Below are 72,089 nucleotides of genomic sequence, written 5' to 3' on the forward strand. Positions count from 1 at the left end.
TAATTTGTCACTGAATGAAAAAAAAATGCAAAATTATTTTAGATTGAGTCACTTTAATAAGAAGTATTTCATTATCATTTCAATCACACATAATAATCATAAATAAACTGAATATGTTCCCCATATCACACAAAAATGTGTTAATGGAAGATTATATGCAGAAACCCAAAAAGATTTAGAAGACATTTCAGTGTCCAAAGCAAAACAACTTATTTTCTGTAAGAATTGGAAATAGTAGAATGAAAGATAAAGGATGGTTTCTAGATAGTCCTATCAAGAAGGAGGAGGGGTTTTAGATGAAAAGTAATTTGATGGACACAATTTTGTGTTATGTTTTTCTGTTGATTGACTTACCCATGCAACCTGCTAGCTGATGTAAATTATCCCCAGTAGGCCTCCTAGCTTGCCCAGTTGTACCCATCCACTTCCATTCAGAAGGTGGATAAACTAAAATCCCTTTTCTAGAATTCACTATTTCTACCATTTTTACACAGATTCAGCACCTTAGCTTAGATGCTCTTATACATGTGGAGTTAAGATGTGAACTGGTGGGGAGCCCATCTTTTAACTGATTGGCACTGGTTGTTCGAAAGATCAGTTCTGAAGACATTGGGTTTTTCTACAGCTATCCAGTCCCTAGATCCCCTGTGTCAACAGGAGAGGGAGCAAGTGAAGGCAAACTATTGATCTGTGTATTAGAACCAGGTGTTTCAAACAATTCCTGTCAAGGCTTCTGGTTGAGATGTTGACTTTGCCTCAGCAGTCCTACCAGAAGTTTTAAAAAGCATCTGATAACTATGTTGAATCTGGTTCTGTCTTAATACTTAGAATGACATTAATTCCTATAAATGTCCCAAAATGTGATGTTTGGATACCATTTAGCTCCATAAATCTGCATGCTGAAGGTAATAATGGAACCAAAGACACGTTATCAGAGCATCATTGATGTATAAATATCAGTGATGGACATGGTATTGAAGGCAGTCATCAGGAAATTTTTTAGGCACAGAAACACTGGAGAACATGACTATCAGAAGCTAACACGGTAAGAGAAGCCTGTCAGAGAAGGTGGAAGTGGAAGAGAATATATAATACCACCTTAAAGAAAGTTTCAAATCTTTTGAACATTTCTTTTCCTCTGCTTTATTAAGTTTCTTTTTTATTGTCCCTGTATGTTTTCCAAATATTCACTATTTTTTACATTGTAACCTCAACTTGCAGTTTCACATGCCTATGGTGTGGCCTATGGTGAACCAATTCATTCATACTCTGTAATCAAGCAATTATTTTTTATGCATTGCTTATTATCATTTCTTATAAAATTTAAACCAAAGCTTATTCAAAATTTTATTTCTCCATTCTTAATTTTAAACAGCTGAGCACATACATGTAAATTTGCAAAATCAGACTTATTCAACTCTCTACAAATTAATATTACCAAATTTGTATGTTCACTTTCCTATTTGGGCACACATATGTATGCACACACACACACACACACACACACGCACATATTTTTATTCTTTTGTCTTTACCTCTGGGAATAATATGTTTATTATTCCCTTTATTTATTTAATATGTCTCTTTTCATTGACACAAGATTCATTAATTCATTCAAAATTTTTAGAAACTACATGTGGAACAACAAATTATGGGCTATGCTATAATAACAAATTAAATATAGAGTTCCTGGTACCAGACTTCTTAGAACTTGTAGAGAACATAAAAATAATGAAAAGCAGCTGGTGAAGGAGATAGTGAGGGTGGTATTTTCTGTGAGCCTGTCAAAGAGAAGCCATTTGGAATAAACATTTATGCAGAGAACTAGAAGAAACCTCTCACTCTACCTGCTGCTGGTCCCCTTACATTGCTTTGCATCAGCTTTTGATATATTTAAGATACACATTTATTTCTCATGTGTACTATAGTATTTTACCCAGATCACATTTTATCTTTTAATTTGGCTTATATTATGTGTAACACATATCAATCTTTCCACAGTGTAGCCTAATTTGCAAACTTTCTTTTATGATTTCTGAATCTTGTAATCATTAAAAATAATTTTTCAATAAACATTTTTAGAATAACATTTTATTTAATATTTTTACTATTTATTTACTTCTTACGCTTATCACATAGATTCACTTGGACTTTATCTTGACATAAGTTATAAAATACTGATAAATAGATAAACAAACCTGTTCCTTTCTACAGCATTATTTGAATAATCAAAACTTTCTATGTGAGATGTTATTTTAATTAGAAGCTAAACTGTTACGTGTGTTTCAGTACATTCTGTACTTACCCATTGGTTCCATTTAACTGTAGATTCATTATTACTAAGTGTAAGGTAAATAACTTAAATATTATAAACCATTTTAGGAAAATATTATCAATTCAGGGACAAATATTAAATAATATAATCTATATCCAACTCAGTTGTGCAAGACATACTCACGTAGATACATGTCACAATGTATCCTTGACTCTCTATTCATAGGAAGATGATTTTACTAAATGTTTGTTTTAATCAATAAGGATCAAAAGCCCTTTCTCATGACAGATTATTCTTTTTGTAATTGCTAGTTCTTTATCCTAGCAGAGTTCCCATAACCTTTAAAAGTATAATAATGCCTAGCCAACACAGTGTGAACAATTCATTGCATGGTTTTTTTTTTTAAGTAACATTTATACATAAAACTTTTGTTCTGTTTCAGTAAGTCATTCTAACATATGCTGGTTAAATTCTGTCTTCTTGTTACAGCCTAAATCTGTTTTCATTCAGGTTTGTTACTTTATGCCTTTAAGCTAAAAAAGGATATTTAAAATCTTGAGAGAAATGATTCACACTCTCTTTGGCAGCTAAAGTTACAATCTTTGCCTTTTGCTCACTCTTTGGAATTTGATGAACTAAAAGATTAAGACAGCCATACCACATGTATAAACCAAATGCTTTTAGTTCTCATCCTGACAACACAATTGCTTGTGGCTTCTCAGAGAAAAGTCACTCTTTGCTGTTGTTAAAACTGTTTTCATAGACTAAAAGTGATGGGAACCTGTCTTAAGAATTTTATTCTTCTTTTATTTTTTACGTGATGTTGAACTGGGTTTTCCTGTTGATGAAAATGAAAAAGGTCAATTCTCAGTGACAGATGTAAAACCTAAAGCACATACAACTTGCCTCCTGGCTGCTCTGAGTGTCTCCTTGCTGAGACCATAAAACGACAAAGTTTGGAAACGTCAAAGACAGTTAATCGTGTGTCAAGGAGACATTGTGACATGTATCTATGATCTAAGATAAATCTTTCCAAAAAGAGAGAGAAATATAGGGTAGTGTGTCTTTTATTGCATGAAAAGTACTTTTAAAATATACAGAATAGTCACATTGAAAAGAGTATCATGATAAACTCTCTAGAGAACACTGAAAATAGAAGTAAGGTTGGGGCTAAGATTTAACAGATGGATTCTCTAGCCCATAAACTTTATCATTGAATAATCACAACATTTTTATCATGTATACATTACCATGTTATAAGAGGAAAGTTCCAAACAATTTGTATATATTTCCAAAGATTGTTACCTGGAATGAGAGAAAAACCTTGGTTATAAATCAGGACTTGTTTGAATTCTAAACTCTTGCCTCTTCAAATTGGTGTTGTAAAATAGTGTCATCATAGATGCTAGCACAGGGGGTTAAAATCCTAATTTTAATCTACTGAGGGTGGGAGGATGCTTTGCTACTTTAGGATGATGGAATCTGCTTCACAGAGCTTTTGTGAGGCAGGATATTCAAGACTGCATGACAGAACTTGGGGCATAAATATAAAATCAAATTTAGCTGGTTTTGTTATTATGACATTCTTGTCCATACAGTTAATATTGCAAGGAAAAAAACTGTTCCTGTATTTAGGGATCTTAAAACTTAGTATCTGAGCAAATTTTCAGTAATCACATACAAGATGGGGTTCTATGCTTTAAAAAAAAAAGATGGATTGTAAAGATAGGAGAAGGGAAAATTCACAGAGATCAGGAGATGGTCAGTTCTATTTTGAAAACAGGTCATAAAACTTTTCAAGAATGAAAGAGCCTTGAGAAAAGTATTGCAAATCTGAAAAAATAAAAAAAAATTCAATAGGTTTTGACAAAGATGTGATAGAGAAAAACATTAGATAGGGGAGAGAACTATAAACTAGAAATAACATTTCTAAGAATGTTACGAAAATGAATTTCAATAGGAGTGTATAAATATTTCACTGGTATTTGTAAACTAGTAAAGGAAGGATGAGTTTGGAAATATTAATTGGGACAGTCAGAGAATTCTGTATGCTAATGGGACAGAAACTAACAGGTGCTATTACCATCAGTATTGCATGCTAGGTGTAATACATTTTGGCATGAAGAACCTTTTAATAAATTCATTGTTTTGATATTTATATGTTACATTTTTAATACCTATGGGTTGAAAACCTATGGACAATGGATAATATTAGCATGCAAAAAATATATCCTTTAATTTAACAATATTATCCTAGACATATGCCACATGTGTATGTATATTAACACAAATTATTTCTTTTATGTGCTTTGGCAAGCATACAAAATGCAGTTTTTGTCAGTTTATTCACATTTGTGGTAAACTGCAGCCCAGAAAAACTATTTTGTAAATCACAACATAATCTCCTTCAAGAATTCAGTGGTTCTGTACTGTAACCCAACTGTTCCTCTTACTAGCTACATGACCCTGCATTTGTTTTACAGGCTCCTGAGGCCTTTGTTTCAATATCTCTAAACCAATTACAGACTAACTGATAAGCCATCATCATTTGAAGCCAAATCATTATGTGAATATAGTTGTGTTAAATAAATTGGCCAGGAGGAGAGAACTAAAAGTTATTTTACACAAATCAGGGATTTTGAGAAAATAAACAGCACAACAAGTGTTAAAGTTATGGACATTACACATTTTAATGTTGCAGAATGTTACTATATGCTGTATCTTTATTTTCCTATAGAAAACAATGAATAGCAATTTTCAATAACAATCTATAAATCACAAATGCTGCCAATATTTTAAAGGAGGGTTTTATAAAGAATTTTTCATTCTGCCAATTTTATTCTTCCTTCTTTTTCTCTGATATATCATTAGAACAACACTCCCCAAATTTTAACATATATAAAAATCATTAGAATTCTAAGTCAGAATGTGAAGATTCTGATTAGTAGGCTGGATTGAGAGTTTGCATTTTTAATTAGGTTTTAGGAAATGCTTATGTTACTTTCTGGAGAACACAATCCATGTAGTCAGGTACTGAAAGACTTCTTTAGTGGTTCCTCTTGAAATGCTTTTTTTTCTCTGTGGGCTTTGTAGTCTACTTAGTGGATGCTATTTAAGTCTTCTAAAACTCTAATCAAAATCTACATAATCTACTTCTTTGGTACCGAAAGCATGAAAAAAAAAAAAAAAACCCTTCTCATACCATCCATGTCCATCTTGTTGGAACCACATTTAAATAAATTCAAAATGAGACAGTTTCTTTATGAAAAGGAACTTCTAAGGAGGCCACCTGTTACAATGCTGGGAAAAGTTTTATAATGCCCACCCAGGTTCTTTACATAACATGCTCACTACTTTCTTGCTCCTTCAAATCTGTTCCATATTTTTAAAACCAAGATCAGCTCATGTTAAGCTTTTGCTCAATAGTGCTAAAGAAACCATTTCACTTAGAATGAAGCTCAGTTACCTTTCCATGTCTTACTCTTTCCGTTGTTTTAATCTTTTTCCAAGATAATATAAATTTCTGCCCATGCTACACTGAATCTCACTATTCTTCATACTTTAAACTTTCATGTTTGTGTAGACTTTAATCTGTCTATGTAGAGCAATATGATTAGGAAATGCATACCATTTCTTTCATCAATGATTTCCATTGCACTTAGGGTGAAATGTAGATTCTTTACCATACCTAGGTGAATTTATTTGTCTGTCCTTTCAACTTTATCACATCACATTCCTTTTCTGTACCTCATTTTGCCCTACTGTTAGTTCCAAGAGTATGTCAAGTTCCTTTACCCTTCAATGACTTTCTACCTTGTGTTGCTTAAAATGAAATCTCATGGATATTCACATAGGTTGGTCTTAATAGAATGGCAACTTTTCAGATGGTTGTGTAGTGAACCCTGAGAATAAATCTGAAGTGGCACTCCCAGTCGCTACTCCTCATAAATTTTCTTTCATGCAAGTGCTACAATCTGAAATGATTTTGTTGATTTGATACTTGATTGTGTTTATCTTTTATAACAGATTAAATGCTCCATATACTCTATTTTATAAACACTGTATTCCAAATATCTAGGAAAACGTCTGTGATAAGTAAGTATTTATGAATAAGTGCATTATTTTTTACATAGAAGAATGATAAAAGCCACTCAAATTTTAAGATAATTGTATAATTCTAGCATACAGTAAGCATTTTATCCCATTTCTTTTAAAACAATTGAAACCAAGTACGATTTTTTTTCTGATATTTATTATAGGAACAGGGATTAACCTTAGCACAAATAACAGAAATCTGTTTCATACTACTCAAGATGGATTTATAAATCATTTGAATGTTTGTAGAGTTTTGAGAAAAAAAAACCAGAAATGATAACAATTTTCCTATTACAATCAACAAGGATTAAATATAACAATATTCTAAAACCTTATGTAAGTTATGGTTTGGAAATCCCACTCGGGAGATCTTTGAACATTACCTAATGTATTTTTTTAATATTATTTTTCTTAGTTGTAGATGGACACAGGACCTTTATTTTATTTATTTGATTTTATGTGGTGCTGAGGATAGAACCCAGTGCCTCATAAATGCAAGGCAAGCACTGTGCCACTCAGCCACAATCCCAGCCCTTAATGTATTTTTTGATGATCAAGTATTAACTAAATTTGTTACATGCAGGTTGTTTATATGTATTTACCTTGGACTAAACTGCTGAATTCAGTAATCATATTAATGGAAACTTATTTCTGTTACTGAGTATTTATATTTTACACATAAAATTATATTGTCTTTCTTAAACTTTTGGCTTCACCAAATCTTTCTACTTCTGCATCTCAGGTATGATGTGGAATTAGTATTATCATATTGATTTCATGGCACAAATAATAATTATGACTTGTAAAACCATGTTGCTTGTTATGCCATTGAGTATGCAAAAATTTTAATATCTGCTTATAGCTTTTATTTTTACCAGTTGGTATCTTGAAACTCTTTTCAAAATTCTGCCTTTCTCATCTTTGTGCAGCTGTCTGTGTTAGAATTATGTAAAATATCCTTTTCCTTTGATGACTTTTAATTTTTCACTATTAATCTCTCCTTTGCTCCCTTTTATACTCCTAAAAATAACCCAGCTTTTGAAGAAAAATCTTTCTCTTAACACACACACACACACACACACACACACACAGACAGATAAATGGTAGACAGGTTTCGAAAAAAAAAAAAAAAACTCAAATTTAATTGTTTGGTGACACACACCTGTAATCCAGAAAAGAATCACAAGTTTGAAGCCAGCCTGGGCAATTTAGCAAATCCCTTTCTAAGAGAGAGAGAGAGAGAGAGAGAGAAAGGAAGGAAGGAGGGAGGGAGGGAGGCAGGGAGGGAAAGAGGAACAAAGGGCTGGGAATGCTTGTTGCTTGGTGGGTAGAGCACTCCTGGGTTCAATCCTCCATTTCATACAAAAACAAACAAACAAATAAAAAAATCCTCAGATTGAATTGGAAAGGATATATTCCAACTAATTTCTACTTTATGTTAGACAATTCTGCCAAATCAAGATTTATTTTCTTCCTTCTTTTCTTGTTTCTTCCTTCTTTTATTTATTAATCACTATGCTATATGCTATAAATCATAATTTTAAGGAAGAAAGAAGAAAATTTTTGAAAATGAACAAATGAAATTTTAATCAGAATGGTTTGGGATAAAGAACTAAATACATGTGGGAGAGATGATCAACACTAAATTTACTGAGGAATTTTACAGACCTAAAGAATGAAAATATATATCTTGTTCATTTTGACTTTTTTAAAGTGTGCTTTGCATTATTCATAATTCTGATATTTACTAGGAGTGTTCTCTTTGGATTGAACAGTCATTATTCCTAAATTTTGTTCTTTGGTCTTCTCAAATGCAAAAAAAAAAAAACAACCATATAGTGTAGTGGTTTATAAAGCAAATTTTGATATCATACAAAGCACGAGTTTACTCTTGGATCTGATCTGTAAAGAATATGAACAAGTTTTTAAATTTGTCCGAACTCCTGCAAATATATATAATAATTGTCTTTATGATATCTAAGAGATTTTTCTTTCATTCAACATCCATTTTTTTGAGACTCATCCCTTTCATTGTATCAACAACTTGTTTTATTTTAAAGTTAAGTAGTATTCTGGATAAAAAAAAATATGGCATATATACACAATGGAATATTACCCAGTCTTAAAGAAGAATGAAGTTATGGCATTTGCTGATAAATGGATGGAGCTGGAGAATATCATATTAAGCAAAATAAGCCAATTCCAAAGAACAAAAACCAAATGTTTTCTCTGTTATATGAATGCTAATTCACAATTAGTTTGGGGGTTAGGGAAGAGTAGAGGTACTATGGATTAGACAGAGGGGAGTGAAAGGAGGAGAGGAGAAATGAAAGTAAGAAGGGTAGTAGAATGAAAGAGACATTATTACCCTATGATTATTACCCTATATGATTACATGACTGGTGTAATTCTATATCATGTACCATCAGAAGAATGTGAAGTTATACTGTATTTACGTATGATGTGTCAAAATGCATTCTACTGTCATGTATAACTAATTTGAACAACAAAAAAGTTGAGTACTATTCTTTGCATGAGTAAAATACATTTTTTAGTCTATTCTCCTTATGAACACTGAGGAAGATTTTACCTTGGGGTTATCATAAATAAAGTTGCTATGAATATTCCTGAATAAAAAGTCATTTTATGCACATGTATATGTAAATGGTTGAGATTATAATTGATGGACGAAATGTAGGAATTATTTTAGTTTTATCATTAACTGCCAGGATTTTTTTATGAACTTTTACACTCCCAACCACAAAGTTTGAGAATCCTGTTTGCTTCATGCCCCTGTTAGCTTTTGATGCCCTCAGCCTTTTATCACAATCAAGATTCTTATAGTGCTGATCACTGAGGGCTTTCTTTGTATTTTCCTCCTCACATTCTGCTGAGAACCTATTGTGGACTTTTTAGTCACATGTATATTACTCTTTTATAAAGTGCCATTTGACACATTGTTCATTTTAACTATCTTTTCTACTATTCATTTGAAGGAATTTTTTATGCATCCTCATACAATTTCTATCAGACATATGTTTTGCCAAATTTATCTCAGTCTGTGCCAATGTCTTCATGTTAATTTCTTTAATTTCAAAATTGAAGAACAACATCTTTTTAATTTTGATAAAGTCTAGCACATCACTTTTTGCAATTATTTGCTGTTATTGATTCCTGTGTTATGCCCAAAGAAATTACTCTTGTTTTAGGAAAATATTCTACAAGATATTATTGTAAACCACTGATAATTTCGAGGTTTTTTTTCTTTTTAATTTTTTTTAAGCATATAATCCATCTCAATTTTTGTGTGGTTCAATTTTTTCCTAAATGGGTTTTCAGTTGTTATATTATGATTTCATTTATTGAAGGGAATTTTCTCTTTTGCTTTGTGGTTCTGGTGATCAAACACATGCCCTTGTGTATGCCAGGCTGATTTCTTCTCTTGAACTACATCTTTTGTTCTGACTCTTCTGCCTTAATAGGGATAACTTATATACTTTTCTTGGAAATAAAATAACACCATTTGTGTGTGTGTGTGTTTCTGGGCTCTCTATTGCATTCAATTAGTATTTTTTTCTTTTTCTTTTTTTACTTGTTTTTTAGATACGTATGACAGTCAAATCTATTTTGACATATTACATATATATGGAGTATAACATATTTTGATTAGGATTCCATTCTTGTGGTTGAATATGATGTGGAGTTTCACTGGTTATTTCCTATGTGAACATAGGAAAAATTATGTCTGATTCATTCTACTGTCTTTCCTGTTCCCATCCCCACTGCCTTCCCTTCATTTCCCTTTGTCTAATCCAGTGAACTTCTATACTGCCCCCCTCCTTTTTGTCTGTTACCATCACCACCCACATATCAGAAAGAAAGTTTTGGCCTTTGGTTTTGGGGGATTGGCTTATTGGTGTATTTATAAATTCTGAGTCTGGTGTCAGACTATAGTACTTACTGTGTATTTGAAATAATTCCTGAAGTATAGGAAATGTGAGTTTGTCAACATTGTTTAATTTTTTAAGCAATTGTATTAGATAGTCTGAGTCCTTTACATATTCTGGAACATTTTCATACACACACACAAAAAAAAAAAAAGGCTTGAGAATTTTTAATGAGATTACACTGAATTTATAGGTCACTTTGGAAATAGCAACACTTCTAGATGAGATGTCTTTGAATACTTGGTTACTTTTAGGCCACTATTCATTTAGGTGTCCTTTTGTTGAGGGCCACAGACAAGTCAAGATGGCGCCTGGCACTTTGCCAGGAGGAGTGGTCTGTGAAGTAACGTCAGAGGGTCATTAAGATGATGAGGATTCCTTAATGACTGACTGCTGTATCTAGATGATGTTAATTAAGTTAAGCTGTGTGTAATTAGTTAAGTATATATACCTCTGCTGTCCAGTAATAAAGCGGCTCCTCCCGCTCTTTCAATGTTCACAAGTTGCTTGTCACCCCCTGGTTATTTTGCCCAGCCAGACTGCAGCATTCTTTCATTTTCTTCTCTGTACGTTTTAAAGTTTTCACATTACAGACATATAGAAAAGCTGTTGCTGAGATTATCCCTCCACATACTGATTTTGATACAAATTATATTCTACTTGCTAGTGACTAAAGTAAAAATTGAAATATATTTGCGTCCATTAGTGTTGCTAAACTAATTTAATAGTTCTAGTAGTGAATTTACATTATCCTTAAGGTTTTGGATAAAGATTGTGTGATCTGCAAATACAGTCATCTTCCTTCCTTCTTTCCTTCATCTCTCCCTCTCTTTTTCTAATTCTTTTACTTATATTTCCCATTTTGTTAAAATTAACAGGAGTGACAATACATTGTAGATTAGTGGTATTCCATATATTAAGGGATGAGAGTTCAACATCTGAAAATAAGTGCAATGTTAACTCTAGATACTTGTACATATCTTTGAAAGAATGAGAAAGTTTATTTCTATTTCTATTTTTTTTTTTTTGGAGATGCAATCAAGACCAGGTGTTGAATATTCTCAGCTCTTATCTTCCTCCCCAGCTGCATTATTATTATTATTATTATTATTATTATTATTATTATTATTATTATTATTTATTTTGCGACAGGCTAGCTTTGAACTTGCAATCTTTCTGCCTCAGCCTCCTGAGTTACTGGGAATACAGGCATATACCAGCACACCCATCTCTTTTTTATTTTTGAGCAATATTAGTTCTTGTTTGTTTTTCCATTGTTCAAACTTTCAAATTTTATCTGGTCTTGATATATTACTTTGTGTATTGCAGTATTAACTTTAAAAATGCTTAAAAATTTTATAATTCATATCTATAAGGAATATTGTTCTGCATTTGTTAATTTTTTAAAGTTTTATGAGATTTTTTTGGATGCAGTGGCACAGGGCGGTAATCCCAAGGACTCAGGAGATTGGGGCAAGAGGATTCCAAGTTAAGGCCAGCCTCAACAACTTAGTGAAACCCTGTCTAAAAATAAAAAAGACAAAATAAATTGAAATGGCTGGGGATGTAGTTCAGTGGTTAAAAATATCCCTAGGTTTAATCCCCAGTGCCAAATAAATAAATAAATAAATAAATAGTTTTAGAAGATTTGGCTTGAAAATTTGAATTGGGAAGTATTCCTTCTGTGTTCTGGAGGAATTTCTATACACACAAATTTAGAGATTTTTATTATTGTAAAATTTATAAATTTATAAATTTTTTTATAAAATTTTTCTTAGTGTACTTATGATAGACGGTTTTTTTCAGATTTCTTTTTTTTTAAAGAGAGAGTGAGAGAGGAAGAGAGAGAATTTTTTTTTAATATTTATTTTTTTTTAGTTCTCGGCAGACACAACATCTTTGTTTGTATGTGGTGCTGAGGATCGAACCCGGGCCGCATGCATGCCAGGCGAGCGCGCTACCACTTGAGCCACGTCCCAAGCCCCAGATTTCATTTCTTTATTTTCTCAAAGAGGAAGGTAACTTACTTTTTTTTAATATAAAAAAAGGTTGATAAATTCTGAGGTGATCCTTCAGCTCAAGTCACACATTTTATGTAGTAGTTTTATTTTCACTAAATACAAAATCTTCTAATTTCTACTTTAATTTTTTTATTTGATCCAGGAATTATTTAGAATTATATTGCTTGACTTTCAAGTACTTAGCTCTTTTATAGCTGTCTTATGGTTATTGTTTTCAAAATCAATCTCATCATCAACAGATAACATGTTCTGCATAATTTCAATCCTCCTAAATATATTTAAACATTATTCCATAGCATGAGATCTATGTTGATAAATATTCAAGGAGAAACTGAAAATAATAAAGTTAATTGTTGTATAGTTCTATAAATTCCATTGCAAGATATTTATCCTACTCTTCTGTAACAACTTTTAAATTTTTTTCCATTTGTCTCCATAATCAATGTGATATATGGATATTAAACTTTCTGACTTTAATTGAGGAATTATCTATCACCTTTTCTGTTAGTTTTGCTTCATAACTTGAAGCTCTTATGATAGGTAAATAGATTCCTAATCCTGAATTCCTGAAGAATAGAAATTTTTTATCATTATGAATTGTTTCCCTTTGTCCTTCACCTTTTTCTTTGAGAATCTTTTGTACCTGATATTGGTATAGGCATCTGAGACTTCTTATACTTAAAGGTTGTATGATACTTTTTCATCAATTTTCTTTCACTCTGTCTTTTGTTTTTTCAAGGACATCACTTTTGAAAACCTATTGTTGAAGCTTACTTTGCATCTATCCTTTCAACTTTGGCTTTTCATTGTTTTGTTTAGTTCATTAACATGTAAAGTAAGCATTGATGTATTTTGATTTATGAATGCCATTTTTTTATAGATTTTTTTGTTTCTTTATTTCCCCTTTTCTATTTTTCAGATAATTTACTATTTTATATGATTTCATTATTAATGTATCTAATTTACTTAAAAGGTTCAAATTATTTTTGGTGGTTGCTATAGAGATATATTAGTCAGGTTTCTCTATAGGAACAGGACCAATTGGGAGGTATGATTGTAAAAAGGAATTTATTCGATTGGCTTACGTGACCAGAAGCTGGATAGTCTGGGTTAGAGAACTAGAGAAAGCAGTGGCTGCATAGTCCAAGATGCTGAAGCCTCAGAACAAGAGGGCTCAAAAATGTGACCCCAGGGGCTGAGACTGTGGCTCAGTGGTAGAGCGCTCGTCTAGCATGTGTGAGGCACTGGGTTCGGTCATCAGCACCACATATAGATAAATTAAATAAAGGTATTGTGTCCATCTATAACTAAAATTAAAAAAAAAAAATGTTATCCCAATCCAAGACTAAAGGCTTCTGGAAACTCCCTGGAGAATTACTGGCAAAGTCTCCTCCTTTCCTTCTCTTTCTTGCTTTTCTTTCTTCCATTTCCTCATGTTTGAGCTCATTTAAAAATAATAATAATAATAATAAGCTCACTGTTTTTTAATCACTCTGGTCAGCCAATTATAATAGTTTTGTAATGCTTCTGGAAATATTCAATACAAATGTATTTTTTAAGCAATATATTTATTATCTAATAGTATGTACTCTAGAAGTTTAGCAGGGTGATTTCATTGGTCTAAAATTAAAGTACTCTAGGGCTCCATTCCTTTCAGGAGCTTCTAAGGAAGAATCTGTTTACTTCTATAAAGTCAGCTTTGTCTCAGCATTTTTATATTGTCCTTCCTCCGTCTTCAAAGACAGCAATACTCAACAGATCCAGTGTATCTCTCTGACATTTCCCAAAGGGAATTCTGCCTTTCTATTCTCTTGTTTCTTTTATTTTTTCATGATAAAAAGGAATTTTTCACCTTCTGAATACTCTTATGATTACAGTGGGTCTGGTCAAGCCAGCATAATCTCTCCATTTCAAAGTCTGCTTGCAAATTCATACTTCCAAGGTTTCTTTTCCCATGTAAAATAGCTTATTCACAGATTGAGATTTTGAAATGTGAGGATGTTTGGGGGGTGTCTAAAAACACCAGTAAGTGAAACGTTTTCTTTTTTAAAAAATTATTTATTTATTTATTTTATTATTATTATTATTATTTTTTACAGGGACACAGCCACATCAATGATTATAGCAGCACAATTCACAATAGCTAAACTGTGGAGTGAACCTAGATGCCATTCAATGTATGAATGGATAAAAAAAATGTGGCATTTATAAAAGTGAAACTTTTTCTTCAGATACTTGATATTTTGATTCTAGAGTTTTCATTTGGATTTTGATCATGTTTCTTTTTTTTCTGCTAGAATTTCTTATGTTTCTCTTATTATGGAAATATGATATTTTTCATTAATAACATGGTTATAACAACTGGCTTGATTCCAATTAGCATATAAGAAAGAAAAATCTGTGGTTAGTCTCTGAACATTTTCTTCTTGAGATTGAGTCATATTTTTCTATTTCTTCATGGACTAAATAGTTCTAGGATGCATGTTTAATTTTAAGTGTCAACTTGATTAGATTAAGGGTTTGTCAACAGCTGCCGACTTATTTATTTATTTATTTATTTATTTATTTATTTATTTATTTATTGGTATGTCTGTGAGGGTGTTTCTGAAAGAGGCTGTCTTTGAATCCTATGGAGGCAGGAGGTCTCATCCCGTTGGCAGAATTCATGACTAGAACAAAAAATAGGGGAAAGGCACAAACTATTTCTGCTGGAGATGAAGTACATTATTTTCTTCCCTTAAGAATTAATATTCCAGATTCTCCATCCATTAAACCTCAAGGATTTACACCATCACCCTTCCCCACCAGTGTACTGAATAAGTATGCAAAGGAAGAAGGAAAGAATTGCCTGGTTTGCCAATGGTTTTGCATAACATGGACAACTACGGCATTTCAGCCCTTTTCTGTGATATAATAGAAGGGTAAAGAAAAATGATCCCAGATGTCAGAAATTTAGCTACTGTACTTGATTGTGCATTTTGCTTCCTAGGACAAATGGTCAGATATGCATTACATATCCATTTGTGGCCTATAGCCAATGTTTTGCTTGATAGTAAATGAAAGAAATACAATTTGGAAGATGTTTGGTCTTAAGAATAATTGATGATGGGGCTGGGGATGTGGCTCAAGCAGTAGCGTGCTCGCCTGGCATGCGTGCGGCCCGGGTTCGATCCTCAGTACCACATACCAACAAAAGATGTTGTGTCCGCCGAGAACTAAAAAATAAACATTAAAAAAAATTCTCTCTCTCTCCTCTCTCACTGTCTCTTTAAAAAAAAAAAAAAGAAGAAGAATTGATGAAGAAACCCCTTTTCCTCTTTTGCTTGGACTTTGGAACTTCAGACTCTGAAGCCTTTGTACTTGGAAACTTGTACCAGTAGCACCTTAGGTCCTTTGGTCTTAAGCATGAGTCTGAGAGTTATACGATTAGCTTTCCTGTTTCTGAAGTCCTTGGACTCACACTGTGCTGCACTATGGCTTCCCTGGTTCTCCAGTTTGTAAGCAACACATACTGGGACACAGCCTTTATAATTGTGGGAAATAATTCCTCTAGAAAATTCCCTCTCATCCATCTCTTCATTTATCCTATTAGTTCTTTCTGGAAAATCCTTAGTAAGACAGTATAGCTTCAACATTTCAAATGTTATTTTATATATTCCTCCAAACAATGTTGTTTTTTGTGTATTTGCATTTTATAGCAATTAATTCGTACTTAATATGCAAGCTTTGTATCTTGGACTTAAGTTCAAAAGCCAGTCCAGGGATTTTAACCTTTGTTGAGCTGATTAGAGTATGCTCATGCACATGGATCACGTGTCAGATGGAGATTTGAGAATGCATTATGTCCATAATTTATAATGTCTCATCTCATAGTCTGTCAGTTTTTAGAATACCTCCATCACTTTAAAAACAAATTGGCTGTCCCAAATTTTGTTATCCTGTGCTTTGACACAAAAATAGTGAAGATTCTTCTCAAAGTTTTAGTTACCTTTCAATCCTAAAGACTTAATACATAAGTAAACCAACCAAGGCCATTTCCTTTTTCCAAGGGTTAACTTTTAATCAAAATCTTCACTTTTTATTTCTCATTCTATTTTTTTGTCTAATATCTTGCTCAAGTTAAATTATTTACCTTTGCAGGAAAGTTGGTATTATTGGAACATGTTTTTAAAAGAAATATTGTGAGAGGAATGCTAATATTTTCAAATTATGTCCTAAATTTTCATTTTCCTTACTTCCAAGTTTACTTAGTGAATTTCAAAAGTTTAGATATGAATCATTATATTTGCTCAAAGTCTAAGTGAAAATAATTTTTATTTTTACAATAACTTGAAGCATTTTTAAAGATATCAAAGAGAAACATTGATGTGGCTCAATTCATATCTCACATTACTTTTTTTTAAAGAGAGAGAGATAATTTTTTCATATTTATTTTTTAGTTTTCGATGGACACAACATCTTTATTTTATTTTTATGTGGTACTGAGGATCGAACCTGGCGCCCCGCGCATGCCAGGCGAGTGCGCTACTGCTTGAGCCACATCCCCAGCCCTCACATTCCTTTTTAAAAAGGATTTTGAAGCTACATAAAAATATAATCTACTTCATTCATTCATTCATAAAACTGATATTTACTCAGCTTCACCTATGTGTAACACTTTTACTTTTCAGTGAAGAAAATATACAGATGACTAAAAATGACATGGCCCCTGCAGCTTAATGGGGGAAAGAAAATTTGGAGAGCAGTGTCAAACAAACAAACAAAAAAAAAAACGTAATTAGAAGGGGAGCAACAAAGAGAAGCAGCATGCATATAAAAGTATATATTAGAGGAACATCATTTAAACACGGAGTCTAAATGTACTCAGACTATCCTGAGGAAGTACTGTTGAACAGAGACTTGACAGAATGCAAGATTAAACTAGCTGAAGATTGTATGCATTGCATGAGCAGTGAGAGAAAATTTCAGGCAAAATAACTAGCCTGGAATATTCAAGATGGTCCTGAGCAGAGGTCAGAATAGCATGTGATGAAAACTTAATGTTGAATGAGATTTATGGGGTAGATCGAGACTGGATGATCAGAGGGTTTACAGGCCAAGCTGAGTATTTCAGTCTTAGTCTTCAGAGCAACAGATTTCTATTTTTTGTCCTATATTACCACAATTAACTCTCACAACATTCACAGGTTGACAATATAATTTTCCTATATCTTTACAAAATTTGAGTAAGTTTTCCCCTCATATAAATCATGTCTATTCTAAATTATAAGAACTTTAGTATCACGCATAACAAAATAAGACAAATAAATATTAAACTTTTGCTTGGAAAACATAAAAAAGAAAAGTAGTTGAACATGTTTGTGTTCAGTAAGCTAGATATATTTAATATGAATTTAAGGGTGGTTTGATGGAGGATGATCCACACAGAATGTCTTTTTTATTTTGTGTAATATTTAAAGCATATTGATAAAGTGTATACCTGGACAAAGTTAATGACATCTGTAGAAGTTCCAAAGGCTGAAATGTTTTTCGAATTCATAGTTTATGAACCCACTGGAGCATGGTCATATCTTTATCATATAAAAAACATTATTAATCATGCATGTTTCTTTCTGGGGAAACAAGCAATAATGACTCCAGGGTATATTGGTAAAATTGAACCTCTTGCAAAAGTGTTTAGCAATACTTCTTGTTTCTAAAATGTCAGTGTAAATACCTAAAAATCATCAGTAACTATATTTAACTAGAAGTAACAGGATTCATGATTGATAAATATTCTAATATTTCAAGACCATTTAGAGATCTCTTTTAAGTCTGAGGGAAATGTGTACTGTTATGAAATACCAGAAGAAATCCAGCTGTATTCCAATCCCTCTTCAATCTATCATCACAGAAAATATTGACTATTTTTCCCTGAGACATGCAGCTGTCAACTATCTAACTATGGGTCTAGATTTACATTATAGTTTTATTTCCTACCTATTCATTTTCATCTAAAACACTTGTTCCATGAAACAGCTTTTTGCTGTCTGAAAAAGGAAAGCAGGATATGCAGTCTCATCAAACCTGTCCATAGATGTACATGAGCACAGCAAATAACATTTGCTGAATTCAAGGGAATATATTTCTACTTTTAGGAAATGGCAAAATCTCTGAGAATTTTCTGTGAAATATTAAGGTCATATTCACCATTGCACTAAGAGGATTTCTATTACATAGCAATAGTCATAGGGTCCAGCATCTTACCCCCAGTATAAAACCCCATTGTATATTCAAATACTTCCAATGAGTATGTGCCTTTCTTGAACAGTAGACCAAGTGAAAAAACACCTATTTGTATATGCAGATTTAAGATTCTTTGGAAAATATAAAAAAGGTTTTGTATGTAGTAGTGGATAGAATATATGAATGAAGGTATGAAACATTACAATGATAATGAAATCCAAAATGTAATTGCTCAACAGAATACAAAATTATGTATTTCTTTTGAAACAATTCTTGGTGAGTGGTCAGAATGACAGGAACATTCTTTCATGTGGTTTTATGAAAATCTGGGATATTTCTCAGAACTCCGTCATCTTTCAGGATAACATTTTCATTAGGTCCAGACATTCAATGGAAAAACATCATTAGAAAAGAGTTCTAAAAGGGCTGTGTGTATGTGTGTGTGTTTGTGTGTCCTATTAGCTCGGTATCTCTCTTATTTTAACAAAAATGTATTATAATAAGAATACTTTGCAGTTTTACATTCATTATTCTGAGCACTTATACAACTAGATAGTCATGGAATTTAATTCTGAGGCTGATTATTAAACTGTTTTTGTGATAAATTTTCCTTCATTTTATTTATTTTTAAAATGGAATTTGAATACATTTGATGCTGTCTTGATTCTGTCATCTTCTTATGTTTTCTCTCTTATTTTCCTTTTCTTGCTTATCTTTTATCTGGTAGAACATTCATCTTGATTCTTATATCTTCCTACCTGATATTGAAGTGTTTGGTTTTGTTGTTGTTCTTTTGATTTGATTTTCATGTACTGGGTATTGAATATGCTGTGTGAGCACTCTGCCATGGAGCTACATCCCCAGCCCCACTCATTATTTTTTATTTATTTTATTTTTTAGTTCTAGGTTTCCTTTGATTTTCTGATTTTTCCTTTTTATAGCATCTTCTATTTGATTTCCTCCTCAGAACATTTTTTTAGATAGAGTTGCAACTTTGTTTTGTCTTCTTTTTTCTTTCTTTCTTTTTTAATGTTGCATATTTTATCAGAGTTCTTTGTCTCTCTTTGTTTTGTCAACAGTGTCCTCTGAGGTCTAACAATCCTGGGACCTATACACAACCAGTAGTGAAACAAGAAAAGCTGATAGAAATGTCTACTAAGCTGGGGGAAAAAAATCATGCTTAAGAGAAATTATTTTTTCATATATATCCCAAATCTGGTAGTGCTTGAATGCTAAAACATGGATGGAATGAGCTCATTTATTTATACATGAATACTTGGGGCCTGAGTTATATCACATCTGCTTGATTGTATCCATCTATAACCCAGAATTGTAGTATGAAATTTAGTAGCTGGGCATGTGATCCATATCCCACTTCCCTTGTAGTTCTGGGTGATCATGTGATTAATTCTTCTCAAGGAAAGGGAAGTGAAAATAGGATTGTATATATTTGCTTGTATCTGTACAGACAGATAAGGAGGGCGGAGGGAGAAAAATAGGGGAGAGAGAAATCAGAATTTAAAAAAAAAAAGCTTTAATTTTTTTAAAAAAAGAAAGAATGCAGAGAGTTGATAACATTAGAATTTTTGCACATACGAATTCAAGCAAGTATATTGGTAAGTAGAAAGAAACTCTTACATAACTCAAAAATTTTAAGGAACAATTAATTTTAGTCTAAAGCTATATACCCAGATTAAATTTTAAGAATATAATAAAGAATGTTTTAAATAAGCCAGTCTTCTAAAATGTCACCCCTTTGATATCTTTCTTAGGCTGGAGAGATCCACAAAACTAGTGCTTAATCCTAAAAAAGAAAAATGTGGGTTTCTGAAAAGAGAACATTTGATAAAGACAAATGATATAAAGTATCTTCAGAATAAAATTAAAGAAAATAGCAAGAGAATTGGAGCATTCTGGATGAATAATTAGCCTGGATTTGAACAAGGAAAGGAAAGGATTACTAAGAGGAAAACAAGTACAGGTAGCAGTGAGATTATATGATGATCTTTAATGTGGTTTTGAATATTGAATACAATCTGTTCATTGTTTTGAACAGTTATCTGAGGCTGTTGTCAGTGTGAACAATTAACAATAGGTATATTGAAAAACAAAAAAAGACAATTTATTCTAGAAAAAAGGAATAGGTTGAAGGACTAACTAAGTAAAGGTAAATGTGAACATAGTGTATTTCTTAATTCAAAGAAAGTGATATTTATGAGGTTATAAATGCTTAAAGTTGGCTTACCAAAAAATATAACAAATATTGGGCAGAAACAGAAAAAGGGAAATAGGGAACTCCAGTAGTATAAGTGATATGATTAAAACATAATGGCAGGTCAAGGGATTATGCTTTATGATGTTATATAGACAAGATAAGCATTGTTGCTAAATAGTAAACATATATATATATATATATGAAATGAATAATAATGAAATAAAATGTAAATAAATATAGAAAGCAGTGTTTTAGCATGAAAAGGAATTTTACTAATATCTTATTAGGAGGGATTTTTCCTTTACTTTTTAAATGTTGTCATGGCTTAATTTAAAATACATTTAGCTTGGGGTAGTGGTGCACACCTATAATCCCAAATGACTCAAAGGCTGGGTGTAGGAGGATCAAAAGTTTGGGGCCAGCTTCATCAAGTTAGCTCTCCTCAGTTTAGCAAGACAATGTCTCAAAATACAAAAATAAAAAGGCTGGGGATATAGCTTAGTGGTAAAGTGCCTCTGGGTTCAATCCCCAGAACAGAAAAATAAAACATATATTTATGTCATTCTAAATAACGTGCTTCATAAAAGGTTTAGAGAAAAGTAGATACCCCATCATCCCCATTATTCAATGGTTGCAAGCAGGACACTGTCAAAGTTGCTTTCTATTCTGGGCCTTAGTTAATTACCCCCTCTATGGGATATGAAGTAAGAGAGCACTAACAGATTCTCCAAATATGGCTAAGACACCATGCAGAGAGCCACTGCCTTGACAGGAGGAATAAAGAATGAAGTTAAATTATTTCCAAGTTGTCAGGGACCTGAATTAGAACTGGAACAGATTTTTAAAGTATGAGCCAAGGAGCTTTGTGGGTTTTAGGCTGAAGTTGATGGATCATAGTGGCCAGTTCTTACTTAACTTCCATCAGAGTTTTGCTTATGGTCAAAGGCTGATAAAAAAAGGGATTGAATACTTGACTATGAATATTTCATTATGTATTTCATAAATTATTGCATATTTGAAGGTGTACAACATGATGTATTAATGCACATATGCATACTAAAATGGCAGTTGCCATCTGTAGTTAAGAAAACTAACATGACCATCATCTTACCCCATTTGCCCTTATTTATGTATTTGAAGTTAATATACTATAGCGGAATCTATTATAACTTGTTGCTTAAATCTGGCCTACTGTTCCTTTATGGTCATTTATATTTTCAACAGATTAAAAAAACTAAAATAAAATATCTCACATATATGAAAATTATATAAAACTCAAACTTCAACATCCATAAACAAAGTTTATTGGAATACAGTCATGTCCAATGACCTATTTATTGTCTCTGGCTCTTTTTATACTCCTGGACCACACTAATGCAGTTGCCAAAAAGAATGTGCAGACCACAAAGTCTAAGGATGGCTACAGTCCCCTTTATAAAAAGTGTTTGCCCATACTTGCATTGTAAGAAAATATATGCAACTGAGACATTGAACTTTTTGGTTCCTTCATACACAATTCTAAGACAGAAATCCAGTTATTGTGATAAACACTGAAGTTTCTGAGCAAGATATGAAAATTAATTGCAACAAGCCTTAAATCTCAGTTTCAGCTATCCCTTTCCTTTGATAACCTGCTTCATAGGTACAGAGAAAGCTCACCCCTAAACAGATCTAGTTAGTTTAGGACATAATTAAATCTCCAAAATATTTACTGGACCAGCTCAGATTTCCAGAAATGGTTATTTATAACTGCTAGCATCAGACTGCTGTAGTGGACTGCAGAAGGTTCTTCAGAAGAGCAACTTGAGAAGCATGTGTATAACCATGAGCACCTTCTCGGTGTGAATATGCTGTACACCTGATTGTTGTGCAACTATTTACATTTCTTCTTCCCCAAATGAAGATAGTGAATCTTTAGTCAGGGTTTTAAAACAATCAACCAGGAATTTAATTGCAGAAGTATCACTTGAAATTGCAACAAACCCTGTATGAGCCTTGGAGACTCTGATTTACTTTTCTACAAATGTCCAAAGGGTCAAATTGTCCAGATTATGCTAGTATGAGGATCAATATGTTGTTCCTGAGAAGCAAGGTTCACAATTAAATGAAAAATGGGTACATTTGGTTTTCTTATATTCAATGATTTTTAATGGACTCTGAAAAGAATCCTTTCAGATTATAATAATCCTTCATTTCACATACATTTAAAATTACTTATTTTTCACTCTAACTTGTTTCCCATTCTTCTTTCTTCATGAAAGGAAATCCAGGAGAAAACCCACTAGGAGATCCTCTCAGTTCTGCAGAAAATGTATGTAGAAGAAATTAGAATTGAACATATTAGAGGCTGGCTGATTAAGAATTGTTGCCAGAAGACTGAATAATGAGTTCTAATCTGCCTCCTACTATGAATGGCTGTTGGAAGTTTCAAAACTAACTCATTCCTCAATAAACTGCAGGTAGTGCCTAGTAGATGATGTCTCAAATGAGGACACCACACTAGCTAGTGTTGCTTTCAGCAACATAGCACACAGCTCTCAGCCCTCCCCCCAGCACCACAGTCAGGAGTTTTAAAACAGAAGACTATGGAGAAGAAAACACACACACACACACACACACACACACACACACACACACACACACACATGCACTGAAAGCTCATTCATTTAGCAAAAGTTACTCTATTCAAGGTAACATAATTAAAAAGTGGACCCATTTGTTGAGTGCTATTTTAATGAAGATGTATTAATGGATGAGGGAATAAATGTTTTGACATCCATATTGTTGGCTTAGCTGCAGAGCTGTCAATTGTTTCCATTTCCTGAGATCAACTATGAGAAAAATACTGAAGTAAAAATAAATGAAACTTAGGAAAATAGAGTAAAAATGAAAGAATTACAATTGAAAATTTCAATTGAAAATGTATTGATAAAGACATTTATAAATTGTGAACAAAAATTTATTAAGGAATAGTCTTTGAAACTATCCCATAGCATACATATAATAAGATATATCTCTTGTGTTAATAGAAAAATTGATGTGTCCATAAAATTATAGAGTACATTTTTATAAATTTATTTATGTTTAATCACTTTGATATATAAAGTACTAAATTTATTTGTGGCATTCTAACTTATTATGTTTCTACCAATCATATTATGAATTTCAAAAATTTATATGTATCCCTGGATGTTCATAAACTTATATATTATTTGCATTATTCCATCAGCATACTTCAACTTCATTATATTTTGTGTTCATAATCATTTTAAAGAGGAATCATGTATATTTTTTAAGTTTTTGAACTCAATTTAAATTTATTTGTCATAATTTTTGAGATGTCTGATTATAAAGGTTTGCATTTGTCTCAACGATGTTGGGTTTTTCCTAATTTTAATTTTTAGAATTTATTAAATTATGCATGAGTTTTATTATCAAATTTGATTTGGTTGTCCTCTTAATAAGTAAGGTTATCATATACAATGTAAAATGTACTTATTATTGAAGGGAAAGTGAGGAACGAAAAGTGGGTAAGTGAGAAATGAAAGATGGAGACTAGTTAGAGATACACAGGAGAGTGGATTTGTCAGAACCGACAAATAAAGGCCATCTCTCTATAAGAGAGAGAGGCAAAACAGGGTTGAGTTCTGGGACTTTCACCTGGAAGGCTCAGGAATCAGAGTTGGGCAGGTCTTAATGCAGGCAGTTAAGGGTTGGGTTGGTATGAGGGAATGGTGAGCCTTTCTCAGACGGGCCTTTGGGCAGGAAAGTGAAACGTATTTCTTATAATGGCCACTGTCATTTAATGCTAAGATGCTAAGCAAGGACATTATAATTATCATTTACTTGCTATTTCTAAAAATGTTTCATATTTTCTTGATATTTTCTATACATTGCTATGTGTTGCCCCAGTTTACTAAATTTTACCTTTTCCTTTCATATTTTAATAGGTAAAAGGCTTTGTTTTAATAAATCAGAGGATATAGATAAATAACAATTTTATTTTTTTTTTAACTTTCCATGCCCAGAAAGAAATATTATCAATGGACATTTATTTTTTTTTGTTTCTTTTGTCCTTGTTTCTTTGTGGTATGGGGGACTGAATTCAGAGTTCCCTGAATGCTGGCCAAATGACTAACCACAGAGCAATCCCCTCTACCCTCAGGGTACATTCCTAAGTAAAAAAAGAAAACATCTTTTATACTCTTCTTCTCCCTCTTCCTTCTATGTTGTCACCCAAAATTAAATCAATGCTTATTATTTTCCTTTTTTTTTTTTTGCCATGAACTTGTGCTTTTCTTTTAGTCCATCAGTGTTTAAAAAATATTATTTTAAAAAACTATAATACTGTAGATTATTTAAAATTGCTTGCATTTGTAAGTTCATTGGCTTTTCTAAATTGCTTCACCACTTATGTTTTCATTTTTGAGATATAACTACTTATTGACAGAGTTTAACTATTCTCGTTGAAGTTTTGTAATCAAAGGTATTCCTTAATTCACAGAAAATCAAATATTTTCATTTTCTTCATTTTTAAGTACTAACTTGCTTTAGTACAGGATGAATTGATCTCAGTCTTTGATTTTCAGAAATTCACTCACACTGCATCCTAGGCTTATGTACTTAAGATTGCTAAGGAGTAGGTTGAGGAAAGAAATGACTCTTCATCTTGTTTTGCCCATCACTAGATTCTTCTCCAATGAGCTTCTGAGTTTGCAGAAGATTTTTTAAAAAATTGTAAGTTTGATAATTAAGTTAATTAAGTTAATTAATCTGCCTATATATTATCTGTGATAAAAAGACAGAAATGCATGTGTATCTTTCATCTTGTAATTTTTTTTCTATGTATTTCTTAGAACAAGTAAATCACTTCATTCGACTAAGGAAAGATTATTTAATTTTGTTGTTGCTACTGATGCTATTTCTTTTGGTAGGGATCACCAATAATCTATAAGCTGGATTCCCATTTTGCATATTTCAATAATAATGAAATTATTATTTCATTTTTTGTAAAGTTTTATGAGATATTCTTCAAATAAGTTTTAAATGCCCATGATTTTCTGTGTGTTATTATTCTGCTCTTTGCTATTCCTGGTTATGTTTGCAAATTATACAATGCCATCCCCATCTTAATTTCTTTCATAAATTCACTTTTCATCATTTCTCTTCCTTTATCATTCCTCATTTTAGACAGCACAAGTTTTGAGAATTCCTGAGAGAATAAGTAGTTTTAGCCTGCACTTCTGTTTTATTTCTGTTGCAATACCTCAGCACATTTTATTCATCTCCATGCTGTCTGGCATTTCCCTTTTTCTCTTCTGAGCTTGCAAAGAAACTGTGCAGGATTCATTTTGTTGCTCTGCTTTTTTTCCTAAGTTTATTCCTCTTTGAAGAGATGCAGTTCTATTTGCACCTGATATTTTACCCAGAAAACTGTGATTGGAATTGGCTTTAGTTTTCTTCCTGCTTACTAAAAGGGAACAATTTTTGAAATTTCTTTTAAGAAAAAAATTCTAAGTGGGTTGTCTCAGGGTCAATAATTTACATATTGTGTTTAATACAAGGAATGACTTAAGTTTGAGAAAAGAGAAGAGATAGGGGTGAAAAGATAACAAACATGGTGGGGAAACAGTATTATTTATTTATCTTTGCCTTTAGCTAAACTTCATAAAAATCACTTTAGTTCCAGTGAATTCAAGGCACACAATTATGAGAGGCCTCTGATTATACTTTCACCTTTGTCAGTGGATTTTTCATGGATTTGTTTTCACACAAAGCCTATGGACTTGGTCAGAAGTTCGTTCTTTCTTTCATTCTTTGTTTTTATAGACAAAATTTTGCAGATTATAAAAACATCAACAGAATTCTAATCCCTTTATTTTTTTTTAAATTTATTTTTTAGTTGTTGACAGACCTTTATTTTATTTATTTATTTATATGCAGTGCTGACAATCTGACTCAGTGCCGCAGCATGCTAAGCAAGCACTCTACCACTGAGCCACAATCCCAATTCCCCTTTATTATTTTCTTAAAAATGCAAAGAAATAATCTAGTTAACATAACTACTACCTCAAATACCTGTCACTTATCCCTCTGGTTTAACTGAAACTTGGACACTTGGACTAACATCTCTCCATTCTTCCTACCCCAGCCTGTTGAATCAGTCATTCCACAGTGTGTACATATAACATAGTATCACTTTGTAACACAAAAATTTATACAATCATAATTGTCAATATTTAATAAAATAAAAATTAACATGCTAATAAAGCAAGCAAACAAAAAACAATGTGGAATAAATCTCAAGACACTGAAGCAATTATGTAACAATCATGGCTTACTGATTCATCAATATATTTTATTTTTAAGAAAATATCACACAATATTCAGAACCTGTGAAAATCTTTTCATCTTTCTGTTTCAGAGATGTATTTTCTCCCTGAATAGGTACATTATAATGTAAGCCAACATTACATTATAATGTAATGGAGGCAGAAAAGAAATTTATTTTCTTTTATTATAAGTATGATTCAAGTGAAAGACAACACTCCTACCTTTTAGTAATATCTGCTTTAGAAAGGATTGGGCATGGAGATTCATTCATAAATAGATCTTTGCTTTTATCTGAAGTAATTCCAGTATTCCACCACTTCTATTTTATTGTACTAATATAAAATAAAAATCAACAATTATTTTTAAGGAGATTATTACAAAAAAATTATAAATCACATAACCATGCTACATTTAAAAATTTTGGAATGAAATTTATATTTCTTGAAATGGTAAGATATTTAACAGTCACTTTTATTTTTATCTTTTGAGAAATGAAAGAAAGAACCATTGTAAGTGTGAAGAATATGTTATTCAGCATTCTGTCACTGTGACAAAATACCTGAGATAAATAAATTATAAGGAGAAAAGATTTATGTTGACTCAGTTTCATAAATTTCATTACATGGTCACTTGGCCCTGTCTCTTTGGGCCTGTGTAAGGCAGAACTATATGGCAGGGACCATGTGTTGGAGAAAAGTTGTTCATCTCATTTCAGCTGGAAAGCAAAGAAAGCGAGGATGGCCTAGGTCCCAATATCCCCTCTAAGACATGCCTCCAAATACCTAACTTCCTTCCTCTGTGTCCCATTTCCTAAAGGTTTGCCACCTCCTAGTATCACCACCATCTGGAGAGAAAGCCTTCAACACAGGGCCTTTGGAGACTTTTAAGATTCAAAACATAACAGGGTAGAAAAAGTTTGATTTTATGTGTGACAGGACTGAATATATTTTGGAACAAGAATTGGAAATGAAATTCTCAAATAAGCAAGCTGTAATTTTTCATAGGAAAACTTGCTCTGAAGAGTAATAAAATGGAGACTGAGAGGTTGGTGGAGTTTCACAAAAGAAACCTCTGCGTGGGTCACATTTTATCTGAGTTTTTGTTAGTAAGTGTTTGGGTTTGCATCTTTGATACACAAGCGTCTGTGTAATGTAGATTTTAATATGCAGACTGCACAGTCCTGAATTATCACAGTTGAGAGAGTTAAAAATGTGCACATCAAACTTAATTGTCTTAAGTCTCATAGCTATTTTCCTTGCCCCTTACAAAGGAAAATAAAACTTGAGTGCTAAACTAAACTGTAAGAGGAGATATTTAAAATCAACCAATCACAGTTTAATTGTTTACTTTTGCTAATGACCATTACAAGAAAATCTGAAAACAGAGATACTTTGCAGAAATAAAGACAAAATTTGTTTTCAGGAACAAAACAAGAGGACTTTCCTCTGATGTGGAGAACAGAATAATGTTTCCCTAAAGAAGTTAAACTCCTGATTCCCACAACATGTGTTTACATTACCCAACAGACAAGAGGCTGGTGGACTGGATTAACTTATGGTTATTGAGATGAGAAACTCCAAGGAAAACTACTGTAGGTCCTTTACATTTTATTTATTTATTTCTAATTTTGTTATTAGTACATAATAATTACAAGTAATTGTGTGATGCACTGCGACATATTCATCCATGCATAATTTTTTGCAGCAGCATTAGAAAACAAATACATGTGCGGAAGAAGCTGATGAAATAATTCTGCTCAAACATTAACAGAGCTTAAAAAGAAAAGAAAGTAAAACATTATTCTACCTCTGCTCATTCCTAGTTCCTGCTCTGTTCTCAGCCAGTTTCTTTCAGATGTTTCAGGATGAGGAATTTGATATCCACACTTATTGAGAAGAGGAAATGAGAAGGCAAGACCTCACACAGGTGCCTCTAGGGGAAAGGGGCACCTAACAAGCATCAGATGACTGAGCTCTTTCATTCAGAGGTTTATTCCTGGAATGACTTTAGTAAAAGGGCTTATTTTAGCTGAAGGCAGTCAGTGGTCATGTCTGTAATCCCTGAGACTTGGGAAGCTGAGGCAGGAGAATCAGAAGTTTGAGGCCCCAGCCTCAGCAATTTAAAAATAAAATAAAATTAAAAACACCAGTGATATAATTCAGTGTTAAAGCATACCTGGGTTCAATTCTCAGCATCAAAAGAAAAGATTTGGAGTACTCTTTTAGAATGGACACATCCATGTGCGAAGTTTTAAACATTTGGCAAAATATATCAGATCCTGCCCATTCCTTCATTAAGAACACTTATGCAGGGGCAAAATACCTCCATTCCAGTCCTCATTTCTCCAAAGTAGAAATAGAAGATAGAAATTGTGTTTTTAATGTGCATTTTGCAAAGTTTTTGTTTTTCAATTCTGTTTCCTTCATTGATTTTGAAAACAGGAGGAAACCTATCTTCCCCACAGTTTAGATCTGATTCTAGCCTTTACACCACCAAAACACAAGATAAATGTTGTTACTTCAAATTCTGGGCCATACTCTACTATACTGTCTTTTGATTTGTAATAGGAAAAAAAATGTATTTGATCTGAGGAGTTACTTTGTTTCATTTTTTAAAATAATGTACTACAAGTTGCAAGTGTTCTTTGATATCTATATTTCTAGATTCCTTCATATATAACATTTCCTTATTTTTGTTCTTGTTTGTAAGTGTGCTGAAGATAGTTTTTTGAAAGAGAATTTTAAAGCTACCATCATTTCTAGAAATTTAAGCAAGCTTGTCAATTTGACTGTTCTTGTAACAACAGCAATGAAAAAATCGTCTCCTTCTGTACTGACAGTCATGATTTCCCAAAGTATTTAAACCTCTCACCATTTCCATGGGGAAAGATCAAAATACTGGATTAATGGAGATGGAGAATCCTCCAAGAAACTGGGTCAACAAGATAACTTGAGTGCACAGAAATGTGGGGAGGAGAATAAAGAGGAGTGGAAGATTCCAATGTCACTGATCTTCTTTGGGATGTATCTAGAGGTTGACCAAGATTCTGAAATCTCCCACATACATTTAATCACATAATGAATAATTAAATTTGAGTATTTTACAGCTGCCATTTTATTTTTAGTTACTCTGAGCACATATATTAATATAGTTTAGAAAATAACCTCTAGATTATTAGAAAGAAAAGTTCTAAAATATTATAAAATGATGCTGCTTCTACAGATCAGGTATGTTACTAGTGATTATAAATAAGTAGGCAGCATTTTGTGTACTATGCCTTGTAAAGTTTCTGGGAAATATATTATTTTAACAGTTTAAGAAAATTCAAATATAGCTTCAAGAATAATACATATTGTACCAAACCAAAAAGCAAATGTTGTATAAAAAAATAACTGCATGTGTAAAAACAGAAAAAAAAATTCATCACATTAATTACCATTGAACAAGTTGTGAGGATCATATCTATTTCAAATCTCATCCTGGTGCACAGAATGTGACACCAGATAGTTTCATACTAACAAGGAATTAACAATTTGTGGCTTGTTAATTGTTCCATTATAAAGACTTAGGTGAAAAAATGGGAGTTCATAACCCACTTGAATCAAAGTGTGAAATATGATATATCAAGAACTATGTAATGTTTTGAACAACCAATAAAAAAAGAAAAAAAAAGAAAAATTTGCTTTAACAAGCAAAAAAAAAAAAGACTTAGGTGAAATAAATAGGAACCCATTTCTGTAAAATACAGCTGAAATATAGTTGTAAAATCAAACAAAATGGGAATAATAATTTCAGTAACTTTTAAAATGTGAGGGAAAAGGCCAGGCATTGTTACAATTTTCTCTTTAATCATTGTTTCTTTTCCCTGACTCTTTTCCTGTTTGGATTATTTGAAATCAAAATTATCACCACCATAATTTAAATACATACAAAGTAATTCATTAATAGTCTATATGATGATTAATTTTACGTGTCAACATAACTAGGTTAAAGTATACCCAGATAGCTTATAAAACATTATTTTTGGTTTGTCCTTGAATGTATTTCCAGAAGATTGGCATTTGAATCAGTACACTTCATAAGGACTAGCTCATCCATCAGTGTGGGCAGGCATCGCCCAATCTGTTCAGGGACTGAGTAGATCTCTGGGGAGACTTTTTTGTTTGAGGAAGGGAAAATCTACCCTCTTTTCTTGAGTAGCAACATCCATCTTCTCCTGTTCTGACACTGGTGTTCCTGGGTCTTGGGCCTTGGAATTCATACTGAGTCATACCACTGCCAACACTGGTCCTTTAGCTTTGGACTTCAGATTGTGGGATGTAGCCTCCATAATCAGTTGTAAAATAAAACAAAATGGGTATAATAATTTCAGTAACTTATAAAATCATATGATTAACTCCATAATCATATGAGCCACTTCCCATTATACATTTCCTCTTTATCTCTATCTGTCTATCTATCTATCCATCCATCGATCCATCCATCAGTCTATCCATTTAATTTCATATTGGTTTTCTTACTCTGAAGAATCCTCATGCACACTATTTTACTGGAGTTACACTGTTGCATATTTTGGATATCATCAATTTTACTTTTTGACATGTAGATATTCTGTATTGTTTCTATTTTTTAACCATACTGAATTTTAAGCATTGTATTTGATAATCACATGAAATAAACTAGAGTCTATCTTTAACAATTTAATTTTTTTTTAGTTGTAGGACACAATACCTTTATTGTATTTATTTATGTGGTGCTGAGGATCAAATCGAGAGCCCCACACATGCAAGGCAAGCACTCTACCACTGAGCCACAATCCCAGCCCTTCCTTTAAAAGTTGTTAAAACTTTGTAAAAATTTTATTGTAATTACTTTTTAAAAGAAATTTTACATACATACAGGAAGCAGAATATTTTTTTAAAATAGCTTTTAGTTGTAGAGGGACACAATACCTTTATTTTATCTTTATTTTTATGTGGTGTTGAGGATTGAACCCAGAGCCTCAGTCATACCAGGCAAGCACTTGACCACTGAACCATAACCCCAGCCCCAGGGAACAAAATTTTTAATGAAAAGCTAGAACAGATACTAAACCTTTTTGTTTCAGGACATTTTTATCCCCTTAAAATTTATGGAGTACTCTGAAAAAATTTGATTTACATCCTACTCCTTCTAATATTTACCATGTTAGAAATTAAAGTTGTGTTTTAAAAATTTGTTGATTAATTGAAAAAGAGCAAAATGCATTCAAACCTAAAGAAAATCCTATTAAAAATATTTTCCAAACAAAAATAGAAGAGACTAGTATTTTTTCTGCATTGTTTTCTTTAAAAAATATTTAATATATCTGGCTTATTAGAGGGTAAATTGATTTTTGTATAATTTTTTCTTTTTGGGGGCTAAAGTATTGAGTTGGTAGCTTTGGGGGACTTTCCTCCTGGTGAGGAGACCCGAAATGGCCAATCAGAAGCTGACATGGCAACAGACCCCAATACCATGGGGTTCCTCACTGCTGAAGCAATCGCCCTGTCAGCTCCTCTCAGCCTGGACCAACCAGTGACAGATGCCCCTAAACTTGGCTTGTCTAAGCTGTTGTCAGAAACAATTTAGATGGTCTAGGCTCTCCTACCTCCAGCTTCCTTTATAAGCATGGTTCTTGCTTTTCTTACCAGCAACTTCCCTGGCCCTCACCCTTCCATGACTGGTAAACCTCACCCAGGAGCGCCCCGACATTAAACCTTTTTTTGGTACCTTATTCTGTTCTGTGGTTCCTGATCTCACATGCCTTTTCTGCTTTACATAAGATATATAGGGGAAAAAAAATAGACTAAAACAAAAACATAGTATTTGGAAAAGGAAGGCACATTTTAATAATGTCAAAGAGAGAGCCAAATTTGAGGCAAAGTTAATAAAGTCTATTTATTTCAGAGCTGGTAGCCCTAATAAAATCCATTCTTGGCCATGTTAATATCAGTAAGATTCAAAGGTGTTTGAAGGAAGAGATAGTTTTAGAGGAAAAGGATAACATCCTATGATATTCCCCAATTGGCAAGTGTGTTTATTATTAGTATCAGATTTTCAGAAATGGTGAAGAATTTGTTTGATTTGGGAGAACATTTTTATGTCCTTGTTTGGCTACAAGTGAACAAGTAAACTTTGAAGAGATTTTTAATAAAGAAAATGTTTGCATTCTTCAGTGTGAACAGTCCTCTGTTGGTCAGTCCCTGTCTAAAACAATTGTGGGTTTATGGAATAATGTGTCCATTAAACTCATGATATCCCTTGTTTTAGAAAATTTCCTAATATTATCCCTATGTGGAAATGAATATCATTCTTTGATAATATACCTAAACTTCACAAGTTATAGTTTATTAAACATTAGTTGCAATGTGTTAATGGAAACAATTTCAGTGAACTTTTCATCTTCTGGGACATTAAAATCCTTTAGTCCACCTTGTATTTAAATGCATCTTGCACCAGCACATAATTTTATAACACTCTACTTTGTCAGTAGGAAAATATTGATTTACTGATTTATGCAAATCTTGGAAATGTTGGCACATTTAATTGTAAAATATGTTTAAATGTCATCCATTTATATAATCATTGACCTTGGCAGGAAAAAAAAACAAAACATGTTTAGAAAGGCTCTATAGCTCATAGTCAAAGATACATGTTGTCTAAAGCTTAAATTTTTCAGAAAAAAGCTCCAATTTTATCAACATCAGAAAATACTTTCAGTTATGTCCCTTAGATTTACATGCAAAAGAGAGATTTTAAATTACTTTTTTGAAGTTAAATGCAGTGCAATGGGGGAAAATTGGCTGGTGCAGCTTGCAAGTAAAACAATTCTACAAGTGCTTTTGTTTAAAACAACAACCTTCAGAAACAGAAGTGTTTCATGAGAACTTTCCATTTGTCACACAAAATATCAAAAAAGTATAAACTGAAATGTCACTGTTTAATAAAATTAATCATTTTTGCTACTTCATCACTAATAAGTTGTAGTTGTTGTTTTCTTCCTCTGAATATATGGAGGTGAACAACACAAAGTTTGGCATTACAATTGGGTTCCCATTCCTGATTAGTGAGATATTGTCAACAATTTTAGTCACCATTGGTCTTGTGTTGTAAGCTCAAATATCAACACAGGGAAAAGGGCAATGACAATTTTACAGTGAGGAAAACGTTTTTACTTCAGGTGCTCCCCAAATCCCTGTACATAACACTGTATATGTGTCAATATCCCAAGGTCATATGGCCCAACTCTCGAGATTCCATATACTATCCTCCAGTGATTTTTTGAAAAACAAAGTTAATTAATATAAATCATATTAATATCAAAGGTTTATAAAAGTGCAAATTATTATTAGCAGCAGCACTAGTACTAATAGTCTTATTGATCAAGTTATTATGGATGATTAGATTGTCCTGATATGTGAAACTATTCTTTTCTGTCATGAGACTTTTCTAAGTCCCAATATTTGTTTATTTTTTAAATACTTATTTTTTAGTTTTAGTTGGCCACAATACTTTTCTTTTTATTTATATGTGGTGCTGAGGATTGAATCCAGATCTTTGCATGTGCTAGGCAAGCACTACTGCTGAGCCACAACCCCAGTGCCCCCAATGTAATATTTAAATATAGATTTATTAAATGCACTTAACTGGTTAGGCATGGATTACCTCATAAAAGGAACTCTGATTAAAGATAAAAGGCTGATAGGAAATCTACAAAATGTATAAGAACACTTGTGGTTTATGTGATCTTTTAGGAGTTTTCAACACATGAATATGTATCTGGGTGAGTGTGTGTGTGTGTGTGTGTGTGTGTGTGTGTGTGTGTGTGTAAAAAATTAGTAAATAATGGTATTGTAGGAAAGAGATTGGTTTCTTTTGCATACAAGTCTTTTATTGGGGAGACACTTACAACTGTTTAACTGAAGAAATACTGGCCTCCATAACCAAAGTTGATTGCTTAAATGTATGAGTCTGTAGTTTTGATAAAGTAAAGGCTTATTCTTTTTTAATATTCCTGGGTATAATATATTCACTACATTATGTTTTATTGATTTAACATACCACGGTAGAGTACTTTCTATGTGTCTGAAGTAAGAGCTTTGTTATTGTGAAAGCTGTTGGAATAGGGGCATGCACTTCACATACTTAATTGCTAAGTTTTCCCTATCTTTGGGAGAACTAGAGAATGCTGGGGATCAAACTCAGCATCTAATGCATTTGAAGAATGTAGGAGATCTACCACTAAGTTAGATGTCGAGACTTTAGAGGATCATGTGAAATACAAATTCGGAATAGTTTTAAGTTTATTTAAGAGTCTTTTCGTTTCTTTCTTTTTCTCTCTCTCTTTTTTTTTTTTCCCCGCAATACCAAGGTCTAAATCCAGGGTTCTCTATCACTGAGCTGTTCTCCAACCATTTTTATTTATTTATTTTTTTAAAGAGCGAGTGAAAGAGAGAGAGAGGGAGGAGAGAGAGAGAGAGAGAGAGAGAGAGAGAGAGAGAGAGAGAGAGAGAGAGAATTTTAATATTTATTTTTTAGTTTTTGGCGGACACAACATCTTTGTTGGTATGTGGTGCTGAGGATCGAACAAGGGCCGCACACATGCCAAGTGAGCACGCTACCGCTTGAGCCACATCCCCAGCCCATTTTTATTTATTTTAATTTTGAAACAAGATCTCCCTAAATCACTTCAAACTTGTAATTGTCCTACTTCTGCCTTCTCAGTCGCTGCTTTTAAAGGCATGTGACAACTGTTCCCAATCAAAAGAGTGTTTGTTCTAGTCAGAAATCTTTAATATAATGATAGTTTGATATTAAAGAATGGTTTAAACCCCACATGTATTTTGATATTTGATATTTCTTTCATCCATTAAGTTTCAATTACTACACCAAATTATATCCATGAAAGACATTATTAAATATATTTTAGAATATAAAATTTTATAAGAATGTGAATTATTATTATTAGAATATTCTTTTGAGGAACTAATATATAAATAAAATGACAAAACTTTACTGATATATTCCAAACCCATCTATTATGAAATTAATCTGCCATAGCATGTGCATTACAGAAGCTTTCATAAGATTTTTTAAAATCTGAGTTTACCTCATATAAGAGAAAATGCCACAATTTCTTAAAAGTACATCTAAAAAAAGGGATTTTCTCTACTGTGTGTGTGTGTGTGTGTGTATGTGTGTGTGTGTGATGTGTCTGACACCTGGGTAGAAGATGACAGAAGCAGATAGAGCTAAAGGAATTTTCCAAAAATAAAATGCATTGCAGAAATCTCTGCAATCTTACTGGGAGTGCCAAAGTATCAGTGCATTGGTAGCCAAGGGGATAAAAAGGGTATAAAAATTCCATTTCCTTAAACTCCACACTTCCCTGGAACAATGTAGAGAAGAGAGCAGTACTGCCAAATAAGACCTTAACTTGAAATGCCAAAGTCTCTCGAAAGCAGTGTTAACACAGAGGGTATTTTAGGGCAAAAGATCTGCAAGTCCTTGGTCTCTGGTGTTTCTTTTTCTTTTTTATGTGATTGCTAAAGCTGGAAATAATGAATTTGGAAATTGGATTCAAATGTAAGAAAATGGAGTATTTTAAATCACAATATCAGAAGCACATCACCTGTCTGCTTTCTCTCTAATACTGCTTTTAGGCATCTACCCATTTATTCATTCTAATTCAAACCTGCTATTTTATAAAGCCTTCCTCAGCTCAGCAGAAAATGCTTCTTATCACTGGAACTCCTATGGCATTTATTTATTGCAATTCTTACACAGCAGCTTTAAAGAATCCTGAATAACTACAGTGATGATGTAACGTCCAAGTCTCTCTTTCCAAGGATCAGCCACTGGAATGAAGGGCAGGACTTTGCAAGATATAATCATATATGTGATATCACATATATATGTAGTATATAAATTCTTAGTCATATATATGTCATATATATATGAAAAAACTTTACTGATATATTCCAACTTTACTGATATGAAGGAGAATTTAAATTCTTCTTAATATTTTTTCATTCATGATATCATTTAACTCGTAGTCATCTTCTGTGGGTTTTCCATCTCTTTATTTGAACCCTATCCAATTGTTACGTACTCCATTTTAATGTTTTCTGATCATCTCCTGTGAAGTTGGGCAATTATATACTCATTCACATAGCTTTGTATCAGAGAAATTTCAAAATAAGAATGGTAATTCCCAACAACTATCGCATAGTTGTCCAGCAACAGGATTTTTTTTATGTCAATGTAATCTGTCCACCCAAGTTTTGACTAAAGCCTTTAATCATATGTGAAGTGCGATTTTGGTATAGACTTATATTCCTTTCTAGATAAATTTTGATTTAAGGGGGTCTAGGTACACAATAATCATGTGTATAAAGCTCAATTCACTTCTGAATAATTACAAATGCCTTCATGTGTGTGATATGAACTATTCACTAACCTTAAATTCCTTATGCTTGACAGTTTGATAAGCTTTGACTTTCTCACCATGAAATGTGAGCAAATATTTCCACTGTATTTGAATTCTGGTATAATATTTGGATTATTGTCTGCTTTTACACTTGGCAGAATTTGGGGGGTCAGAAATTGATATCTACAACATCATAACTATAAAAACGTCTGTAATATATGTTAATTGAAGTTTAATTAAAATATTATTTCCTCTAAATTTGTTTAGGTATTTGTTTAGTAACTATACCATGTAGAAAAATTAAGAAAAAGAGAGAGACAGACAGATAGACAGAGAAGTCAGAGAGGAAACAAGACTCCTTTAGAAATTTATTTTGGAATGGAATTTTGACTTATTGTTAATATCTTCCCAGTCCTTTAGTTACAGAATCATCATATTGTTTTCTTTTTAAGGGAGATAAACTGTGATGTGTGTTTTCCCTGCATATGTAGTAGAGCCATTAGGACACAGGCATAGGGGACTTCATGCTGAGACTATACCATTTCTTTTTCTCCCCTGGGGGAAGATTAAATATGACATGCTACCTTTGTGGATACTTAATCATCCTTACACATTCTTTACATTCTCTGAATAAAACTTGTTCTTTTACAGAATTTTTAGCCTAATTATAAAGTTCAACTGACACTTCTCAACATAGATTAATAGTATGTTGAAACTGAAAATTTCCCCAAACACATTTGTCATTGTTTTCCCTCTTTACCTACAATTTTCTGTTTCCAGTTGCTTGCCTAGCATCTCTCTGACTTTACATATTTCAGCAACTAATTATTTGCTTTAAAAAGAAAAGAGTCCATCAATAGTTCTCATCTACATCAGGTATACTTCTTCTCTTTTATATCTATTTACTAGTGTCAGATGTGCTCCCTCCACTCACAACCCCTCTCCCCTTACTCCTACATATCATTTTTTTTTTCTAGGAAAAAAACAGTGACTTTTATATCTTTCTATCCTTGTTCAAACTTGTCCTCTCCAAACACTTCCTTCCTGAATAAAAATCATTACAATTGCTTTTCTCTTCATTACCACCACTATTTTTTTCTGGTCAAGACCTAATTATTTTCCTAAAATATTGAAAACACACACACACACACACACACACACACACACACATATATATATATAGAGAGAGAGAGAGAGAAGAAATTAGGCAATTTCCTTAACAAAAATTAAAGCATCTAAAGCATTGAAAGCATTGACTTCTCTATTTTATAGATAGTATTGTTTAGCACCTAGGATGTTGCAGTTAAATACCTCTCCATTTTCAAGTTTTCTATTTATAAATTAATAGCAATAATAATATTAACTATTTGAGATCACTAATACACTATTTTTAAATATTTAGATGCTTTATACATTTTGCTAATTCAAAAACTAAGTAATCTTGAACCCAGATGTTTAGTGTAGTATGTCTTTAAGATACAGTCCTACAGGTAGGATCCATAATTATATCAATCAGGTTCTCACCAGTAAAACAAAATCCATGCCAGATGGTTCAAGTAGAGAACATTTAAAATTAGAAAGTAGTTACAAATCTACTTTCAAGAAACTGTTTCAGAGAAAAATGGGTTAGGCAAGACAGAAATTAACAACAGCTTGGAGCTGGTATCCCCATTTGGGTTTTAAGGACAAAAAGGAGACTGTATTACTGTCATCCAAGAATTGGAACTGGCTGCTGGGTGTGCGATGAAATCAGCCTGGACAAAACAATGGGGATTGGAAGCCACAAAGATTTCCAGAGAAAAGGATAGGGAGACTCCAGCTTCTCTACCTGCCTGCACTCCCTCATCATTGTTTCTTCTTGGTTCAACTTACCCTGAGAGAAGTTGGGAGAGGATGGTAAAATAGATACATAAGAAAACAGGTGAGTGACCTCATAGACCTTCAAAAGGTTGAAAATCCTGAAGATTTTGATACTATGCATTCAATCTTCTTGTAGATTAACTTGAAAAATGAATAAAACTATAAAATCCCATAAGTAGAATATAAGAGATGTCATTTAAATCTACACATATGATATTTTAAATATTATTTCATGTTTTGTTTTTCACATGAACAAGAAGACAATTTCACTTCTATTTTCATAATTTTTGGTGATTACTATTTTGGCTTAATACTCAACTTTTTGCAGACTATTATATCTCCCAGTAAAGGCTTTTTTAGCTCTCTTCATATAGGTCTTGAAATTTCTTATTAAATTTGTACTTAGATTGCTTATGTGAGTGGGTAATTGCTTTCCTTTTCTATTTTCTAGTGGGTTATTATTTTTTAATTATACTTTTAATTTTTTAACAAAATCAGACCTTCATAAAATTTTCAAAAATACTTTAAAGAGCTTTCAAAATACCTTTACTTAAGTTTACATATTTTTCCTGCATTTTGCCCACTCGTTTATTTATTAATTTCTGAAAAAAAATGACAAGTAAGTTGCAGATATTAAGCAGTGCCACCTAAAATATCTGTCAGGTTTCTCAACACCAAGTATATTACTTGACATAACTATAGAGCAGTCATCAAATATAGGAAATTTAGCAGTGTTAAGATAATTATCCATATAGAAATTATGCTGATTTTTATAGTAACTTTCTTTAGAGTACCGCCCATGTCCAAACAAGATTATGCATTTTATTAAGCTGTGATGTCCTTTATGATATTGTTGTTTCTAAAATGGATAGGCATATTATTTTGAACAAAGTCTCTCAAATTAGATTAATCACTCTTTCATGATTAGAATTTTAGTTTATTTTACTTCAATTTTTAAACAGTCTCAGAAATATCTAAATATAGCACAAGGAAATTATTTTTCCTCAACTGCTAGAGAATTGTCCACAGGTTATCTCACCACCACTGATGTAACTGAGTGTGTAGTTTCTGTAAAAAAAGACACTCTTATTTAGAAAAATACTACAAAAATCCAAATAAAGCGATTGACATTAATACTTCTCTACCAATGTAGGAGGAAACTGTGTCCCCCTTAGAATTTACACATTAAATCCTGAACCCCTGATGTGTCTGTTTTTGGAGCAAGAGTCTTGTGGGAGGTACTAAAATCACACCAGAACTATAAGGGTGGAGACTTAATCCAATAGAGCTAAGGTTCTGACCAAAGGAGGAAACAGTTGACATACATGCAGTTAATGGAAATACAATGTCAGGTGTGGAGAGAAGGTGATGGCTGTCCACAAGCCAGAGAGAGGGGCCTCCTGAGAAATGTACACTGATGGCAACATGGATTTTTCCAGAACTCTAAGAAAATAGATTTCTGTAGTTTAAAGAGGCTTAAACACTGGTGGATAAAGCCTATCATATTATGGAAGGTTATCACCCTTATTTAAAGTGGACTTATTTTTCAATGTCAATTATTTATAAAAAAAATTCCTTCACAGCCAAATCCAGATTTGTGATTGTCTAGACCACTAGGCACTGTGGCTTAGTTAGTTGAATTAAAAAATATCATGTTTTCTTTTCTCTTTTGTAACAGTAAAAAATTTGATTTAACTTTTTTTATGTCATTATTTATTTGATCATTTCCTCTGTGTGTTTCTATTCTTCCTTTGCTGAGACTTGCCCTCTACATACAAATGTGCTTCTCATTCCAACTGGGTTCTGACACTCCTATGCAGGGATTTCTTCTTGTACATACACTCTACTGATACTCCTCAGGCACTGACACCTTATTCTGGATTGTTCTAGAGTAATAACATCTTCCTAACTCTTAGTGTCCGGTATCCTACCCAGGAACATCTTTTCAAAAAGATTCACTTCACAAGCACTGAGTACCCTCAAAAATCTGAATACACAAACGTACAGTGATGAGACAATACATAACAAAAACAGAATGTATGATTCTTAATATTTTCAGCAAACAGCCTACCACAAACTCTGTAGCAATGGATCCAAAATTGTTAGAACTCAGTTGATAACTGCCAGATTCCTGTGTTTTATCTTCTCCCAGATTAAAACTTAGGACCAATTAAGAGAAAACTAATGTGTTACCCAAAGCAATCATAAAAGATGCCACCTCCTAATTTCTATGCAAACAACTTTCAATATTAGCAAATCTGGAGCTTTTGCCATTTTTTTTACTGAAAAGCTTTCCCACTCTCTTTGATTTTGAGTTTCTGTCAAATGCATGTGATAGTGACCAAATTCCTTGTATTAACAAGCTCTGAATAAATACCCTTTGTTCTTATTTGAGTGGTCTTTATTTCCACTGCTTTCCTGGAGGTTGCACTGGGACACACTGTGCTCTGCCTATTACTGTGGATTCCATCCTTCAACCAGGCTCAGTAGCCATGGTGACCCATTGTGCCTTGTGATTTGTTGAGCCTGCACTGATGTGAAAGTACAGCACTGAGTTTGACCCCCACACCTTTGCATTGTGTGTCTTAGCTCAATTTGGCATTAGAGTTTTGTTGGTGATTCTCTGTTTTTTAATTTAATTTAATTTTTGTTTTTGACATGCTTAGAGGAATTAAACAATTCTTTTTTATTCCTCTTTTTGAGCTTCCTGTCTCTCTCTCTCTCTCCCTCACCCCATGCTTATATTTTGTGTTGAGTTGTCTAAATGCAGTGTTTGTCCTAGGAGGAGAATCCTAATTTGGAACACAGACATCAGCTCTAAAAGCCTTTTGTTAAGTCTGGCCTTACAGTACCAAGAATTTTGTTTCTCAATAGACAGATGCCAATTCAACACACTCCACTGTGAGTCATTTTATAAATCCTGCTTGTTGCTGTAATAAATCATCACAATTTGGATTTTTAGTTTATCTTATACTTCTGGTGGTCAGAAGTCTAAAATGAGCTTCACTGCTAGAGTCAAGTGTCAGCAGGACTGTTTCTTCAGTAGAGCCAATGTCTTTGTCTTTTCCAGCTACTACAAGACACCTTCCATGGTCTGTTCCACCATATTTAAAGCAATATGGAAATACTCCACCCCTCTCTAACTCTGACGCTCTTGGCTCTCTTTCACATTAATGAGAATAATTAATTACATTGAACCACACTAGGTAATACAAAATAATATCCTCATGTCTATATCATTAGCATAATCACATCTGTAAAGTCCCTTTAAACACATAAAGTAATATGTTCGCAAGTTCCAGAGATTAAGATGTTGACATCCTTGGGGAGCCAGTAGCATACTAACATAGTCATTAATACGACCAGATGTGCCAAGTCTGGTGACACATAACTGTCAGCCCAGCAGATTGAGAAGCTAAGACAGAAGGATCACGGTTCAAAGACAGCTTCACAAACTTAGTGAGCCTCTAAACAACTTTAGAGATAGGATCTCAAAATTAAAAAAAATAATAATAATAAAACGGGCTGGGGATGTGCTCAGTGGTTAGGTGTCTCTGGATTCAATACCCTGTACAAAACAAAACAAAACAAAAACAGATGAGTTATTTCTTCTCTATTAATTTTTACTGCTGTTTATCTAAGGTTCTTGCTGCCTAGAGAGTGTTCTTTCTGGTTTCCTTCCTACTGGAAAGTGAAGATTGCAGATGATCAGATCTAACATGGCTGGAGACTGTCTTGTTGTAGGCCAAATACACAAAGTGCATTAGCATCACTTTTGATTGGTTGTAGATGGTTCTCATGGGTTCATCTATATCTAAACCTAAATTAAATTCAAAATTACCTCCTCTGGTAAAAAGTTATTTGTTTTGTATGCATTTTTGTTGCAATACTAAGGTTTGCAGACATCTCTTGGAATGGCCTAACTCCCCTAAGAATGATTTAGGACTCCTATAGCTAGTCCTGGGTACATTTGTCTTGAATAGAATTATTAATATGAAAATTACCTTAGAAAGAGAATAGATGATTTCTAAGGCCAAAGGTCAACATTTATTTGTTTATTTATTTATTTATTTATATGTGGTGCTGAGAATCAAACTCAGCACATCATATGTGTGAGGCAAATGCTCTACAATGAGCTACAACCCCAGCCCCTCCACATTTATTTTAATGATACCCAATGACCTCCAAACAAAATTCTAATTAAAAAAATATTTTATTAAAATATCTTGAATACAGGGCTGGATCTGTAGCTCAATGGCAGAGCACCTGCCTTCCACATAGGAGACACCATAAAAAAAACAAAATAAAGGCATGCTGTCCATCTACAACTACAAAAAAAAATTAATAAAAATATTGAATACAAAAAATGATGAGGAATTTGACAAATTTAGCAAAAATATGTCCTTATTAAATTTTCTTCATTTTTGTACTCTAATTAATGACCTCTATACAATTCTGATAATTATCTTTTTGAGCTCTCTTCTTCATCTCTCTTGACTCTTCCCTCTCCTCCTGGTTTAAATGTTCCTTCTCTTCCTTAACAACTATGCAAAGACCCACAAAGGGCAAATTGTTCATTATTCCCAAGATCACTTACTGAGAAAACCATAGAATTTAAAGCTCAGACTCAATCTTAACTAAAAGCTACAGTTAAAAATTTCCCTAGAACAGTGGGATGAATCTGACCTAATTTTCCTATACACATATTTTAACATGTCACAGTGAATCTCACCTTTATGTATATGCAGAAGACACTAATTAAAAAAAAATTCTATAATAACAGAAAGATCTGTAGAAGGAAGGGAACAGGGGTGGGGAGGGAGGGAAAGGAGAAGCATGGAGAAGTATGGGGGAGTGAATTTGAGCAAATTATATTCCATTCTTTTATAATTATGTCAAAATGAATCCTAATGCCATGTATAATTAAAAGTAACTAATAAAGTAAAAAATACTTCCTCAAACACAGACAAGACCAAAACTTTTCACAGAAAAATTTAAATTGTTTTTAAGTATACAGTCTAGGGTTAGTTGATATATATCAACTAGGACACATACTGTTTGAACAGCACACAATGAAAGAAGGCAAAAATGGATTCTACTGACCCAGAAAGGCAACTGCAGAGATCTCCTTTCTACAATTAGTCTGAGGTTAAACCAAAGACTCGAAAATCAGTACATTTCCTAAAAATCCTACCAGAAATACTTCCAATAAAAATCAACTGAACTTTAATTCAATAGTGAAAATAGAGAAAGGGTAAACTACAAAAAAATTTCAAGAGAGTATAGAAAATAACTTTTAATACTATTTGAAAATAAAGGAAGTCAATATAATATCAGCTCTTTCATCACATTTGTCAATGCAAATAATCCTGAATTGTGGACCTAAGTGAGAATGGATGTTATACATAGATGATTACATGACCAGTGTGATTCTACATCATGTACCACCAGAAGAGTGAGCACCTATATTCCATTTATGCATTATGTATGAAAATGCATTTTACTGTCTTCTATAACTAATTAGAACAGATTTTAAAATCTTGTGGAAAAAAGAGAAAAGAAAATATCTCAGTTTCCTGAAATACAGCTTCTGGCAGAACATCATAAAATAATTTTCAAACCAAAACAATAAAGGGTCCAACTGTGGCTTTGCAAACTCCTAGATGGTTCACTTCACAATGAACTGTGTATTGGGAAGAAGATTTGTAAATATTATGAGGAAGCACTGCAAAATGGATATAACTTACAAAAGAAAAGCCAAACTGAATGCAGTGTTATGTGCCTGGGATCCCAGTATTTTGGGAGGCTGGGGGAGGAACATTCCAAATTTGAGGCTAGATTCAGCAATTTAGTGAGAATCTCAGCAACTTAATGAGACCTTGTCTCAAAATATAAAGTTAAAAAGGGACTAGGGGTGTAGGTTAGTGGTAAAATGTTCCTAGGTTCAATTTCAAGCACCAAAATCAAAAACAAGCAAACAAAAAAGAAAAACCAAAGCATAAGAAAACCCTTTAATTCAGACCAATGAACATTCTCCAAGAAAAACTTCCAATATCTTCAATATCCTACTTTCGCTTTAAACACTCAAGAATTCACTCTACATATACAAAGTTGGTCTCACTAATTCATAGGAGTTATGGGCACTACTCTTTCCACATTAAGACCTGTTGCCTTTATTCAGCTTCTTCCTCAGGTTACCCATAGATTTTTCTTCTTTCCAGGCCCATAATTATAACTCTTGGGGATCTGACTGAAAAACATGTATTCCTTCTCTGTGATTCTGCCCACAAAATTTAATGAAGAAGTACTTTGGTATCTGGAATTGTGGTATTAACTGAACTCAAGAGGACTATTTTTCAAGGTTCCACTTGTGTTCATAGTTAAATTGTGTCTACTCTGCGTGCACCTTGCCTTCCCATTATACTTCAGACATTCCCTAGATAAGGATCTTGACAGTGTACCTGTCATTATAGAGAATCAAAATTCCAGTGACACAAAGACAAATCATTAGGGAAGAATCTATTAGAGTTTAGGTATACTCTACTAAATTTTACAAAAATTTTCCAAATAAGCAAAGAAAAAATTCAAACCTACAGTTGAGCTTTATACTGAATGGACTCCTAATGCTCTGCAGTAGCTTTTTATGTATCCCTTCCCACCATGCCAGCAAAGAAACACAAAGTACATATATATTAATTGATATATTTTCTCAAGACCATGGGGTCATCCAAAAAGTCATTATCTCTTACTTTCCAGCAGAACTCAGGCCTGATCCATCCTGTCATCAGGTCTTCCTGGAACACCCTGCTTTACTCTGTTGCATCTTTCTTCAGTATGCCTTCAGACCACGATGGTCAACACACGGTTGCCTTCCCCTGGCGACCAGCAATACACCCAGGAAGTTATCCTTCAAGCCTTCATTTAAATCCTGCTCTACTTTGTTAAGTTCCTCAATCAAAATGGAAAATATTTAAATTGACCTTGTGATTGAATTCTGGTAATGTATCAATGATGATCTACTTTGTTCAGAGACAAATGTGAATGGATAATATGATCCTCCCTCCTTGCTCTGTGTATTATGATAAAATTGTAGAGACTAAATTATAACTTTTCTAAAACAGTTTATTGTTCAGGAAATGCTTATTCTAAAGAGAAAAAAATGACTTTTATCTGTCAAAAAGTAAATACAGACCCAATTTACCAAAAACTTCTCAGGAAATGATAATTGAAGTTTCTATATTTAACTTATAATTGAGAAAATAGGTACCTTTTTTTTGGGGGGGGGGTCTGAGATTGTGAAACTCCTTTATTTCAAGTTAATAAGAGACCTTATTGTTTGGGAAGACAAACAAAATCAGATGTTCTATAAAATTAAGAAATCTGTTCAATAATCTCTTTTCTAGGTATCTCTCAATACAGGAAATGTCATTTTACCTGTTGGTGAGTTATTGACCCTATAAGTTATTGGAGTTTTAATTTCACAAAAACCACAAACCTATTATTTATTAGATCCTTGCCCTTGACCTGTTTACTGTATGACCACTTTGTCTTTGGGAAACAGTTGGTATATCCATAATTGTCATTGCTTCTGCTGGACTAGCTCTGGGGTCTTCATTTGTCCTCTTGGTGCTTTATATAGTGTTACTGCTCAATGAGAACATGCAAGTTCCCATTTCAGTCAGCTGATGGTTCTATTGCCCTTTCGCTCTCACATCATCATTTATCAAAGCTATATCTCAACTTCTGCCACTCTCCTGCACCTCCAGAAGAAGGGAAATCTTATAATTCTCTTATCTCTGGGAATTTTCTTTAAAGAACCCCCCATCTCAAGGTAACATGATATTTTGATGGATCAAAAGTTAAAGGTGAACCTGATATCAACCAAGAAGGATATGCTATAAATAATTTAAGATTTTCTTTAAAATATTTTTCTCTACTTGAGACAAAATTGGATTGTATGGCAGAATTAAATTTTCCTATTTAGCTAATTGGTAGAAAACTCAGAAAATAAACATAAGCACAGATGGCAGGTAGACTTTTCTCATAGTAAAGGGAATTTGATATGTTTTGGCAATGCACAGGAGTTCTAAATTGCTGGAAAACCTATCCAAAAAGGATAAGAAATAAAGAAACTTTTAGAGAAACCACTTCCTAGAAAGATGGTGTTTATAAAGGTTGAAAGAAAATGATGTTGATTATCATCATGACAGACAAGCAGACTTAACCAAGGTAATGAGTCTGAGCCCCTAGAAGATAAAAATCTAGAGACATTCAAGTGAGGCCATTTGAAAATAGAGAAATCTGAGGAAAATTGCCCTTTTATCTCATTGGAAGAGACATTACTAGATATATCAATAGATATAGCAGTGAATCTTTGCAGAAGTCAATCCTTGTGTTTACACTTCACAAGCAAAGAAATAATTCAGAAATCTATACAATTAGAAGGCCAATTCAACAAGTGACCTTCAATTGAGGATTCACAGAAATCCCATAGACACAGCCAATCTTTGGAATTATATGTGACCCAAAACTAGAGAAAAAGCTTGATGATCTTACATATTCAAAATTTTCACAATCCCTATGTAAATTCTGCTTTGTTTTCCAACTCTTTCCTTAAATTATTCAATTTTCTTAAATTCCATATCTCTTCTTAAATTACTAATTTTCAATGGACTGGTATTTTTTCATTTTTAAAATATATTTTTTTCTTTTCTTCCATCATCATTACAATTATTAGTTCAGAAACTGTTATCCTAATGCCATTTTAGATTGCCTCAAAGAATATCTACTGCCCTTAATCTTTCTGCATTTTGGGCTGCCATTTATAGGTATACCTCCATTAAAAAAAAAAAAATGGGGGCAATTTCAATCCCATCAAACAAAGCCATAGAGAATTACTTCCAATGGTGCTTCCACTTGAATCTCCATGAACAAAGGACTTCAAAATAAATTAACCTCTGACATTTCTAGTTTTCTCTCCCAGAAGAAAAATCATAATCATCTATTGATCAAACTCCAAGTATTTCGGCATTTGAAACCAACAGCCTCAGTAGGATAATAAACAAATTATCATTTGAATCAAACAAATAGAGGTCTGAATATGTAATTCTGCATATGAAAAGTCTTGGATCCAACCTTGGATAAGGCATAAGTGCTTTTTCCTGGATCTCCATGGATTCCTACCCAATACTAATTTCTTTGTAAGCAGAATGCATACTCCTGTTTGTCTCCAAGTTACACCTCATGCACTTTAGGAAGAATAAATTGAGCTTCTGTAAACAAAAAGACAAATTCTGTAAATCACCAAGACTAAAAATTCTGAGGCAGTTGTGAGTTCAAAAATATATCAACACTTGATTACTTAAGTTCTTTACATGGGGAAATCATTGATACATTATTTATGAAAAATTCAGACAAGTGTTCCAAGGATTCAAAGACTATAAAAAAAAATCACTAACTCTTGCAGAAGTTATTAATGATGCTCCCACTACCTTAGGTGGAATACAAATCAGTCTCAAGTCATGGATACATATAGTGATGGACAATGCATTTGTCTAGATACATGTTGGCTAGTCAAGGTGGTATCTATGCAGTTGCTAATAATTCTAATACTTTTACCAATGAGACTGACATAAAGGAACAGATTATACACTGCCTTCAGAAGAAAGCTATCACTCTCTAAGTTTTATTTTCATGGTTTATGTGATGAATTATCTGAGCCTGGATTGAGCTATTGAGTCTGCCATTCTGAAGCATCTTAAAGATTCCTTCCTATCCATCTGTCCCAATCTTATGTCAATCCTTGTTTCACCTTCCTGAGCTGCCCTCCACTACCCAATTCAGCTGCTTGACTAGGCACTTCTACCATCACTTATATGTGGGAATTCTAATCATTTTTGGCCTCAAAACCTAGGTCCTGGAGGCTGTGACCTTTCTCTATGCCTTATTCTCACCTACCTGTTTTATAATTTAATTGTTTAGGAAAGGCAGGAAAGAGAAAGTACCGAAAAATAGTGAATAGGAGAGCCATATTATTCATTAATACTAAAAATAGACATGTGTCACATTGTGACTTTCTCTTTGAAACTAAACAAACATCACAATTTTGGTGCCCAGTTGAGCTCTCTTGCCACTATATTCCTGCCACCAAGTTTCTAGGCCTTAGGAAATGTCTGCATACTCTATCACTCTGACCATAATTTAGCTATGTGCTTCATTAATCTTTGAGTACAGAATTTCTCAGAGGAATTTCTCTAAGTTTTCCTGACCTACCTCCTACTTCGAGAGCAGAAACCCTCCAGTGCTTAGGAGGGTATTTTTTCTCAGTTCTGCATCCCTCAATCTTTGCTCAATGAAAACCTAATATACTTCAGATAGGTATTCTTCATGTCTGCTGATATACCTCCCTCTTTGGCCTAAAAAGCAGGACAGGCGTGACTAGTTTTGTTTCCTCCTACAGATGTTTCCAGAATAAGTGGGTCTCCTCCAAAGAATTTGCCACTTGCCAAAATGTAGTTTATTTGGGTTTCTTTGCATCTTCAGTTTTTTGATGTGTTTTTAAAAACCCACATTGTTTCCTACCTTAGCATACTTGGTGATGATAATTAGAATAATACCTTTTCTGCTTTCCTTAGCTAATGTTGAAAAGGGAATTCTCTTTATTATCTATTTTTTTAAGGAGTAAATGTGCTTGTAGTTGTTTGTCAAACAGAGATTTTGACAGCTTCCTATATATATAGAACTAACTTGATTCTATATTGCCTGTACTGCTTATTGGATACAATTTTTATTCTTAGCTTTGGATTTTCTGGCTTTATGGTCACACATCAATTATTTTACATACTATTCTTTAAGAACTTTATATTCACACTGTTATTTTTTCCTATCCTGCAAGAAGTATTTATAATATTTTTTCTGATCTTTTTCCTATTCTGGCCTCAGAGACTGAAATTTTATCATCCACAAACTAGCTCTCCAAATCGTCTATCCTGATATTCTTCTTGTGATCTCTCTTTCTCTCACATTTCCTGCATCTTAATTTTCCTTAAACATTTCTCTGCAACCAATTATATGTAACTTTAGTTTCAGAGTTTATCATATTTATTACATTCTATTCTTTCTTCTATTATTATTAGTAATTTTCATTTTCATGAAATTCTTTATTTTCCAAACTCTATTTGGGGGTTATAATGTGCTTGTTAATTTCAGTTTAAATAAGTTTATCTGTAATTATGGATAGTTTTCAATTACATGCACAGAAAACTATGGAAAATGTGCTTAGTATTACAGTGTTTATTGCAAAAAAAACCAATTTTATATAGTTTTATGACACACCTAAAAGCATATTATTTTGGTTATTACATATGATTTTTAATAACAGTTTTTCATACATATTATCACATGCATGCTGTTTTGCCAATTATATCCATAGAATAGGGTCCTAGGAGTGGAATTATATTTTTTAAAAAGTTAAAGACCTTTCAAAGTATTGATATATTTTTCCAAGTTGCATTGTTTTAAATTTCTGACAATATCTGTGGAAGAATTAAAATTAATCAGATACATTCATTTTTAATAACTAAAGATAATTGATTATTATTACAAATTTGTTAAAAATTATTTTTGATATGTTGTGAAATTTAAAAATTCTAGATGATATTATGTTTAAATATTTTCTATTGTACACAGAATGTTTGCATGTTTAATGTTACAAATTGAGTGTTTATAATATGTTCTGAATTTTCTAATAGAGATTTTTGATTTTCTTATTTAATAACCCTGCAGGAAGTATAGAACATATGTTCATTAAAATAATTAAAATTACTTCTGCTTTAATGGAGGCCTATCATTTCATTATTTTAGTTTCTTGAACATTGCATGCTCTGAAACAGGTAAGTCAGCAAAAGCAGGCTTTCATCTATGTCTTTACAGTTTGCAAACTACATGTAACATCGCTTAATGTCATCTTTTCCCCGCAATACTTTCCTACTTAGTTGCAAATCATGTTGATTTTGAGCCAAACAGCAACAGGGGGCTTAACTTTAAATACTTATTCCAAGTTTGTTTTACACTTGAATAGTCCTAAAAAAGATATCCTTTTCTTTGGTAGTGCTTTAACATAAGTAGTGAATACTTATCCTTTTTAGAAGATTCCCCTCAAATTTACTTCTCAGTATGAAACTGTTCAATCCTTAGTCATTTATTTGATTTGAAGTAGTTGACTTATTTAAGTCTCATAGTTCTGTGCACACTCAGGATTGCCTGTTATTTTACTGATATCTAGTTTGACTTTTAGTATCTCTAAGAAAAAAATGGAATTATTAACTATTATAGAAATTTTCATAAATCAAATAAGTGAAAGAATATCAAATAGAAAAATTAGGATTAAGTATAATAAAAGCCTGGTTTTCCCAGTTAAGTATTAATACTTGTGCATGTTTTCTATGCCAAGACCACTTTTTATTCTCATTACTCTCAAATTTATCCATGTAATACCATAAAATTATTTTGTTTCCTTGAATATTTTTTGTGACCTCTAAGTTAAGAATGATTTTCACATTTTAAGACTTTTCAGAGAATGAAGACTATGCAATGGAGATTGAATTTGACTGGCAAAACCTAAAATATTTACTATCTGACATTTTACAAAAAAAAATGTTGCAACCCTGGTAGAGAATGAGGCTTTTAACCTACTCATGATGGTGTCATAACTTCATGATTCAATCCCTCCAACTCTGCACCAAAAATATGCCAGTAATAAATGAAATTTTAAGACAGCAATTTTAAAAGACTTTCTTAAATTAAAATCCAATACTGATACATTTATGCAACAATGGAATATAACCTTAAAATAGACTGTCTATGCATACCTGCTTAAATACTTCTCCATTGCAGGTTATAGCAAACTACCTTATGTGAGTCAATGGACTGAAATCAAGCTACTATATATGCATACCTGTATTTATAGCAGGAAAGTTCACAATACCTGAGTGTTGGTACCGGTCTAGGTGTCCACCCACAGATAAATGGATAAAGAAAATATGGTATATGTACACAATAGGGTTGTATTCAGCCACATAGATGTGTGAAATTATTACATTTACTGGTAAATGGATAGAACTGGAGAACATCATGCTAATTGACCTAAGCCAAACTCATAAAGGCAAGGGTCCTATGTTTTCTTTCATAGGAGAGAAAAAAGTTAAAAAAAAATGGATCTCATGGGGTGCGTGGGAGAGACACTAGAGACAGAAGAAGATGATGGGGAGGAAAGAAAAAGGACAAGTGGAGTTGCTAGAGAGATAAATTGATCAAAATTATGTTATATGCACAAATGAATATGCCACAATGAATCTCACTGCTATGTATAATTATTATGTACCAATAAATTAAAGGCAGCTTTATCCACCCTATACCTTATCTTCCAGCTTAAAAAAAAATCCAGTGACCACTGTTTACAGCTGTTGATTTGACAATTCATAACTAGGTTAATGAGAGGAAATAGGCAGGAAGTCATTACAAAAATGTATCAAAGCTACTACCTCATTCAGTGTCTAAAAATAATTTTGCCGAGATAAAAAGATAGAGGCAGCAATGTAAGACTGTTTTCTGACTTGGTGGCCCTAAATAGAAAAGAAAATGGGTTAAATCAGCTGAACACAAAGACAGAGAAAGAATAAAAAAATAATTAATGTCCAATAAAGGTGAAGAAAAAGAAAAAAAACCAACACAATTTAAAAAAAACTATAGATGAAAAGAACAGTGAAAAATAAAAGCATAGAAAGATTAATTCTTGACACAATGAAAATAATGTCATGTTCTGAATGACTTTTAAATATATCTTTTGGAGTTCCTTATAGTTGTAAAGCAGATTCCATGAGCTGGGCACCATGGCACACGCCAGTAATCCCAGAGGTTCTGTAGACTGAGGCAGAACCAAAACCAGTTCAAAACCAGGCTAAGTAAATTAGTGAGGCCCTGAGTAATTCAGCAAGACCCTGTCTCTAAATAAAAATAAATAAAAAGTGCAGCAGGTGTGGCTCAGTGGTAGAGCACCCCTGGGTTCCTAAATTTAATCCACAGTGCACACCCCTATCCAAAATAAAAGGACATGCTGTAAGTATTGAAAAAAATTAATGATTATAAACTAAAGAAATGACATAACAACAAATTTTACAAAGAGAAAAAAAAATATCAAAGGAACTAATTAAATAATCTGTACTGAAAAAATAAGTACATAGAAAAATGACTTTAATATATGTGATAAAATCTATTTGGGGAACATTAGAGAGGGAAATAGTTTGTTGAAACATTGTTGAGAGATCACATTATTATGCTGTCCAAATAAAAATGTGAAAAAAATATAAATGTGGAAAAAAACACCAGGGTTCCATTAGAGAATACTGAAAGAATCTATATATAGAAGGTGTATTTACAAAGCGACATTTTAGGGCTGGGATTGTGGCTCAGTAGTAGAGTACTTGGCTAGTATGCGTGAGACACTTGTTTTGATCCTCACTGCTATATAGAAATAAATAAATAAAATAAAGGTTTTGTGTCCATCTACAACTAAAAAATTATTTAGAAAAATGGTGACATTTTATGAAATAATGGCTGAAAAAATTTAAGAGCTGAAAAAATACTTGACACATCACCATAGAAAAATATATCAATAGCCAAACAGCATGAATGAATGAGAAGTAAGAAATCGTTCAAGGTTTATTATGAAAAGGAGAACCACGCTGAGTGATATGAAGAGATTTCCTGTAGGCATTAGTATATACACCATATAGGAGCTGGTTAAGAAATGTGTACAATCTTTGCTTTGCTTTTTTTGTTTGATATGGAACTGATTACATGGACAATCTAATACAAGGATCAAGAAAATATTTGAACCTCAATTGTGAAAATTCAAGAAAAAGAATTGGATAAAATGCAGTGTTTGAAAATATATATTCTATATCTGACTCTCACTGTTTTCAGCCTTAATGATGTGGCTGTCCACAGGACAAGCGAGCATCCTTTTCCAAGAAACTGCACATTTGAGCCGATTTGACCCAAGCTCATGGAGAGATTCCATAGAAGGCAAAATCACTAAGGGCCTACATGTTTCCCAGGCCAAACAAATAAGCTGGAAGATAGGTAATCTTATAGGTCTTGGTTGCCTACCCTGACTTGAGCATTTAAAAAAAGAAAATTAAAAAGTGTCTGTCTTCACTGCATTCCAATCCTATGGAAATTTCTCTTGTAATCATTTCCATTTGATAAGAACAAAAGGAAGAGTGGTCTAAGAAGTGTAAATCCAGCTTGACTAGGTTAACACAATAAAATTCACTATCTTGCATACTAATAAGCCTTAAAGTGAAAATCTGGGATGTCTAGAATGTAAAGGAATATTAAAATTTTATAAATTTTATATACATTATAATTTAGATATAGATGAATACTATTCCAGCAACAGAGCTATTGCCTTAAGTAAATGATTTTAGTATATAATGGGATTATATTTTCATAAAGGTGAAAACTATTCACTTGGAATCTCATCCTCAACAAAGTTATCAAGAGTAAATCATGAAATCAATGTGTTTCCAGGTATGCAAGCACAGAGATAATTTACCACTCTCTGAGAGAATGACTCAAAGTTCCGGCTTTGTGAGAAGTGAATGCAGACAAAAAGTGTTTGAGCCAGAAATAATGTTCAGCAAAAATTGCAGAAATGTGTGTTTTCATTTTAATGACCTCTAGTATAAATGTAAGAAACTTAATCAAAATCACCAATAATAAAATGGAATGATGAGTTTTCCCCTGCTAACCATTCTAACTTGTTCAGAAGCAAAATTGATACAGATGAACTTTAGTTTTTAAAAATGTAATTCAATATTAATTGCAGCCCCCAAAAGAATGAGAGCTGAGGTTGTAACTCAGTTGGATGAGCAATTGCTTTGCATGTGCTGAGTTAAATCCTGGGTTAAATCCCCAGCATTGCACATGTGCTGTGCACGTGAGTGCACACACACACACACACATATATACACACATCTCAACTTTCAATCTCAAAGTAGTAAGGCAAGCATCAAGCAAAATATATCAATACAACAAAGGATAATTTTAGAAAATAAGAAGCAAAACAAAATAAAAAAGAATAATTTTATTTGTGATGTAGGTATTCTAAATTAATAAACGTGATAAAGTTATCTGCTTGAGACCAGTTATATATCAACTTGAATTCTTAAAACTCACCTATATGTTGCTTAAAAAAGACAGAGCTAAAATGAAACAAAGTAATAGTTGGCATTAAAGGGATGAAAAATGTCTTAGTAAAATTCAAGGCTCAAAAATCCTGTGTACTATTTCTCATATCAGAGAAAATAGAATTTTTTTGGCTCTTGGACTGCTTCTCACTCCCTTTTTTTCTTTTTAAAACATAAGGAAGAATTTGATGATGCACCAGCCGTACTTCAAATTTGAGGACAAAAACACATGTTAAAAGCGGAGGTGCCTGAATATAGAAGGAGCCTGAGACTCAACATTTTTTTGAGTAGCTGCCCTGTCTATATATTGCCTACAATTTATGTGAGAAGAATAAACCTTATTTGGTTTTGTTACTCTTCACTAGGTTATTTGTTGCTTAAATCCAAACTATTTTGAAAAAGTGATGAGATTAATTTGAATGATTACAAATAAGTGGTAGGAGAGATGTTTAATTGTAACTAAGATGAAAAATTACATGTGAGGATACGAACACCATTACTATTTACAATTGCAACTAGTATCATGGTATGTTAAAGGGAAGTCAGAAAATTATTGCCTGGAAGGCAATGATAAAACTCTCATTATATATCCCACTACACATACATAAACTCTTTTGGATATAAAATCATCATTATACAACTCTTTTGAGTTTGTGTTGTTCAGGACATTGAACCCAGGGGTCTTCTATAATGATCTTCACTCCTCACTCCCTTTTAATTTTTAATCTTGAGGCATGGTCTTGCTAAATTGTCCAGGCTGACCTCAAATGTGTTGTCCTCTTATGTGCTGTCCTCTTGCCTCCCTCTCCAGAGTGAACGAAAATTCAGATATGTGCCATCACATCTGGCACTGAAGTAAAAATGATATACAATGATCCATCAGTTAATGTGTCCAATTTGATGTTTGCACATATGCAAACCCCTGAAAGATGTCACCACAATCAAGGCAATAAGCACACCCAACACTCCCCTAATTTGTTATGTTTAATTGTTTTATTTTTATTTATGTATATGTGTGGAGTAAGAGCACAACTTAGGATATATTTTCTAAAGTTTTGAAGTGCAAAATATCATATTATTAATTACGGGCATGATATTGTACAGAAGATCTTTAGAACTTTACCTGCTTAAATTAAAATATTAAAATTAAAGGAACCTGAAAGTGCTCTGAGTTTGGAGTTAATGTCAAAAAATGTGACTTGAAAATTGTAACTGATATTGTATACACTTGAACTATGCTGAACTTGGACAAAGAGAGCATGTTCTAGGTTGAAATAATTCCTGTTTCAAAATTTAAAACGTGTGTGTATGTGTGTGTGTGTATGTATGTATGTATATATATATACATATATATGTATATATATATATGAAAATTATAAAAAAAATTCAGGTAGAAATGTGATAGAATAAAGGAATAATGACAATAACATTGCTGTTAATCCACTTTATATACTCATATTTTTCACTTATATCACCCAGCAAAGCTTATTTATTTAAAAATTAAGTAAGCAAATTCCTTGTATTTCTGGCATATACTTTTACATATAAAATTATTTTTAATATATTTTGAGCAGCAATCTGTTAGACACGTTGCTAAAGTATTAAGGGAAAACAAAATAAAGCATAATCTATTATTTTCTAATAAGAAGTAATATACTAAAGTAATGAAAAACAATGTTGTGAGTCCAGGGAAAGATGTTATATTATAAATGAGACTTTCAAGGTGAAGTGATAGTTTGTCAACTGGGAAACTATATTTCATAGACCTAGTTTTCCTTCATGTTTCAAGTTAACCAGTGCCATGAGGGAGTTTCTTTGAACACTTTGCCAGTCACAGTTCATTTTGCTGTGAAGGATGTGTCCACAGGGCACCATCAAAGTGGAGGCAAGACTCCATCTTCCTGCTCATGCTTGTGGCTCCCAGTTCATAATTTGTTTCCCCCACTTCACATCTATCTTCTCTTACATTCAACCTGTTATTTGGACTTTGTTAAAGTAACACGTACACTGGATAGCATTAAAGAGGCAAGATTATTCAAGGAATTAGCTGGAGAAAGGAGGAGATGCTAGGCAATTTGTACTTTTTAACTGGATTATACACTGGCAAAGTAAACTTTCTCCTAGTTTTGAAAGAGCTATATACCAGGTCAACTTTCTCTCCTCCCACAAAACTGGGTATCAGGTACTATTTTCCTTGATTGCATTTCAAGGAAATGGTTCCCAGGAATAGTGACTCAGGAATGTCATTACTGGCTTGTAAATCTCCTAAAAGGCTTTTTCAAGAATTACATTTCAGAGGAAGTATTTAGGAACATAAGCTCACCAAACTTTTTTTTAGGCAGGTGTTCCTTCCTACAAAAAGAAGAAGAAGAAGAGGAGGAGGAGGAGGAGGAGGAAAGAAGAAATAATAGCATGATTATACATGATATTGAGACATTGAGTACTGTACCTTAAATATATTTTTAGTATATTTAAATATATACTTGCTTAGTATAACTCAATACAGATGGGGTAAAATAAAACTACAGAGCCTATAATCAGGAAGGAAATGGTATGAAGTTGACATAAGAGAGGGGAATGTAAAGGCCATTTTGCTTGGTCAACTTCATGGAGCAGGTTCATAGGCAAAGACATCAGCCTTGGAAATATTTTTAATCCACTTTAGCTGCTCCCACAGCTGTGAAGGTTAAATCCAATAACAAATTCAGATAAATGTGTGCGCATATCATAGCAATTATACTTTTCTGATTGAACCCTAATTGATACACACTTTAGTACAAATGTTTAGATTGCATGGAATAACATAGATACTTAAGCACATAATAAACTGCAAGAAGATGCTAAGCATTTGAATTTGGACTTCTACCTCCTACTTATCTCTAACACAGTAACACAGTGTTGTGGGGAGAGGTAGAAGGATGCTGACTGCTTGAGTCTGTGTTGGAGACAGCTGATTTACACCATGCTATCATTTGATTAGGACGAGAGATTGTCCCCAAGGACTTAGGTGTTGAATTTTATCCCCACTGTGAGGTATTAAGAGGGTGGAAGCATAATCTGACTATGTGTAAAGGTGGAGACTATGGAAACTGATTAGGATTAAGCAATACTTATAAGGCCACAAGTATTCAATCCTAAATACTTCAGTATTTAGGATTGAATACTTGTGGCCTTATAAGAAAAGAGAGAGGAGATAGACACTCATGTACCCTACCTGTTTCTTGCCATGTTCCCCTTCAGTACTCCTTACAAAAAGAAAGGCATTATCAGAAATGGCCCTATGACCTTGTACTTTCAACCATAAGCCAAACTAAATCTCTTTATTAAAAAGTTTCCTTGCCTGAGGCAGAGATAAACCACACAGCTATAGTCATCTGCCTCTCAACAAGCATGCCAAAAACATTTTGAAGTAATAATACCTTCTTAAGCAAATGGTATCTTGAGAAATGCATATTCATGTGTAGAAAAATGAAACTAGATCCCTTTTCTTTCACCCTGTGCAAAAATTAATTCAAAATGGGTCAAATAATTAGTTATAAGACCAAAAACTTCATAACAGCTAGGGAAAAACACTCCAACATACATATGAGCATAGTCAATCACTTCCTAGATAGGACTCCAATAACTCAGGAAATGAAACTAAAAATTCACAAATGGGATGGTGCCGAAGTAAAAAGCTTTTGTGCAGAAAAAGAAACAAGCGCATGAAGAGAGAGCATACAGAATGGGAAAAATATTTTGCCAACTATTATCTGAAAGAGGATTAATATCAAGAATAAAGGACTCAAATAACCCTTTCAATAAATGAGATACTCTTCATACAAATGGCCAACAATTACGTGAAAATAAATGTTCAACATATTTAGCCATCAGGGAAATGCAAATTAAAACTACATTGAGATTCCATCTCGCTCCAGTCGGATGGCAATCATCAAGAATGCGAATAAAAATAAATGCTGGCAAGGGTGATGGAGAAAGGAACTATCATACATTGCTTGTTGGAAAGCAAATTAGTACAGCCAATATGAAAATCAGCATGGAGGGTCCTCAAAGAACTAAAAACTGAACTATCATATGATCCTTTCATACCACTCCTTGGTACTTACCAAAAGAAATAAAATCAGACATATTTCATAGATGTATGCATCTATGTCTATCACAACACAATCCATAATAGCCAGGCTATAGAATCAGTCTAGGTTTTTATAAATAAATAAATGGATATATATGGCATATATACACAAGGGAGTTTTATTCAGACATTAAAAAAGAATGGAGCATGGCAAAGAGGTACATGCCTCTAATCCCAGTTATTTGGGAGACTAAGGTAGGAGGAATACAAGTTGGAGCCCAGCCTCAGCCATTTAGCAAGTCCCTAAGCAACCTAGAGAGACTGTCTCAAAACTAAAAAAAGGCCTGGAATGTAGCTTAGCAGTATTCCTGGGTTCAATCCCCAATACAAAGAAGAGAGAGAGAGAGAGAGAGAGAGGGAGAGAGAGAGAGAGAGAGAGAGAGAGAGAGAGAGAGAGAGAGAGAGATTGTTAGAGAATGAAGTCATGACCGTTATAGGAAAATGGATAGATCTGAAATTATGATATTGAGTAAAATAAGTTACACTGAGAGAGAGAAGTACCTCATGATTTCTCTCATGTGGAAACTAGAGGAAACCAAAGAAAGAAGTCATGAAAGTGAAGGGGAGACAATTGGTGCAGTAGAAGGTAATACATGGGAGGGAGTAAGGGAAGGGAAGGGGAAGTATTGTGAAGTGAAATGGATCAAGTTTTATTGTAGGCATTTGTGATATTGAACAATGAAATACACCACTTTATAAATAGTATGCACCATTTTAAAAAAAGAAGATTAATACAGACAGGGTTCATTGTATTTATATGATTAATTCTAAAAGTTCTATTGACACAAAGTAATATTTTGGTTTAGTTTCCATCATCTGTGGATTGTCCCAAAGCTTTAAGCCAGTCATATGCTCCTTTGGAGAAGAACTACAGCTGATAGCAACTCAGTCCATGCACAGAGCTTTTTGTAGAGGCGTCTTAAGTCTGGTGGTGATGCTAGAGCAAACTATCTCAGTCTGGGTCATTCATATACCACAGAAATTTATTGCTCACTTTTCTAGAGCCTGGGAAATCCAAGATCAAGGTATCAGTAAGTTCAGGGTCTGATGAGAGTTTATTCTCAGGTTCAAACATGGTACCATCCTGCTGTGTCTTCATATGCTTGAAAATACAAGGCAACTATCTTCATTTTCCTTTAGAAGAGCACCAATTCCTTAGTCTCTTGCCAACACTCCCACCCTTAATACTACCTTGATGGAGTGAGGTTTCAATATGAGTTGTGAGAGAGGGATATTCAGACCAAAGCAAGAGAGTAAGGATGTAAGCTGTACTCAGCAAAGTCTAGAGGGAGCTTTCAACAGCGTCACAAGGAATCTAAGTGAACTCAACAGGACATAGATAGTATAATTTAAAAAAATTAATTTGAGAAAGGTATTTGACCTTAGGTTCTATATTGCTGGCCCCTCTCATTTTTTGTTGCATGGCATATATGAGCAATCAATGTCATAGGTCTGGAGAGTTTTTCATAGTCTCAGAATGCAATGTGCTGCAGCTCAGCAAGCTTGTATGTCAGAATACGACCTCAGAATTCAGGATGCTGCAGCACTATAAAGCATTCATTTCAAAGGCAGGCACTTAATTCTAAAGGAAAAAGAGCATTAGTATGCATTTAAAGTGGGGTTGGGTAGCTGGACAAAATAAATTACTTCTCCATTGGAAGTCAGTTGAGTTCTTCATGTGATATTATGTACTGCTGAAGTTTCATTTGTAAACTGTTAGTGATTGTGTAGCAACAAAGTTCAAATCACTAGCTAAAAGCTGTATACTTCTTCCAGTGACCCTCTATGCAGTAATGTGATGGTACTAACTGAAATTGAGCAGTGTAGAGGATTCTGCAGGTGCTGAAGTGCATAATCTGAAGAATACTGTTGACTGGTTAGCTAAAAATGACCAACTTTTTCTATGAGACAGATTGCTTAGTCCTAAGGAATTTCAGTCCTCCACAGAACTAAAAATCTTACTCAAAATGAGAGCAAAGATATACCATATCATAGAATTGGCAACCAGTTTGGTGTTGTCATGCTAGAAGTAAGGCTCACAAAGTTTGCAAGTTATAGAATTAAGCATAGGTGATATATCCCCAGAGGTATATGTATATATTTTTAGAAGATTAATTTTTATTGAGAATTTCTTCTAGTAAATTTAAAATGCACAACACGTGGGTTCAATATAGTGGGCATCCATTAATTGATAAATTCATGAGCCCCAAACCAAAATTTTCTTGCTCTTTCTTTTCTCATCCTTTCAGGTTTAGGTAAACTTATTCTAAAGCCTAAGGTGATTTTGAGGACCAGTTTCTTATAGCAGGATTATATGTTTGCTAACAGGATTAGGCACTGTATACCCAGTGGTTTGTAAAGAGTGTAAGTAAAGTACAGAATAGCTGTGCTATTTTGTGACCTACTAATCTTTGGAAGTATTGAAACTAAGGTACATAAGAGATTGACATGAAATAAAATACTTCGGGGGCTCTGAAGAAATATTCATATTTATATGCATACATTGGGGTTCCAAAACAAGCCCAATGTAATGGTACTTAAGACACCAAATTTTATCTGGGCACTAAAACTTCTAGACCTGAATTCAAGTAAAATATTAAGATAAAGAAGTTGGGGGGAAGAAGAACTGTGTATTTTTATCTCTATAGAATTGAAAATCACGTTTGCAAGAGAAAATAATTTTGAACTTGATCTATTTGAGAAATTAACTTTAAAAAATATTTAACACTGGGTTTTAATTTTTCCATGGTGTGTAATGTTAAGGAAGGGTATAAATTCAAATAAAGTATATCTATTGCTGAAATTGTTTATCTTTAGTTTCATACATCTTTTTCTTACAAGTTCATACTATTTCCATTATTGCAGAACTTCTATTATGCCTTCATTGAAAATGTGTCTGGTCCTAATCTGGTGAAAGAAGGAAAATAGCAGGTGAATTTGCCGCCTCATTAGGGTGGTAATCATTGTACCCTACTTACATATTTCAGAAACTTTCAAGAGCAAATATTCAGGTTCTCCAGCATTTTCCCAGGAGTGTAGACAGAAGTGCAGTGACTCAGCATATGAGAAATAATATCATAGGTATTGGCCCAGATCCGCCCTCCTACTGGCCCATTGTCACCTCTAAACAATTTCACAACAGGTCTAGTCAACTATGGGCTTAACCCAGAAGCCAAGCACTTTAAGTAAATAAGTCAGGGATTGCTATTTGGTGAATATATTTTCTCCATGCCAGACTTCCATGAGAAGCATATTGTTTGCTGATCATATGCTTCTCCTCTCTCAGACAATATATTCTATCCTAATTGAGGGAAGTGAAGTGACAATGAATGACATATTTGACAATACATGAACACACTCAGCTTGCTTCCCCATTCTTTTGGATATGAGAAGAGCGCAATCAGGATAATTTTGATTTGAGAGTAAATATTTTCTCATTACTCTTTCACCAAACGCTTTTATGACATGCATAAGGGTGCTAGTTTATAGAGGTGTGTGATGTGAATTGAATTTTTTCAAATACACAAGTCATAACCACTAATGACAATGATTATTTATTCATGTGAAATTGTATACTTCTCTTGCTACTCTTTTGTTCTGTATTCTCAACAGGGATGAAAGTGCTATCTATTGAGCTCCTTGAAGATCCAAATAATGATTTGTCTGCTCTAATATGGTACATAGATTTTACTTCCATCTTCATAGAAGTAGCCACATGAGGGAGGCAGACAATGATGAAAGTGAGAGAATAAATATGTGGTAGGTTAAAATTTTACTTCAGAAAAGAAATACCTATCCCCAAATATATATTTTTAAAACTAAACTCTTAAAGCTTTCTTGTGATGAGACATTCAACAAAGCCATTTTTTCTTCTCCATTTTCCTAAAGGATTTAAGTACTAAGCAAGGAAAAAGTGTTACTACAAATTTTGAAAACAGGAAGTATTGCACATGCCTGATTTTAATAGAATCTAAAAATGGGTGCCTGATGAAAAGCTTCAGCAAAGTCAAGGAAAGTACTTACAAAGATGAATAGGATACTTGAGGACAACCAGTGAAGAAAGTATAATTGGAAAGATTATAAAATGTCAACATAATGAATCTCTCTGACATTAGATGTTCTGTGATCAACTACACATTTTTATAAATGTTGTGAGTGACTAAATAAAGAAAAGGCCAGTGATGAACAGATGAAGAGGCACTGAAAACAATAAAGACCCTAGAGAATTAAACAAATGAGTAAGAGAAAGAACAGCTTCACTGTCAAATGAATAAACAAATTAAGACTATTGAATAACTTGTAAACTCATCAATGTTAATGAGCTCTTTAGGCAGAGCATAAAACCATTTCTTTGGAATTTAAACATCCAGTCTGTATGTGTCTGATTCAAAGACTAAAATATGTACATAAACAAAAATGTTCAGGGCACTCAGGGATGCAAAGGAAAAGTTTAATGATTCAATAGGATTAAGATTAGAGAAAACCAATAAGAAGTAAATTAAATGTGACAATAATTAATTTCATGCTTGTATCACTTAAGTACCAAAAACTGAAATAAGGAATAAAAACATAAAAGTGAATTTTTTTAGGTAATGACTAATCATTTTAGAAAAGCTTTCAAATTCATAAAGTTTGCATTCTTCCTCAATGCCAAAATTAATTCACTCCTAGAAAATGTGTTAGAATTAAAATGCTCAGTAAAAAATTGTATCACTTAAATTATTCATTAAAAAGGTAATAAAAGCTCATTTACAGATTTTCTTAGTACTTTTCTTACCTACTCATAATTATAAAGATATAATATGAATACAACAGAAATGTGCAAGCAATGTCTCCACCACAGTAATAAAAAGCAGACAATATTTGAGAAATCATTATGCATCACAATCAACAAAAATAGTCTTATGAATTTCACAACTTAGGTGTCAATTTTTGGAATAATAAATACAATTTGTAAACTTTTTATTCTCACCACTACAAAGCAAATATAGAAATTTTAAAAAATTATATCAAAATATTGGTAAGGCATATGAATTGTTAGTAGTATGGTAAGGTGTTTCTGAAGAAATAACACATGAAAGTTGAGGTTGATTTTGTACTTATTTACTTAAGCTGTAGATTTATATTTGCATAATTAATAAAAGGAAAATAAAATTTTGAAATTTGTTATTTGCATGTAGGTATTCATTCTTAATCTATCTATATCACAACCTGTTAAAGAAGAAAACATTTATGATCTTCCAACAAAGACTTGAGGAATTATTAGGCTGTAAGACATGATGCAATTTTTGATATATAGGAAGACAATTTTTTTTTGTTACAAATTAACCATTGTCAATGTTAGCATGATTCATATTTAATCGCTGATTATTTAATAACAATTTCCTTTGGGTTTTCATAGGTTCTTCCTTTGTTACCAGATCATGTCCATAGCTATTTTTAATTTGAATGGGAGGCCTAGTCATAGCTTTTCAGGGTTAAGCAGACTATTGACATCCTTTACTTAATAACTCCCTGTCTTCATATAAGGTAGAAATACCTTCTCATACTGATTATGTATGGATAGCTATAGAATTAAAAACTTATCTAAGGCTTAGTTGCACTTTTTGTTTTTTTATATATATTTAGATGACCATTTTAAGAAGAAATGTGTTAAAATTCTGAATGTAAAAATGATCCTTATTCACTGGAGAATTTTCCATTTAATATATCAATATAGGATGTGATGATTAATGTTGTATAGCACCTTCACTGGATTAAGAATTACCTAATTATCTCATTAACCACTATTTAAGGGTGTGTCATGTTTGTGAGTGTGTTTCTAGAAAAGGCTGCTATGTAAATTGGTAAATAGTTTGGGCAAGATTCTATGTGAATGGCATCATCCAGAAGAAACTTAAATTTATACTCTCTCATGGAAGTGGAAGAAAATTCTCTAGCCTTTCACCTCAGAATTTCAAGTTCTCTCCACCGTTTGGATCCTAGGACTTGTACCAGTACCCCAACACCCAGGCATTTGCATCAAGTGGGGAGTTACACCATCTGCCTCCATGGTTCAGGACTCTAAAATTACTACAAGAAAATTCAGAACAACACTTCAAGACATTGTCATAAGGCAATATTTTGTGATATAAATTCAACAACATAGGAACAAAAATAGACAAATGGAGTTGGATCAAACTAGGATGCTCAGCAAAGGAAACAATCAACAGAACTAAATGAATACCCATAGAATAAAAAACATATTTGCAAATGGTGCATCTAACAAGAGATTGACAATCAGTATACAGAAAGAACTCAAAAAGCTTAACAATCTAATTAAAAGAGGGCTGAATAAAACAAACAAACAAGTGAAATGAAAAACAGTACAGTAGAAGAAGAGGAACAGTGGAAGAGAAATGGGGAAAAAAAGAAGTATTAGGGACTAAAATGAAGCAAATTATATTCCATGCTTATATTCCATGAACCCCACTAGTAGTATGCATACCTCTAAAGCACTAATAAAAATGTTAAAAATATATCTTCTCAAAAGAATACATTCAAATGGACAACAAGTACTTAATATCATTAGTTATTGGAGAAATGCAAATCAAAACCATAATAATATATCATCTCACCCCAGTTAGAATGCACAAGAAATAATAAATGCTGATTGGCGGTACAGAGGAAAAGTAATACAGTCATGAAAAACTGTAGAGATTCCTCAAAAAGGTAAAAATAGAACTACCATATGGTTCAGCAATTCCACTAATGAGTATATATGTAAGGGAGTTAAAATCTTTATACTAAAATTTGTCTACATCCCAAATTTATTGCAGAATTATTCACAATAGCCAAAAATATGGCATCAAGTCAGATGCATCTCACTGGATGAATGGATGGGGAAATTTTGATTATTTTACCCAATTAAATACTACTCAGTCATGAAAATGAAAGAAATTCTGTCATTTGCAACAAAGATGGAAAAGGAGAACATTATGTTGAGTGAAACTATATAAAAAGAAGACAAATACCAAATATTCCCATACATTTATGGAAACCAATACATCAACCTGGTAGAAACATGGAACAAAATAGTGTTCAGCAGAGATGGGAAAGGATAAGAGGGAAAGAGAATAAAGAAATTAAGGGGAACTTTTAGGAATGTGAAGTAAGTATGCCGGGGCAGGTGGGGATGGGTAAAAGGATTGATAATAGAAAAAGTGTGAATGAGCTTGATGTATGGCACATCACAGTGAACCCCATTAATTTCTTACACATAATACACATTAATATTTAAACAATAAAATATGTTTCCAATTATGAAAATAGATGAAATCAATGACTTTAAAAAGCAACAATGAAACAAAAAGTATTAAACTTAAAACAGTAGCTGGTGGTCAAATTAAATCTAATTCTATACATTTATAAATGAATTTATTTACTTTTTGTGGATTTTAATGGAAGTCTTCAAATTATAAAATTTTGAATATGCAGAAATCTGTGGTAAATAGTATTGTATTTCCGTTGATTATTAATCATTGATAAATGTAATAAATCTCAAGGATCTAGATACTAGTTTTCCTTCCTAGCATTTTCTAGATAGAAAAAAATGACCTTGTTAATATTTTATTTTACTTAAAATTTACAAAAACTGAAGTCTCAAATTTGAAATGCATAACTCAGTGAACGTAGGCAAATGCAATCAAAACCAGTTGTGATATAGAAAATTTCTCTTAACCAAAAAATTTTCTTATGTGACTTTCTACTCAATTCCCACTTTAATAAGCAACATCTGTTCTGAATCTTCTATACCAAGGTACAATTTTATCTTTTCCTCACTTTTTAAAATTATTTTTTTTCTATAGCTTTCATTGAGGTAAAATTGAAGTATAATAAAATGCATATTTGAAGTATATTTGTATATAATATACAAGTATGCATATTTGCATATTTGAAGTATGCATTTTAATTAGAAGGGACAAAGAAAGCCATTTAATACTTCTTAAGGAAATTATACAAGACTTAACAATTGTAAATATTTATGCCTCAAATAATGGAACCCTATGTACATTAAACAAACCCTTCTTGATTTCAAGAACCAAACACAACACAATAACACTGGGTAGCTTTAACAGGCCTCTTTCCCCAATGGATAGATCCTCTAAATAAAAACTAAATAAATATATATGGAAGTAAAAAAATTCAATGAATAACTTAGACTTATCAGACATATAAGGAATATTTCATCCATCAATGACTGAATACACTTTCTTCTTAGCAGCACATGGATCCTTCTATAATATAGACCATGTTATGTAAGATATCACATATGTTGGCATACAATTGTAATGTTACCTGAATGTATTTTTAGCATCTGTAGTGTTATTTTGATTGATCTCTTTCCATTGATATTAATTTTTTGTGTTCTTGCATTTTTCTTGATTAGACTTGTTTATTTTTTATCAAATTTTACTTGTATTATTTCATCTCTATTTCATATATTTCTGCTCCAACTCTTATTTTTTCCTTCCCAGTATGTAATTTGAAAGTAATTTGATTGTTATTCTTTTCTTCATTTTCAAAGAAATGCAATTTATAGCGTATGAACTTTGGCTTGACTCTTTCGCTCATCATTATTGCATGTATACATTGCATCTTATTTGGTGAATATTGTTCTGTTGTACATTTCAATAATAATTTTTACTAACTATTTTTAGTAATAGTTTACTAACTAATAATAGTTTACAAACTATTGTTACACATTGAACTTATTTCAGGATTTTGTCTACTATGAATAAGACTGCTGTGAATTTTTGTGTTTCTAGCATTTTGATTCATAGTAATTTGTGTTTCCATGTTCCTTCTGCTGGGCATTTGGTTTGATTCCTATTTGGGGCTATAGGAATAGCTTTGCAACAAACATTCCTGTACAAACTTTTGGGTTGGCATATGTTATACTTTCTTGGCTAAATATCTAGGAATTCAATTATTGGATTATAGATTAGATTTATCTTTATTTTAAAAATCCCTGCCAGAACACTTTCCAAAGTGTTCCAACTATTTCATACTCTTACAAGAAAAGCAAAAAATTTTAATTGTTTTGTAACATTTGCAACATATTGTGTCTATATATTTTACTTTAGTGTCCTCTTAGGTAAGGGCATGATGACACACCTTATTATTGTTCATTTTCTTAATTTCTAATGATGTTTTCTATCTTTTAATCAGCTTATTGACCACTTTTTTAAATCTTCTTTTATAAAGTATCTTAAGTATGTGGGTTTTATTGTTTGGTCTATTTTTAATTTTTTTTTACTTTTAATGATGAATTTCTGAGATTTTATCATAATTTTATAAAAAAACATTTCACTGAGATTGATATGTTGTGAGTATTGTCTCTGATGCCTTGCCTAGTGGTTCATTTTGTCAATGGTGTCCTTTGATGATCAGATTTTTTGAATTTTAATGATATCAATTTAGTAAATTTCTTTATAGTTAATGATTTAGGTATCCTCATTAAAATTCTTCCTTACATGAAGAATTTCTTTGATGAGTTCTGGAAGTTTCATAGTTTTAGCATTTAAGTTTATGATTCATCTTTAATTAGTTTCAAGTCTGGCATGTGGTAAAATTCAAGATTTATTTATCTTGAATAAATCTTATCACCACTGAACTGTCTTGGCAGCTTTGTTGAAAATAAATGTAGAATTGTCTCTGGTTTCTCTTCTCTGTTTCACTGATATTTTAGTTTTCTTACACAAATACCATACTTTCATGTTTATTGTAACATACTACAAAATATATTATTGGAGTCAAATCTATTTATTATTTAAAAAATTGTTTAGCTATTCTAGGTCTTTTAAGTTTTCAGGCAAATAGTCTAATCTTTTCCATTTTTACAAAGAAAGAATGTTGAATTTTGGTTATCCAGTGCATTAAATTTATAGATGTTTGTTGAAAATTAGCCTAAATATTGAATATTTCAATTAATTAACTCATCTTACTTCTACATTTATTTCAGTCATTTAAAATATCTCCTCTATATAGTTTAAAGTGTCCTGGAAATGTTTTTGCTTGACTTTTTCTTAACATGTTCTCAAATATTTTGTACTTCTGATTTTTAAAAAATAATTTCCACATGAAAATAATTTGAGATTCATTTATAGTACTTTAAATGAAAATTGTTATGTTGACTTGCCATCCTGCACCATTTCCAAATTCACTTCTCTTCTTTAGTAGATTTTGCAGATTTCTTAGAATAACCTACATAAATAGACATATCATTTGAGGAAGAGGAAGTTTTATATATTTCTTTTCAATTGTCCTCACTGACCTCTTTTTGCCTGATAGCAATACTCGGGAGGTTCTCTAGCATCATATTGTAGAGGTCTGATGGTGGTGATGATGCACTTCCTTGCTGGATTTCCAATTTTAGGACTAAAGAGTTTAGTTTTTGATAAGTAATATTTTAATAGTTGTAGGTTTCATATAGATAACCTTTTTATGATTGAATTTTCCAAATATCCCAAGTTTTTATTAGAAATATTATTATATTTTGTCAGATGACTTTTCTTTATCATATCTGTAATTCTGTTAACATGAAGATTCTATATGATTTTTTTAAAAGGAAACTGACATGCATTTGATAGGTGGTATAAAATTAATAGTGATATCTTACTATCTTAATCTATAGCTGTTTAATTTGATAATATTTTGTTAAGTATTTATTGTCTGTTCTCATAAGAGATAGCTCGAATCTTATTTCTCTTCCTCCGTCTGTTCTTCCTCTTCTTTCTTTCATTGTATATCTCAGATTAGTTACCAGGGCTATTATAACCTCACAACAGATATTGGGGTTATTTCATTCTTCATTATTTTGTAGAGTTTATTTGAGACTAGAATTAATTTTCTCTTAAATACATTTTAAATCTTTCCTTTGGAACCATTTGTAGCTGGTGTTGTGGGATGTTTTCTATTATCCATTTAATTCATTATTAGACATGGAAGTCCTCACCTATTTCATTACTCTTATGTCAATTTTCCTAGGTTGAATTTTCAAAATATTTGTTTCTTTATAAAATTAGCCACACTTGTGCATACATTCCATTATAACATTAGTGTATGTTTACAAGGCTTTAAAATCTAGGATATATTCCTGTTAATTCTGAATAATGAAAATTTCCATTTTACCCCTGCTGTTGACATCAGACTTGCTAAGGCATGGTGATTTCTATTAAACTTTACAAGGAATATATTTTGCTGATTTTATTTATTTGAATTGCATATTATCTTTTCCACTCATATTTATTGTTTGATAATTTCTAATTACTCTTGGGTTAAATATCTATGTGTGTTCCTTTCTTAAGATAAAAACTTAGGGCAGTTATTCTAAAATGTTCTCTCTTTTCATTAACTTTAATCTGTTTAATTACTTTAGTAGTTTTAGAGGACAGGACACTTGTAAGAATTACTCTTACATTATCAAATGTGGAACAATTTTTATTCATCTTTCTCTTTTTATATCCTACTTTAATAGCTATAACAAATTATCCAATGGCAAAAGACTCCTACTGGAAAAATGGAATTATTTATTTAATTATTGATCATTTCATACATGCAAATATTTAGTTTCAATATGCATATTTGTAAAGGTGACATTTTCTTGTATGAACATCAGACTTTCACCTGTAATAGGTAGGGATACTAAGTATTAACAATGATGGAGGCAGGATTTTTACTTGTGTAGATTGTACCAGATACTAAATCAATAAGAAAAAAAAGTTTACTTTGAATATTATACAAGATTCGCTACATCCTTTGTGACTTATATGTTGTATAAGTAATCAAAGGCAAGTGATACCTAAATTAAAACTGCAAATCAGAATTTATACTACTTTATGATTCTTTATACTGGTTAAGAACTGTGTTTTTAGCCAGATAAATCTATACAAAAGTTAAAGCTATAAAAAATGTCATTGTAACAGAATATCATTAATAGAATATTTATCATATATATAGTAATAGAATTAATTAAATAAAAAGTATTAATATAATTAGTATTTATTAACCAGAATCTTAAAATATTTCAATGACTTTTAAAAACAAACAATACAAATTTCTCTAAGGAAAAAATATTTTAAGTAGCAATACAAAATATGATTAATCTGTACATGTTCATCTCTAATTAAGTACATTTGTCACTGGTAACCTGATTCGTTTTCATGTAATTGCCACTGCATAAAAATGTCAGATCAATATAAAGGTTTGATTAGCAAAACATTTTATTACCCATAGTAATGCATAA

Source organism: Ictidomys tridecemlineatus, chromosome 1, assembly GCF_052094955.1.
Source record: "Ictidomys tridecemlineatus isolate mIctTri1 chromosome 1, mIctTri1.hap1, whole genome shotgun sequence".
Lineage (NCBI taxonomy): Eukaryota > Metazoa > Chordata > Mammalia > Rodentia > Sciuridae > Ictidomys > Ictidomys tridecemlineatus.